The following is a 70,929-nucleotide window of genomic DNA, read 5'->3' as shown; positions in this document are numbered from 1 at the left end:
GGGAACTCCTGCTCAAGTGCATGGATTAGGAGAGCATGAGGATTAGGAGAGCACTAGTGAGGGAGCATGGCGAGATAGCAGCTGCTGAGCTACTCCTGCATGGCCAAGGAGGAGGGGGTAGCCACGCTCTTGAAAAGCTGATGACAAAGAAGTCTAAGAGTTAACGTGGGGAAGGAAAGGCGAAGAACAGTAGTAGCTTGAGGAAACTCGACTTACAGAAATCTCCTGTATAGAGAAGGTTAAAGAGCAATCTTGGTGACTGAAATTGCGGTAGCTCAGCAATTCGTCATCTAACTGCAGGGGGCAAATTTGATTTGAAACCTAAAACCATTTTGGCTAAGGCAGAGAAGAGAGAGCGCTTGTGTTATGGTGTGGGCTTGTGCGTCCCAGCTGCAGCGGTGGCGGCACTGACGCTGCCCGTTTAGCTGGGGTGAGCGGAGGCTGCAGTTACTGATGCTTCCCGAGACCCCTTGGTTCAAGAAGGACAGTTATCAAGAGGAAAATTAAACCACGTATGTGAACATTGCATGTGTAACAGCACTTTTTTCCATCTGTCATCAGCGCATTCGAAGCAGTCATTATGCCTGTGCTTTGCTGCAACTGCTGTGGAATTTGCTATCCTAAGGCAAGTAATTTCAGAGGTTCCTTAACTGACCTTCAACCCTTGCTGCCATTAGTCCTGTAAATCTCTCTGGTATGAATCCAGCACAGGTAGATAATTTTGGAGATAGTAATAGTGGCTGAATTACAGTGGGGTTTTTTTTCTTATTTCATTTTCAAAAAAAGATGAGGAAGAAAGATGTTAATGGTACAGATAAAAGAATGATCTGATGGATTAAAGTGTTTGATGGATTCAGAAGCTAATATACTAAATTAATTTTCTCAGGCCTTATTATAATTGAGCTGAAAAGATTCTGATATGTTTAGCTTAGCTTAACCAATCACTGGTCAGACCCAGAAAACAGAGGCACAGCAGGACTGGAGAAAGGCCAATGTCACTCCAATCTTCAAAAAGGGTAAGGAGGAGGACCCAGGGAACTACAGGCCGGTCAGCCTCCCCTCCATCCCGGGAAAGGTGATGGAGCAGCTTATCCTGGAGGCCATCATCAAGCAAGTGGAAGAAAAGAAGGTTATCAGGAGTATCAGCATGGATTCACCAAGGGGAAATCATGCCTGACCAATCTAATAGCTTTCTACGATGACAGGACTGGCTGGTAGACAAAGGGAGAGCCATGGATGTTGTCTACCTCAACTTCAGCAAGGCTTTCGACCCAGTCTCCCATGATATCCTCCTAGAGAAGCTGAGGAAGTGTGGGCTGGATGAGTGGTCGGTGAAGTGGATGGAGAACTGGCTGAATGGCAGAACTCAGAGGGTTGTCATCAGCGGCACTGAGTCTAGTTGGAGGCTGGTAACAAGTGGTGTCCCCCAGGGGTCAGTACTGGGCCCAGTCTTGTTTAACTTCTTCATCAACGACCTGGATGAAGAGTTAGAATGTACCCCTCAGCAAGTTTGCTGACGACACCAAACTGGGAGGTGTGGTAGACACACCGGAAGGCTGTGCTGCCATTCAGCGTGACCTGGACAGGCTGGAAAGCTGGGCAGAGAGGAACCTGATGAGGTTCAACAAAGGCAAATGCAGGGTCCTGCACCTGGGGAGGAACAACCCCATGCATCAGTACAGGCTTGGGGTGGAACTGCTGGAGAGCAGCTCTGTGGAGAGGGACCTGGGTGTCCTGGTGGACGACAGGTTGACCATGAGCCAGCAGTGTGCCCTGGCTGCCAAGAAGGCCAATGGGATCCTGGGGTGCATCAAGAAGAGTGTGGCCAGCAGGTCGAGGTAGGTTCTCCTTCCCCTCTACACTGCCCTAGTGAGGCCTCATCTGGAGTACTGTGTCCAGTTCTGGGCTCCTCAGTTCAAGAAAGATGAAGAGCTACTGGAGAGAGTCCAGCAGAGGGCTACAAGGATGAGGAGGGGACTGGAGCATCTCTCCTACGAGGAGAGGTTGAGGGAGCTGGGCTTGTTCAGCCTGAATAAGAGAAGGCTGCGAGGGGACCTAATAAATGCTTATAAATAACTTCAGGGTGGGTGTCAGGAGGATGGGGCCAAGCTCTTTTCAGTGGTGCCCAGTGACAGGACAAGGGGCAATGGGCACAAACTGAAGCAGAGGAAGTTCCGTCTGAACATGAGGAAGAACTTCTTCCCTCTGAGGGTGACAGAGCCCTGGCCCAGGCTGCCCAGGGAGGTGGTGGAGTCTCCTTCTCTGGAGATATTCAAGACCCGCCTGGATGCAGTGCTGTGCAGCCTGCTGTGGTTGACCCTGCTTCGGCAGGAGGGTTGGGCTGGGTGACCCACAGAGGTCCCTTCCAACCCCGACCATTCTGTGATTCTGTGATACATGTTGATGTGGTCCCTGTAGGTTCATGTGCTCTTCTGCTTTTTTTGATGAGGATGCAAATGGCGTGTGCCTAGGCACAGTGCTGGTCTGCGAGAAGTACCTGCGTGTGCTCCCTGCGTGGCTTCAGCTCGTTTTGTCTCCATTCCCTTTCTGCAAAGTGGGGATAAAAGCTCTTCACCCTGCCTGGAGTTTGGGAACAAAGCCTGTTTCACCTTAATGACCATAAAGGACATGCTCCTTTTGGGTTCAATCTTACAGCAGGCATTTAGGTCCTACTTGAAATGTTCATTTAATAATTATTATGCATTAGTCTTAACCTTTGTAGAATGATTGCATGCTCAAACTGCAGGCTCTGTGTGTGTTGAAGGTATGTAGATAACGTTTCCCCCATAACATCTTCCTTTTCAACAACTCGGTGCGGAGTCTGTTGACTTTGTCGTGAGCTACCGTAGGTGTTTTTGAGACATGTGATTAGTCTTTCCTCGGAGAAGAAGCTTCCATTAATAGCCAGACTACTGCTGGTCGAACTGGAGCCCAAATACCATTCAGCATATCTCTTGTTCATCTGACCTGTCTGTGCTGTCTGTTGAGGGTTTTCTTATTATTTTTTGGTTTTCCTTGTGATGAACCTTGAGGAAACCTATGGCTCCTGTCTGCTTAAGCTTTAATTGAAACCCAACAGGCATCTTGGTAGGATGCTAGCTTTGGGCTCTGTGGGCACTATTTCCTTGGCTTCTACATCATGGGCCATATATGACAGCAAGAAGCATGAGACACGTGGACTTTATTCTGGTTTTTCTCCTGTCCAAAAGCGGTAGGTAAATATCTATCAAGGAGGGAAGAATTTACATGAGGCCTTAGGCTAGAAATGCTCAGGTTTCCCTGTCAGCTGCAAAGTGAAGTAAAAGGATCCAACTGACAAAAACAAACCTTCTCCAGAAAATAAACTGTAGATGAATGTTGTGCAGGAAAATCCCTTTGCAAAAAAAAAGAAAAATCCATTTTTGTTTTATTATCATGACTTGCTTTCATTTTTAAGCAAGAAGTACCCCCACAGAACATATTTGTCTGTGGGCTCATTAAAATAGTAATAATCTCTGTCCTGTTTGTTTCTCCAAACTGCAAGTCATAGTACCATTTTTGTGCCTCTGGCTTTCATGACACCTTGTTAGTCATTTATTGGTCACTTTAGCCAGATAGCACAAGTTATGTGCACCGACACCAATTGTATATGGGCTTGTCTTGCACCGATATGCTCCAGAACTGTGCTTCAGCAGCCGTTCAAACCCCTGATACTCCCTAGGATTAGCCGGTAATTAGACCTCTGGCCACGGCGAATAAAGCAGAGGTGAAGAAGATTTGCCCATCCATCATAAAGCATAAAACCAAACATGGTGCGAAGTGTGCACCGTGTGATTTTTTTTCTTTCCTTTATGTTCTGTAAGCACACAATTTGTGTGTCAGAGGTGTGATGAGGACATATTAGAAAGCACATGCTGAAGGCTTTAACATTTTGTTGTGTAAACAGCCTTGACCTGAGGTTTTGACCACCAAAAGCAGCGTGGAGAAGATCTGTTCCAGGGTGTGTAATTAGCTGGGCACGTTGGTCATCCAAGTTTTGCGTCCCCATGCAAGCAAGGCTGCTCAGGGTGTAAAAATCTGAGCTTCTGGGACACAGAAGTACCACAGTGTCCTTTCCAAACAAGGGAAGGGGGGTGATGGCTGAAGGTCTTTTCGCTTTCAGTGAAAGACAGGATTCTCGGGGTTGGATTTTTAAAGTGGCTACTTGGCAGCATTTTTTAAAACCATCTATATTCCTAAGGAATTTTACAATATCCTGAAAAAAACTGGCCAAAAATACCAAAGCCAAATTTGTAGACTGGTCAATCAGCTGTAAGTCATTAAGCATGCTTGAAAATATTATCCATAGAGAATAAAAATCATAATATTTTATATTGCTAATAAATCCCCATGGTTTTATTGCTAAAGCTGACGGAAATGCATTAATGAACAGATTTTTGAGTGTTTTCATCATATGACTAATCCTGGCTGAATTAATATAGGAGAACTAGCATGAATATGCATTTCTCAGTGCGAATAAAGACCGAGTAATTTGTCTCATGCAAAAAGCAGCTTTGCTACTTTGCGTACTCCTCCCTCTGAGCTGGTTGTCACCAGCTGTAAAGCCGTAACAGGATTTTCACCTAAAGATTCAGTGAAGTGTGCTGGTAAGGATCTCTCTGTGGATTCTTATTTTTTTTTAATTATTATTTTTCCTTTTTTTTTTTATTTTCTGGATATTAGAACTGAAAGTCAAATAATGCTGCGTGACTGCTATGGAAGCATTGGGATTGTCCTGGCAGTCAGATGAGGTGGCTGCAGGTGACGGTTAGCACACGATACTTGTAGTCTGTGCCTTGCAAAGCAGCTAAACGTGGAATGCAGTCTCCTCCGAAGCTCTTAAGTGCACAGCAATTACGTAAAATTTGCTCAACTCTTTCTTGTATCCGCTGAAATCTAAGCGAGGAAGAATGTGGCATGAGACATTAAGATTGATCGAATCCTCGATAGGCCGTAGCGGCTCAATAGCTCTGTGTTTCCTCGCTGGATTTCTTCAGTATTCCCATTGTTAGTTTGAACTTGATAAATGCAAGGAGATAGCGCAAATGGAAGGCTGGGCTGCTTTGTTCCTGCGGAGGAAAGAGAGTGTCTTACCTGTTTGCTAGCTAGTCGAAATTCATATTTTTCATTCTGAATAGAAGCTAAGGTGATGCAACGTTAATTTTCTGGTGTTTGTTTGGTATGCTGTTATGCCTTTTAAAATAGCCAAACATGATCCTCGTTAGGAGGGACGATCCAAAGGCGACTTATTTCCAGGAGTAGTGTAACCTTAGCACCAGGCACTGATATGTGTGCAACAATGGTGTTATTCATGCTGCTCTTCGAAGATGGAAAATGAGCGATTAAATACGCTGCCCTTCTGGGTTTGAGAAAATCAGGACTGTGCTCTTTTCCACATTTATATAGGAAAAGGTATTGGGGGGGAAAAAAAGGCATTTTTCAATCTCCAGACAGAGAAGCTAGGTCCACTGCTGGTGGTTAAACAGTTTTGTAAGCGCTGGGAATACTGAAAATCAGATACAGAAACTGTATGTAATGTATCTAGAAGCTGTATGTAATAGATCTAATACTATGCTGGACCAAAAGACTGGTTCTGCTGAACTGATCTAAGCTGCGTATTGGTGTCAATCCTTTGTTCCTCTAGCAGCGTTTTGGGGGGTTTTTGCATATGTGGGTGGTTTTGGTTTTTTGCCTTGCCATTTGAGGTCGTCTTCTCTCTGGTGTCAAAGCTTAAAACTGATGATTTCACTGTGGATGAAGTCTGAATGCTAGCACACTGCGGTTGACTCCCCTCACCCTGTGGGACTGAAATTCAGGCTGACTCCTGAATGTGTGAAAGGACTGATCTCTGTTTTGTAAAGCTCGACAAATGACAATAACATCATCAAACCAAGATATCGTTCCTCAGAAGAATGACAGAATGGTAAGTGTTGGAAGGGACATTAAAGATCGTCTGGTTCCAACCCCCCTGCCATGAGCAGGGACACCTTCCACCAGACCAGGCTGCTCAGAGCTCCATCCAACCTGGCCTTGAACCCTGCCAGGGAGGGGGCAGTCACAGCTTCTCTGGGCAACCCGCTCCACTTTGTCATTTACTACCCAGAGAGAGATGGCCAAAGCCATCTTACGCAGCCTTAAGGTGGCTTTTGGAGAAGCATTATGGAGCTGATACTGTAGGAAAACTCTCCCTGAAAATGCTGAGGCTTTGATTTGCAGTTCACACTTTGCCTCTGTGGGGCTGAAATCTGGATCTCCAATCCCGCGTGGCTTTGAGCCACCTCCCATGATGTTCAGCGTGTTCTGTGTGGTTTGGTCCCGCCTGGTGTTTGCTCATGTTGCCTTCAGACTCTGCTCTTCGTGCAGTTTCCCCGTGCTCTTCATACAGTGTGTACCTGCCCAGGCCTACGTGTACGCACCTGGTGGCTTTAGCTTTGCCGCCTTTGATTTTGCTCCTGTTCCCACGTAACAAATCTGCTAATGCTACAACTTCATGTGGATGACAGAGGAACAACTCCCTTACTGATCGTCTCTTACTGGCAGCCTGGGTTTTGTAAGCATTGCCCTTCAAAATCCCTCTCTGGGTATGAATGGCAGCCGGATTTACAGACAGAGTAATGTAGGACATGGCTTTGAGAGGCGGTGTAAAGTTTGCAACAAAAAGCAGGCATTTGTCTCTTGTGTTATGCCTTTTTTTCCCCCTTCCTATTTAAAAATATGCTTTCATTTTTAAGAAAGCTGTTGTGGATTGCTGTATTGACCACCATTTAATATCTGTAAAGAAGGGCTTTGGGGTTCAGCTCAGGTAGTGCTGGCTACTGCAGCTGGCAACGTAGCCCAGCTTAGAGACATTTGCTCACTTGGGAAGGCAAAAGCAGGATGGAGATGCACTCAGAAATGTCAGGAAAAACTATTTACAGAGGGGCAGAAGAGCAAAGGCCCTCAGCTGCTGTGGATGTACAGGTGTCTATGGCACAAGGCGAGTTAAACATCACCTGTAGTAAAACAAGCGCTGCAGAAAAAGAGAGAGCAAGAGAAATGTAGGCTTGGGTTTTCAGGAGAGTATTGAATGAAGAACGTTATAAGCCACCGTGGGAAGAACGACACCCTGAAGAGTTTGAATAAACCAGATCCAGTGCCTTCGTAGCAGCAAACTACCTTTGGGAAAAGACAAACTAGAGAGAAAGATCCGTGCTTAGAGGGAACAAAGTCTGGCAGACTGGGAGCAAAGAGGCTGAGTCATCAAATGCCATTCCTGAAAGGAGCCGAGGTCCTAAATTAATGCTCTCATTTAAATACAGGCTGAAGCATTGATGTCTCTTGCTGCTGCTGAGAAGGTGTGGTGAACCCTCTCTTTTTCACTCCACTACTTTGAAAAGTTTAATAAAATCAATACATATATAGTCCATTGGAGAGGACATGACTGAACCACCAAAAAGCCTTGGCTATTTCACATTTTCACAGATTGTCAGATCTTTGGGTAGGCCAAAATAGTGGAGGATGATTTGCAAGAGGAGACAACCTGCGTGCAGGAGAGATCGGAAGTGGGGAATTTCTGTATCTGGATGAAAGCATCCCTGCAGCTGTCTGAGGGGAGCGATTTAAGAGTAACCAGGAGGGATCGAAGGGCTGCAGCAAGAGCAAATGATGACCACAGGGAAGTCAGCTGGAGGAAAGGTAGGGCCTGAACATCTTCCCCACACAACACCTTGGCACAGGAGCCGATGTCCATGTTTTGTTAAGACCAGGTTTACACAGGCTCCAGCTTTACAGAAATTTGTTTTGGTTGTAGCCTGATTTATGAGAAGGGAAGAAAACACATCTTTGACAGTTCATAGGCGATAATCTTTATCAGCAGATTTTTGGAACTTAATCTTTCCAGCACTCATTAGAATCTTCAGCTATAAATCAGTAGATACCAGCTTAGAGAGCAGCACACTGATAAAAAGGCTTCTGATTTGCATATGCAAACACATGCATTTGAGAGCGTGAGGTCAGCGTGGCATCAGCAGAATGTGTTTGGTTATGGGACAGCCTGTCCCTGTCTTGTGGGGTTTATACTTTGCTCTTGGTGAAGGCTGGGAAAATGTCCATGAACTGGCAGTCTGGGAGAATGGGATTAATTGTGAAATCTTGAAAGTGCACTTCAATAAATTTCTCCATTGATATAATATTATCGTTGTCATTAATCATGTTGCATTAGCAAAATATGCTCTTGACTTGAAGGAATTTTCTTTTGCGTTCCCCTCCTGCTTCCCATGCCTGCTATTAATCTTGAAGACATCTATCCTCTGCTACCTTTTCAGATTAACAAGATGAAGTATTCATTAAGGAATTGGAAAACCAAGTTTGAGCTCTTCTGTGCTATTCGGAGTGTCCCGTGCCTGTGGGAAGGGACTGGGACAGCTGACCGTTGTAAAGTTTAGTGTTGTCTGAGCAGAAGGGAGGCAGCAGGCGTTCCCCAGGGTGCACGGAGGTGCGTGCTGTTTGCAGAGGACTCTTCCCGCTGTGTCTCCACAGCAGGGAATGTCTGCAGCCACTTTGCTGGTCGGTGCCACGGTCATGCTAGCACTGAACCATTTTTTTTGTATCTTTTGTTCTGCATGAGCTGGACAAAAGACAGACCTGAGAGTGTTTGACTAGCCATCTGCCTAGGGGTACCCGCCGATGCTCAGGGAGATGTGGTCATTTCAGTCTGTTCTCTTTAGGTTGTGCAGTTTGTGGGTGTTTGCTGTGGCTGCGTATGGCTGTCCAGTGTATTGGGGACCTCAGTGAGTCTCAGCAAGATAGAATCATAGAATGCTTTGGGCTGGAAGGGACCTTCAGAGGCCATCTAGCCCAACCCCCCTGCAGTGAGCAGGGCCATCTTCAACTGGATCAGGTTGCTCAGAGCCCTGTCCAACCTGGCCTTGAATGTTTCCAGGGAGGGGGCCTCCACTGCTTCTCTGGGCAATCTGTTCCAGTGTTTCACAGCCCTCATGGTAAAAAATTTCTTCCTCGTATCTAGTCTAAACCTACCCTTCCTTAGTTTAAAGCCATTACTCCTTGTCCTACAGGATAGATGTGAAGGCAGCTCTGTTCCCTGTCTCCTCAGCAGCCCTTGTCTATCCTGGGCTGGAAGAACTCCACTGAGGGCAAGGAAAACGCTTCCTACGCTTCACTGCCCTTACTTCTAAGTTTTTGCTCCTGCCCAGCTTGGGCAATTTTTGTTGTAGTAGATGTGTTCACTTCTATCATGAACAGGCTGAGTAGGTTGTCCCTCAGTGATCTTTAATGAACCTGCCCTTTTGTTCTGCCAGCAAACCTCTGCAGGTTGAATAGTTCCCACTCATTAGACCTTCCTCTATAGGTCGTGGGTTTAGAGCTCCGTTCTTTCTTGTTGCTCTCTTTGGTGCTTTTCCTCTTCTATTGGTTAAGCCTCCCTCTCTCTTCCTCTGTTGTTCCTGTCCTGCCCTAAAACGATGTCGTGGGACGATGCAAGTGCCTTCAGGGCAAGAGGCTCCGGGGAGCAGAACAGCGGTGGGCAGAGGGGAAAGCAGTAGGAGATGGGGACAGGCGGGAGGAAGATCGTGTCTATGAGGCTGAAGGCACTGGGGAAAGCACCAGCAAGCCCTGTTCAGGCTGTGCCCTGCTTCTGCTTTGTGAATTCCTTTGTGGCAACGCATGCCTGTCTGGAGAACAACTCCACTTCCGCAGGCTTCCTTTGAGAAAGCACAATTGCCAGTTTAGCAATGATACCGGGGTTATCTAAAGAGAGATGCATCTCTCTTCAGGTGCAGGGCATCTTCTGGGGCTGATGCCCATGTGTGCTGTGGGCAGGCCAGTGGGGCCACGCTGAGAGAACGTTGGGTTCTACAGTGCCTCACATTTGGGAGAACCAAGAAAGTTAACCCCCTTAACTTTCAATAGGCTGCTGTGGGTTTTCTTGCCTCATTACCTTTGCTTTTGCTGGAGACGCTGCTGTGGGAGTTCTTGCAGACCCTGGTACTGCTGCCCTGCTCAGCCACCTGCGTCTGCTGCTGCTGCCCTTGTGTGTCGATTCTCTAACAGTACATAGCTTTGCAGCATTTCTAGTGTTTTATCTTCTCAGTTCTCATCTGTCTTCTGTTAGCAATAATGGACTTTATTTGCAGTTAACATCCTGATGTGGAAGTGTTAACTGTGAGTGCTGCTGCCTGGGATGTGGTGCTCGCCAGCCCTGTTTGTTATAGCTGTAGATCCTCTCCACCTTCTGACCTTCCACGATGCACAACCGAGTCCTCCATTCCTTGTCTGAGCTCCAAGGCCACAATGAGAGCCTTTCTCCCCCTCTAGCTGTGGGTCCCGATAACCCTTAATGAGTCTGTTCCAGTTGCCAGCTGGACTGGATCCCAGTCTAAAACTATTTTAAGCACACATGTAAATTTAGGCATGAGTAGCCCCACTGAATTTGATTCACTTTTGGGGCTGGGCCATGGTAGAAGAGCTCGAGAGCTCTGTGGCTGTGTATGAGGCATTCCCATCCTTGTTCGGATACATTCTTAATTAACGTGCTTGGCTTTCCCAAAGCTCAGCCGTGGCTGCCACTGTTTGTCAGAGCATTAATTGTTCTTGAACAGGGAGCTTTGGAGCAGTTATGTTTTGTGTGAAACTAAGTAATCTCAGTGATGAAAATTTCTCTGGGGAAAATAGGCTGGAGATGATCAGCTGTCATTATGCTATTTTAAGAACAGAATCGTTCAATTGACAGCTAATGAGCTTGAAGAATATGTGAAAAAAAAACCCAAAACAACAACAGAAAAAAGTGCAAAAAGGATTTAACTCCCACTGGTTTCTCTTCCACTGAAGCAATTTATCATATTCAATATTTGATATTCATAGCCAAAACTTGAAAAGAAATCTGAATTTTCAGTACTCCAGGAAGAAACACACGAGCACATTTAGTATTTTAAAGATCCCCGTGTACTCCAATGGATTGAACGTGTTTGGAAAGAGGCACTTATCGGACGGATTGCAAACATCTTGCACAGAGATGAGGGAAAGGGCTGGATTTCCGTTGTGTTTCCCAAGTTCTGCAGTTTGGGGAGCGTTTGCGTGTTGCCCAGCTACTATCGTTGTGGCGTTTGTGGTAGATCTCATCTTACATTCCTTTCTGCTCGCTGTGGATCCCCGTCTCTCCCAGGTGAGGGCATTTATCTTTACGCTGATGCAATTTTACAGCTCCTCTGATTTCTGTGGAGAAGCAGACTGCTTGGCTCCGTGGCTGCTGGCATGAACGGGTTACTGAGAAGTAAACAGATAGGAGAGGTTGTGTTTATTTTAAAGGTTCGTTATAAATCCTTCAAAATGTTGCCTGTTCACCCATTTGATAAGAAGATTCCTAGGTACAGTTCTACTCCCACGATCTAATTTTAAGATTTCCTAGAAATTGCTGTTGTTTAGTATAGTACAAAAAAAGAAAGTTATTTAATGACTGATGGGTGGCATCTGGTAGTATTTTTGGATGGTTTTACATTTTCTGCCCTTATATTTAGAAGCTAATGTATCAATCATACATGCAAAGTTTTTCTTGTGTTGAGCTGAAAATGTAAACCACTCTGGACCTCTTCCAGCCCTGCTCCATGGACTCACGTGTGTGCCAAAAGCCAGAGCGTGAGAGCACGTCGAAGTAGCGGACACTGGGTCCTTCATTCTGTGTGAAAATTGCTAAATCCAAGTGTTTTATTGAGAACTGAGTTCTGCAGTGAGTATTCAGAAATGCTTTCAGACTTAGGCTTTCAACCATGACTAGTTTGAGCTCTACCATTTTCTCTTCTACACATATATTAATATTTCCCCTCCAGCTTAGTTTGGTGTTGGCTCTAGATGTGCAAGGAACTTGCAGAGAACAGGCATGGCTCTCGGCAGGTATGCTCAGTATTGAACTGAATTATTGAAAATAAGGCCCATGTAGGGAATGGGGCTCCTAGGGGGATTGGTGAAGAGAAGGGGATGACCAAGGGGTCCGGGGCATAACTGTGCTGGTGAGGTTCACCGCAGGTAACTCAGCTCCTCCCCAACCTTGACTACATCACTTCCAGCAATTGTTGCCTCTCCGGGGACGCGTTCTCCTGCTGTGTAAGTGGTTTGGAGACTGAGAGGAGAGGAAGGGCACAGACCAAGCCCTACAGGTTGGGAGCACTCTGGGGAAGCAGGTCTAAGCTGCTCTGTTGAAAGGACAAGTTGGCACAAGAACAAATGGGACTGGAGTCGTGCATAGGCAAAGATGTGCTGCCCTAGTCCTTTAGAAGAGGCACAAGAGAGAACCTCAAGCAGTTTCTGCTTGATGACTTCCTCTGTACGTATGCTGTACTAAAAAAAGCAGGCTTGCATTGGAAAGCCTGTTGCTGACCATCCTCGCTTCTGGGAGCAACCTGAGGGAACGCAGTGCGGAATGTGATGCAGCCATGGATAGCCTGGGTGGGTGGCTGGTGTTTCTGGTGGTGACCAGATCAGTGAGTCTCAGGAACAGCCATCCAGTTGGAGGAGCTGCGTGTTTAACATGAAAGTCAATCCCTTTGTGAAACAGATGTTGACAGAACTGTTTGTGATGACTGAGGATGAGGTTTGCTGGCGAAGGAGGTTCTCTCTAGTCCCATACTGCTGCTTATTGGGTGTTTTTTCCCAGGACTCTGTTCAAGAGAAAAAACCTTTCATGAAATTATCACATTAAGACAAAATTTAGGACTACTATAGGGCTGGGTATGGTCACAAAACCACCATGCCAAAGGATGCAATGCTACATGTGTAGGCACCCTGTGCCATCATGGGAAGTACATCCTTCCCTCTGATCACCGCTGTAGTTAACGTGCCAATCGCTAGCTTAGCTACTCTTCTTTTTTTTGCCTGCTTGAACAAGATTGCAGCACGCAACAAATTGCAATGCTAGGGGTGAAACAAATAAACGAGCACTGGAGCGCAGACTGCTGTAATGCTGCCAAGACGGTGAGGCTTGCGGGTCTGGAGCCAGCACTCCCGTGAAGCCACTGGATGAACTATTTCATAACTCCCCCAAGCTGTATGGATTTGTAAACAGACATTTAACACAGAGGTCCTAGAGCTGAGCAGCAACTGCAGCAGTTGCTTCCCACCATGCATCCCAATTCTTCTTTTTGACCATCTTGATTTTCATTTGACAGGTTTTCCTGTGTCCACTTGGGAAATGGCTTCTCTTCAAAGGGTTATATTTAATCACGTGAGAAGATTAATGAGAGGAAATAATCCGTTACTAGTGATGAAATAATTTTTCAAACCATGTCAACTGATTTCAGTCTTCCCCTTCGGAAGGAGGCAGCTGGCTCTGTGAGGTAGCGCTCCAAGCAGACAGCTATGGCCATTGGGCACCTTTCTGCAGAGGACGCACAGCATCATAGCTGTTGCTTCAGGATCACCTAGTAACTAATCTGGAAAAATTATTTGGATCCTGGGAAAAAAGGAGAAATTCCTAAACAGAAGAGAGGACTAAATTTGTATCAATGCGCACGGGATGGTAAATAACCAGAAACTCTCTACTCGGCCCAAAGGGATGCCAGCAGAGTGGGAGAAAAATGTCGCTGGGGTTTTAGAGCTCTGTCAACAGTCTCTCTTCTGAGTGACTTGTAGGTTCGTTCACTCCAGCTCACGGCAAGCGCAGAATAACTGGATCAAATCTGGACCGGCCATCTTTGCGCTGAAATTCTCAAAGTTTGTCTCATCCTCTCCCATAAGGATTCTTTTATCCAGCTTGGGAGCAGCTTAAAAGAAAACTAAGAAAACAAAGATGCGATCTTGGAGTGACATATCATAATGAGACCTTTCAGTCCCTCAAACTTTCTCATTAACTCGCACCAAATGCAGACTTCAAAAATTACAAAAGGATTTTCTCTCGTAGCCCATAAATAGTCTGTGCTTAGAGTATACCACATTGTCTCAATCTTTTTGGCTTATTCCCAAAGCAGCTTCTTTTGGCATGCTACGGTTGATGGGAATGATATTGTAGGAAGAACAAAGTACGTTTTTTTTCCAAAGGAAATAATAAATCTGCTGTGGGCTTTCAAAGCAAGCTAACGTAATACGCAAGTGATTTTTGTAAGAATGTAGGAAGAACACAGATGTTATTTTGGACCCTTAACATGTTAACTATAAAGTCATGAGAAGTATTTGCCAGTGGCTTTTCCCTCTTCTTTTGTGTATTATTTTATTAAACTCACAGCTTATTTCATCCTGTATTTTAAACATGGCAATGTCACATGACAGTTCTGCCAAATTGCCAGTGTGGTAGCCTGAACAATTACTAATGATTTTTTTTTTAATCAGCTTGTTGTTCCTCCATTTCATATTATACCTGCTTAATATATAAGCCCAAAGAAGACATCTAGCTGAAAAGCAACCCTATCTAGGAAAGAAGGGCAACAAGTAATATGGTTCCGTTGCCGACATCAGATACCCAGTAATTCTGACCTAAAAGCAAGAGGCAAAACCCAAGATGTTCTTGATGATTAAAAAAACATTAATTTGTTGGTGGAGTTTAGCTATGGGGGAAAAAATAGAGACGTTTGAAATTATTGTTTTTAGAGCCTAATGAAACAAGGCTGAAGTTGGTGGCAGAATTGCATTAATTCAGCTTCAGTGGACGGTGGATCCGGTGCTTAACAAAGTGAGGTGTCCAGCTTCAAGCTGAACACGGGCTCTTCGCTTTGGGGCATGGCACAGATTGAATGGTCCTAATAAAGGCTGGAACTGTCTCTGAACTAAAAGGTCGTGCGTGTGATGCTGGCAAAGGGGGCACGTTTCTAGAGATTTCTCCCATTCCACGAATCTTGCAAAATCCTTTAGGGAAGAACTTCCCATTAGTCCTTTTCTTGCGTCTGAGAGGAAGAGCGGAAGCCAATGTGTGTAGACATACTCCTTCAACAGCTTTCTGACCTGGCATCAGTGATATAATTAATGATATTTTTTAGTAACAGAGGCACAGGGCCAAAGGAACAGGCTGGTGTTCAACTTGCACGTTATTTTGCAGTTACAGCTTTCTTTGTGCAGCTTGTTGATGCCATCTGACACCGTTTCCACAGCAAGGAGGTGTCATTGTGCCTGTGTGTACTTTCACAGTTTCTTCCCCATTGTGTTTGCACCACTCCGTTGTGCCTTCTTCTGCTTATCTCTGCACCTGCTTTAAAGACTTCTTCCCTGAGGGAAGAATATAAAAGGTGTTGGTTTAGGGCCCCTTTGGTATTTTCTTTTAAATCCATCGTTTTTTTTCTAATTTTTTTAATTTTGTCTTGGTTGCGCTCTCTACCTAGTTATGCTGGAGAGCCGAGAACTTAAAAACAGGTATTTCTCTTGTGCTTAATTGAGGATCCAACTGTCAGAAATAGCCAGCTATGAATATCAGAAATTATTGGGATTTTTCTTCGAACAGTCTTTTTTCTGCTTAAGAAACCAAATGTATCAACTCTGGAAAGCTCAGCTGTTTTGTACCTGAATGTTTTGGTGCATTTGCAAACGGAGAGATGCTCCTCATGTATCTTTTACCTGGATAGCAATGGTTTTGCTTGCTCCTCTGGAAGGAATGGTGAAAAACCAACCAACCAAACAGATATAATTTAGTAATTTTGTGAAAATGCTCGGTTATTTATCACACAACCTTGATGCTCCCTAGTGAATTGCTGATGACCCAAAACTGGGAGGAGTGGTGGATACCCCGGCAGGCTGTGCTGCCATTCAGCGAGACCTGGACAGGCTGGAGATTTGGGCAGAGAGGAACCTCAGGGAGTTCAACAAGGCAAGTACAGGGTCCTGCACCTGGGGAGGAACAACCCCAGGCACCAGTACAGGCTGGGGCTGACCTGCTGGAGAGCAGCTCTGTGGAGAGGGACCTGGGTGTGCTGGTGGATGACAAGTTAACCATGAGCCAGCAGTGTGCCCTGGTTGCCAAGAAGGCCAATGGTCCCCTGGGGTGCATTAGGAAGAGTGTGGCCAGCAGGATGAGGGAGGTTCTCCTTCCTCTCTACTCTGCCCTAGTGAGGCCCCATCTGTAGTAATGTGTCCAGTTCTGGGCTCCCCAGTTCAAGAAAGATGAGGAGCTACTGGAGAGAGTCCAGCGGAGGGCTACGAGGATGAGGAGGGGACTGGAGCATCTCTCCTGAGAGGAAACGCTGAGGGAGCTGGGCTTGTTTAGCCTGGAGAAGAGAAGGCTGAGAGAAGACCTTATAACTGCCTGTAAATATCTCAAGGGTGGATGTCAGGAGGATGGGGCCAGACTCTTTGCAGTGGTGCCCAGCGACAGGACAAGGGGCAATGGGCACAAACTGAAGCAGAGGAAGTTCCGTCTGAACATGAGGAAGAACTTCTTCCCTCTGAGGGTGACAGAGCCCTGGCCCAGGCTGCCCAGGGAGGTGGTGGAGTCTCCTTCTCTGGAGATACTCAAGACCCGGCTGGATGCAGTGCTGTGCAGCCTGCTGTGGTTGACCCTGCTTCGGCAGGAGGGTTGGGCTGGGTGACCCACAGAGGTCCCTGCCAACCCCAAACATTCTGTGATTCTAGACATACACACGCTCGTAGCAATAGGATCTGCAAAGAGTAACTCTAGCCCATCTGCTCGTTTTTAAGATTCGGGAAGAAACAGAAATGCGTGGGTTGGGGGGATAGAGGCTGCTGATTTAACATCAATTCGAGTAGATATTCATTCCCAAAACAGAGCTCTGAGGTTTTCATTTATGAAAATATCAGGCAGGCAAAAGATGTGGGAGCATCACCAGAGATGATGTATACACAGGGGCGCTGATAACGTATAGCTCCTTGCAAATGAAATGGCATTATTATTATCCAACTGCTTAAAACAGTGTTATTGTTTACATCACCCTAAACTATAGGAAAGCTTACCTGTTTGCTTCCTGTTTCTCTAACGTATCCATGAAAAGTTTCCAAAATCTTTTAATTTCTTTGTGCCATGCTGTTGCTGTATTCATTTACACTGGAGTTTCTAAGATGTTTATCAAGCAAAGGTGATGAATTTAATTTCCTTACCCAATCCCAGCAGATACTACATTTTGCTTTCTGCCCTCTCCCCATCTCTGGAGCTGGAGATAGCGTTTATCTTTACCGAGCAGGTCACTGAGGGAATTGATGTTTCCTTGCACCGTGAAGCGATGACGCTGTATCCCACTACCAACCCCAGGAGTATGGGGAGGCTTAATTAATTACATTTTCTGCCCTGCTTTGACAGGCCCTGATCAAAGGCACAACAGGTAGATAAATTATCGGTATGTTGATGGTAAACAAATTTTAACATTGTAATGTTGCGATACTAGGCATAAAAAGGGGAAAAAAGCAAGAAATCTTCTGCTGGGGGGGTTAAAGCTGTCAAAGAATCATGAGGAGCTCTCCTGGCAAGTACGGGTGAATACAGGCATGTGTGTTTGCATCTTCACAACAGAGCACAGAGCTATCAGGTTTATTTCCAATCTTTCACCAGGCTGTAATGAAACGCCACGATGCCTCAATCAAACCTCTTATTAGTGTCTTTATTAATTTTCACTCTAGTAAATAAAATAATGGTATTACTAGCAGTTAATAGTGGGCAATCAGGGTCTCTTTCATCCCTGTCACTTTTCTCCTTGCACTTTGCAAAAAAAAAAAAAACAGCATGTGGAAAAAAAAATTAACTATTTGTATTGCACTAACTCTCATTTTTTTCTTTTTTCCTTTTTTTTTTTTCTTTTTTTTTTTTCTTTTTTTAGGCCTTTATTGCATGGTTCCGCTGCCGCTGATCCAGAAGCGCGCTTTTTGTGAAGCATCCTTCAGCTGGCGGAAAGGCTCCTGACCGTAGCTCCTACGGTGGATACCCGACCTGGAGTTCCCTTCCTGGCACGGAGGTGTCTTCTGCTGAAGCCTGGCAGTGAAGGAAAAACACCCAGTAAGTTGTTTGCTACAATACTGTTCTCGGAGGGTAAAACGGGCGTGCTGAAACCATCATTTATAAATTGCAGAGCGCGTTGTTAAAACATGCCGCGCACCTTCAATACCTTCTACTGGGAAACCGAACATCACGTAGCTACGTGCAAGTGTTTTGGTGGCTCCTGCTTAGCTGGAGCTTCTGCCTTGTGTTCCTTAGTGACTTGGCCATTTTTTTGTCTTTTTTTTTTTTTTTTTAACCCAACTCATGCTGCCTCTGGCATAAAGCCTTAGAAGAAGATTTTGGGCATGTCGATGCTTTTGCTGTGGCACAGACCCCTGCGCTGGCTAATTAATCTGGTTTCTTGTCAGGCAGAGGACAGCAGGTCCTGGAGGATATAGGGCTTTCCCCCGCCACCTGACCATGAATTGTCTTAAATCTTCTGTTGCTTTCCCCACGCACCTTTTTTTTTTCCCATATTATGCTCCCCCCTTGCCCTTGAAGTGCTCCTGCTTTTTCCCTCCAGCTTTTCTTTACCTGCCCATCTGTCAGTAAACCTTCTCTCATTGTTTCTTGTAATATTTTCTTGTTTATCTGAAGTATTGATTTGGGTGGGACCAACACCAGATAGGTGTTATGTTTTGTTCTATTAAGCTGTGCTCTCTCGAAGGGATGTCCAAAAGGAATCATACCATTGAAAATGAAGGGATGCTGAACTGGGTCAAAATCCTTTTCATTTCATGCTGCTTTCGTGGTTGGGGTGTTAGACTGGACGCCATTAGTACAAATTGACCAGATTTTTCTCTCTTATCACTATTCAGTGATATTTAAACCAGGAAAATCTGAAGTCCAGTGAAGGATACAAAAACACCCAGTATGTCCTGTTCTTCATAAAATACTGTGATTTGAGAGTCTGTTCCCAGATTTACTTCTGGGAAAGTAATTTCCAAATGCTAGAGACCAGTAACACCATAGATACTTACTTTTATTTCCTTTGTAGGACTGGAAAATCCAGTCTTGCTGATACCATAGAAAGGCACCCATTTAGACTGCTCATTCTACTCTGACTCTGAGTATCTGTTGAACATTATTAAATGTTGCTAATTGTGTCATTAATTCCATGTGAAACCAAGGACTGTTTGGCCATGCGGGAACCTAAGTCTTACATTTATGATATGACTGTAAAACGCCGATAGCTTAGAACATGTCTCCAAGCTATTGGCCTTGAATCTTCTGCCAAAATAAGACAATTTGGTAGAATTTTGGTAACAACTGAACTTGATGTTTCAAGTGCAGCTCTTTCAATCGTATTTCTTTGCTGTAAAGTTTAATGTCTTTGTCACTGATTTTGAACTTTTTCTTGCCGAGACCACTGTTTTTTGAGCGATACTTTCTGGGGTCAGCACACAAACACCTTGGCTCCCTGGGTTTTGTAGGAAGCAGAAGATAGTTGGAGGGTTGGAATTTGGACAACCTGTTGGCGTCAAGACCCTCTCCCATATCTCTGAAGATGCGGGGATTCAGTTCCCATCAAAATGATCATTATAGCATTTCCAGACTTCAGATACCTGGAAGCACTGTGGTGTTTCACCATCTCTTCACAGGTTTTTTTTTCCCCCCAGACGATGGACAGCCAGGAGAAGCTGGGCTGGAAGGGCTGCTCAGAGGTGTGAAGGGCATGAGCATCTCTGTCATGCCCTGACTTTTGCACAGCCTGACTATGGATGTCCCTCCCTAACTCCACCAGACCAAAAGATTAACGATGTACTCATGCTTTGTGCTCCAAAATCTTGGTCTAAATCTAGGAGGTTTTGGAAAATAGGCAGTGTGCCTTCTGCCGCCGCAAGAACTGCGATGTTCTTTCGGAAACGCCAAATGCTGGGTGCTCTTGGAAAGGCTTCAGCGAAGATACAAAGGTGACTAAAACCAGCAGAAGGCTTTTAAAAAAGGATCTAGTAAAACTTAATTTAGGCAGATGTGTTATATCGGATGCTGATAGTGGAGAACTATAAATAGTAATAATAAGGTACATTTCATAGGGGAGTTACTGTGCTGAGACAGAGAAGCGAAGAAGTTCAGCCTTGTGCCTAGACTAGACTAGCTCACGATGGAGACAGAATGAAATGATAATAGTCCCAGTTTAGCTGTTTTCCCAGTGTTTATGGGGAATTTGAGGAATCTGATCTAGCAGTGCTCAGAGCCGCAGATGCACACTGCTGCTTGTACAAGCTATAGGCAGCTAAAGAAACGGCTTTCATGTCCCCAGCTATGAAGTGACCATTCATAAACCTTCACAAGCAAGTGGAAGAATAAAAGGCATTGAACGTTGGCACAGAAACCAAGGGCTGCACTGAAGATGCTGTTAAAAAGTGATGTTTTTTCATGCCTGGCCAGTTGGGAAGTGTCTGAAGATATCTGAAAATTTAAATCTATTTTTACATAGCGACCAAAGGCAGGGTCACAGCACTTATGGCCCCCAAAGAACCCCCAAACCATTTCTGAAGGAACAGATGTCGCTCATTCATTCCCCATAAGGACAAAGCCAGGATTTGCTATCAACAGAGCTAATGTTGCTGGCCGGTTTTGTCTACGATTGTTAATTATTTCATGTAATCTTTTAAATTAATCAATTCATAACAACTATTAATAGCTGGCCTTTGATGCTTCAGGAATACATGATTTAGCTTGGCACGAGACACCATAGGGCTTGGACCATTGTGGTTAATTGCTGCTGCAGAGCCTGCCTTAAATATCGCGTGTCATTGCTCGGCCCCTCGCCAGAGGGATGCACGTGGTGCTTGGCTGTCGTGAACAATCTTTCTTAGGAGAGAAATAAATGTCTTTCTCAATAAATTACCTAGCTTATTTATGGCTAACATCAATTATTTCTTTAATCCTCAGGTCTGTATGGGACTCTTAAAATGCTTTGCAATTTATTTCATAACTTACATAATTTTATGAGTTATTTTAACAATGGTTTTATATGCAAAGTTTCCAGGCTGTTTGAAATGAAGTTATTTTATACGTCCATGTACAGTCAGGTGGGTATACCTTCTACGGATATGGATGGAGTGAGCTGGAACAAATTTATTCCTGTAAAGCCCTTTTGAATTAGGCATTTTGACCTTATAATCTCCCTACAGAAACACGAGGCTTTTGTAACCTTCACGAGACTTAGAGCCCTTATAATCCTGATATTGTTGTGGGATTTCTTGCCTGTCCTTTTAAACTTCTTGTCTCCACAACGCCGTCTCAGGGCCTTGCCACTCCTTTTGCCTTCTCTTCAGTAAGCTCCTTGTCTGTGCTATTATGATTGACTCGTCGGGATGATTCACGAGCACTGAAACCTCCAGCCAGATGACTCGGTTCCTATTAATGGTGTTTGTGGGAATAAAGATGAAAATAATTACCTGTGTGTTATTAAATCCTGTGTATAAGGCTAGGGCTTTTCAGTGTCAAGGATGACCTTTGGGCTGACTGAGGACCTCGGGCCCAGGGTGTTGTCCCTCTGCTAGCAATCGGTGTCCGTGCCACTCTTTCAGCCTTGTTTTCTCATTAGCTCCTCTGAACAGGGGTGTTCTCTCCCTGCCCGTTTATTTTTGGGGGTAAGGCTGGCTACTACCTCAGTCCACAGATGACTATTGAATATTTAGAATCATGGAATGGTTTGGGTTGGAAGGGACCTTACAGATCATCTCGTCCCAGCCCCCCTGCCCTGGGCAGGGACCCCTTCCACCAGAGCAGGGTGCAGAGCCCTGTGCCCACACTGCTGGGGATGCAGCCCAGGGCATGGTTGGCCTTCTGGGGTGCAAGTGCACATTGCTGGGTCATGCTGAGCTTCTCGTCACCCAGCACCCCCAAGTCCTTCTCCTCAGGTCTGCTCTCCATCCACTCTCCACCCAGCCTGTCTTGGTGCTTGGGATTGCCCTGACCCAAGCGCAGGACCCGTGCCACAGCAGTTTTGGAGCCACCACCTGATGCGATCCATGAACCCAGTGAGTAAACCTGGTCAGATGCCCTTGCTTGGCGCAAGCGATGCCCTGTATGGAACTGGGGCTGCCATAGCTTCCTCCCCATGGGAGCTTTCTGGCTCGTGTCCTCTCCACCTGAGGCTGCCTGCTCAGCACTGAGCTCCCTGCCTCCACGCCCAGCCCTGACTAAGGTCTTGCGCTCGGAGCTGGCATCTGCCTTTCAAATCCCCTGCCCAAGCAACTCGCTCTCCAGAAACCCCCACCAGCTCTGGTCCTGCAGCAGGGTGAGGAAGGGGACCGTGCCCTGCCCATGCGGAGGTTTGGTCCTCGGCCCCTTAGAGGCTTCCCTGGGCCTCTGTGTTTATCGCCTGTTCCGCTAAACCATTTCCCTCTTTCCCAATCATCTCTTCATTCCTCCTTCTGCCTTTATCTGACTTTGGGATACGGCGGTCTAAGGAGGTCTGCCCTCGACTTCTGTTTTTTGACCCTGAGTCAATATTTTTCCTGCAAAACTCTAAGGAGTCTTTACAATTAATATTTATACTATAGTGACCCTGAGAGGAGAACATGGACCTCTCCAAGATGCCGTGCAGGTAAAGAGCAAGCAATTAATTCAAGAACTGGGTCTGACTCTGCAGCCTTTCCAGTGGGTGCACAGTGGTTATATCAACAGGGCAACTCTAAAAAATGAGGTTACACGTAGGAGCGTGCACATGGCAGTGCTCAAAACCATCTCTGGCCGCGTCGGAGAGCTGTGTGAGAGTGCTTGTATTTTCCAGGAGGAAATGGGAGCAGCACGGAGCAGGAAAGACCGGTGGTGCCACGCCGGGCTCCCGCCGGAGCCCCTGCCCCTGGTTTGTGCTGGGATGGGAGCTGGGGACAGGTTGCGTAGCTTCTCCCGGCAGCGAGAGCGTTCCTGGCTTTATCAGCAGCTCTCAACTGGCGGCCACTGCTGATTTAATACTAATGCTTTTTTGATGAATCGTTGCTCAGTCTGTTTTGAATACTTTCTGCATGACTAATGAATGTACCGAAATGAATTAAATTGTGTTGTTAAACTTTACGCTAGTATGTGCAAGCAGACGGCTGGAAGTCACAGCTCTTCTCCGAGGTTTTATCTAATCTTTGCATTCTCGGGGACAGGGTATCACTGCTTATCTAAAAGCCACTTAACTGAGCTAAAATGTGATGTCATGCTTCTCTAAGTACATGTAGGTATTTATGTTCAGTCTATTGAGAAACAGACTTGAATACGGGGAGATAGACGTAATTACATTCTTCTAACGATAACAAAACCCACTTCAAACTGGCAAGAGATGAAAACCTGCAGCCTCACGGATGGAGTTTTGCTGGAGTAAAGCGTTCTGTAACATTACGCTGGGATAAACCGGCGTGATTCACCGTGGAGAGACGCTCCCAGCCGGAGTCAGGAATCGCTCCCCGCCGACCCATGCGAAGAGCGGCGTCAGCCCCTCGGAGCGGAAAAGCTGCTGGGAATAAGGTAACCCCGCAGCCCGGGGCGTGTGCGTTGGGCGTTTGAACCGTGCTGGCTGGCGGCTGCGGAGGGCAGCGGCCGTGCCACGCTGCGCCGGGCTGCGAGTCCTCTCCCTGAGAGCTTCCCATTCCCCACGCTTTTCCATTTATGCTTTATCCTCCTTTGTTTTGTTTTGTTTTTTTTTTCCTGGAACAGAGCTTGCGTAAGAGAGCAGAATAACAACGTAATTGATATGTATATAGGTGCCTGAAATAACCCAGCATCTAATTTTTAGCGAAGCATGAAAGAAAACTAGAGCTCAGCACAATCCGTGCCCGGCGAAGATCCTAATCTTCCCTTCCCAACAGAGAGGAGCCGCAGCGGGGCTGCCCGGTCCATGAGCGAGCTGGGGGGACACCCACCGAGTCCCCAGCCCCGGCTCCCACCGCCGGGCCCCGGCAGCAGGCAGCCACCGGCCGGGGGGACGAGACCCGTGTCCCCCCTCCACCGGCTCCTGCGCGATGGAAACCCCCTGAGCGACGAGCCAGAACGTACACGCCGCGAAGGTATGCGTCTCTCTACATGTGCTGTACAAAAAAAACCCTCGTTTTTTTTATAACCTTTTTCTCTAGTACAGCCAAAAAACGCATTTTCTTAGCCTGAGAGGTGCTTCGGTTGACGCGCTTGGCAAAACCCCGTGGGCTGCGCAAGGTGAGGGGGAAACCTGGGCGCTTTCAGGTCCTGCTGTCGGATTGTTTAAGCTCAATGTATGGATTAGTGGCTCCGCCGAGGGAGCAGAGCCGGAGCCCGTGTTTGCCAGAGGACCGACGGAGACGGGGGTCCGGCGAGCCCCCTCCTGCCTGCCCGTTTTGGGGGTGATGGCCAAGGGCTGGAGTCCCTGTGACTTCCTCCCTCCCCCCATCTCCCGCAGACTCCTTTATTTTGGGGGGTGTGGGGGGGGGGCTCCCTTGGCTTTGCTGGGCGGCCGTTCCGCAGCAGAGGGGGGGTCTGGGCCACTCTGCTCATCGATGCTGGGACCCCAGGGTGGGTGCTGCTGGGGGCTCCGGCCCCGGGGCCGGTTTGCCCAGGGGCTCTGCAGGGCCAGGTCTGCCCCGCTCCCCCGGGGGTTTCTCGGCTCTGGCAGGAGACCACGGGTGTGGGGGGTTTATGTTATTTTATGTTATTTTATTTTATGTTATTTTATATCATTTTATTTTATTTTATATTACATTATTTTATTTTATTTTACTTCACTTTATTTTACTTTATTTTATTTTATTTTACTTTATTTTTTTTACTTTACTTTTTTACTATACTTTTTTACTTTATTTTACTTTATTTTACTTTATTTTATTTTGTTTTATTTTAGAGCCTGCTTGCAAAAACGTAGCTCTTTACAAATTGTTTTCCAAGGAGAAGCAAATGAAATGATTGTTATATACATTGTGAGCCTGCGGAAGAGAACCGCATCGCCGGGGCAAAAGAGCTTCCCGCTCTTCCTCGGTAATTAAAAAAATACCACTACCTAAAAAGTTAAATTAATTACTTAGACAAATAGTCATGTTTCCTATTGTAGCTGGTGCATGCATTATTTTCTGCTAAAATATGCTTTCTTTGGAGGGAATGACAGAATATTAATGGCTTAGAATCATAGAATATTAACAGCTTCTTAATGATAATCGGTAGCTACTGCAATGGAAAACACTAAATTGTGTCACTTGCCAACAACGTAGGCAAGCTGTATAATTCTTTCATACATCCAAGTGATTTTTTTTCTATTTTGGAAACTTTTACTTGGTAATGGATGCTGACAGGCGTGGAAACCTGCCCAAGCTGGGGACTACCTGCAGGAGGACCCGTTGTGCTGAGCAGCGTCCACTCCTAGGTGGGTGTTTGTGGATTTTTATAGCATCAGCAGCCCGGGCTGGGCAGAAGGGCTGTGCTTTCTCTTTTTTGTCTAGCTGAGATTCATTGTAAGGCCACGCCAGAGCGCAGGGCTGATGGTTATCGTGGCTTGTGAGCTTCCAACGGGCAGAACTGGCACAATATAGGTATTCTCTCAAAACAAAATTAATTATGTTGCTTCAGAGAGCTTGTTCTGTGGAAGTCAATGGCAAATAACAAAGATCTCAATGTGAACTGGGTGGAGATCCCCAGCGTGGCCATTAACATACCTTTAGAGCTATCTTTGTTATTTTTTTTTGCTTTTATTGCGGTGGAAGCCCCGTTTTGCACAGAGATACAACTATCTCGCTGCATCAGAGCTTGGGGCCGCTGCTGGACGGTGGTGTCTGGAGGTCAGCCGGGGTCCGGTGTCCGGCTCCAGCTTTACAGCTGCGGAGCCCCAAGGATTTCAGATCTGTGTGTTCGGCTTTCTGGTGTGGAAATGTAACGGGGCTCTATCTGCTGTGTAACGAGAGCTTAAGGAAGGGCAGCTGAAATGAAAATGTGAGTGATGAGCTTGCAGGCTCCATGCATTGGTAGAGAGAAGGGGTCGGGAGGGGGTTTCTTCACCAGGGCCCCATTTGCTTTGCTGTGGAACAAGGTAAAAATAAATCATTGGCGAGGCACTTATGGGTGAGTGATCGCTGCAATGATAATAGTGATTTACCTCATTAGTACTGCTCAGATAAAATGATTCCCAGTGCTTGACTGATTAGCAACGCAGACACCGAGGACAGGCTTTTTATCAGGCTGGTCCTCGGGTCTAACCCTGCTGCCTCTCGTCCGGCCCTGGCAGGTGCCAGCGGGGAGGGAATCCGACCCTTTGAGTTTCCACTGGATTTTTTTAGGCCAGTGCTGACATGAAAAACATTTGAAAAGTCATCCTGGTTGTATTACAGTAGAAGACTTGTTTGCTGTAAATCTAAAACTTTATTTATGCGTCAGCAATCCGCTTGTTTAATTATCTGGCATTCGCGTGTCAGATCTTGACTCTGATTTCCTCCGACTCTCAGGTAGAAAAGGCAAAGTATAAGTTACAACGTAGTTTGGAAGCAGAAGAAATCATTTTTTTTGGTCTTTGCTCATGAGTAGGATTGGGGTTTTCCAGTGGAACCCCAAGTCTGAATCCCTTCATTTGTCCAGTCTTCCCACTACCATTAGAAACTGGATTGATTGGCAAGCGTAGCGTTTTAAGGAGGGCTAAAATAATTGCTGTACGTCCTTCAAGATGTTATTTAGCCATCTATGAACCTGACCGCAGCAAGCTCTAACCCCCCTCTCCTTTTCCTGGCCCCTACGTTGTGCGCAGTGTCTGTCAAATTGATGTGATGGAGCAGGCAGAGCAACTGGCAGGGGTCGGGCGATGCAACAGCCCAGCCCGGGCGATGGCGAGCGCTGCACAAGAGATCGAGCTACGTGTTGGTGCGGCTGATGGTTTGGTTCGGGAAAGCTCAGTAAGGCATATTGGGCTAAAATGAACTCAATTGGCTTGAAAACAAACTCTTCTTTTAATCCTAGGGTGGCTAGGTCCCTGGGTAAGACGCGGAGTATCTCGATCGCTGATAGGTATCTTCCTTTTGTAAGCAGATATTTACCGAGTGAGAACAGCACAGAGTAGGCGGTAAGGTTGAGTTGTTGGTACTGCTTTTGCAGTCCGAATAGATTTTTACATTAGGCAATAACTTCTCGTGGTGTAATTGCTGAGGAAGGACATGAGTACAAATATACCCCACGTTCATTTCATCTTTTTTAAAAATTATTTTGGATTCCATGATTTTTTTGGGAGGATGGATTAGTTTGAACGACAAGACTGCCTTCATGTTGGAACGCCGCCTTTCTCTTCTAAAGCGAGTAATTCAGAGTTTTCCTTGCTGCCAAGTATTACAATAGCTGCAGTAGACCTTAGATGCCCATTTTTCTCCTGTAAGTTCACTGGGTTCTTTGTTGTGTGGTGTGACCTACTCAGAGAGGAGCGTAAGTCTTATCCCTCAGCCGCCATATGTTCGCAGCAATAACCATCGTTTTCCTTCAGTGCCTGTATTTGGTTTTTAGTGCATATGTGGGACTTTGTTTTCTCTAATACAGTTTTTATGAAGCTACCGTGGAAATTGTGAGGGACAAAAAAAAAAAAAGGGGACCTAATATCTGAAGGGTGGGTGTCAGGAGGATGGGGCCAAGCTCTTTTCAGTGGTGCCCAGTGACAGGACAAGGGGCAACAGGCACAAACTGAAGCACAGGAAGTTCCAGCTGAACCCGAGGAACAACTTCTTCCCTCTGAGGGTGACGGAGCCCTGGCCCAGGCTGCCCAGGGAGGCTGTGGAGTCTCCTTCTCTGGAGATATTCAAGCCCCGCCTGGACATGGTCCTGTGCAGCCTGCTGTGGGTGACCCTGCTTCAGCAGGAGGGTTGGACTAGATGACCCACAGAGGTCCCTTCCAGCCCCCACTATTCTGTGATTCTATGATTCTGTTTCACAGTAGAAATGTATGTAGGTGGGACTAGCTCATCATGGACCATACATCATTGTTAACTTCTTCAGTATTTTGACTTTTATATACTAGATAACATCACAGTTCATCACTTGGCACGTGTTAAAAAAGGGAAACGTTCTCTATAAATGATGCTGCCGTTTGTACATTGCACAGCTTTGCGCCTACGTGACCCCCAGTTCAGACCCTGCTTTGGTGCTGCGGGGCGTGCTTCGGTCTGAATTCACAATATTGCTATTTATTTGGCTGGCCGCAGTGCCGAGGCAGGGCGTGAAGACTGGCTCTCTCTCAGCAGAGATACTGCAGATGCGCGCAGCGGGAGCTGCGCCTCGTGCCAAGAGTTGACTTTGCTGTAATACCCAGAAAATTCTTCATGGAAGTCGGGTTATACGTAGGATGAGGATGGAAAATACCCTGCGTGCTCCTCCACCGGCGTATATTTCCGAGTAAGCTGTTGTGGGGACTTGCCTTGCCTGGCTTTATGTAAACAGCTAAATATGCTATATAAACCTAAATATGATAGGAAGGGATGGGAGGAATAGAGTCACTTATAAGTAAAAGTTTTACTGTGTCCTTTTTCCTTTTGTTTGTCCATATGGTATATAAAATTCCTAGTGCGTTCTACTTAAATTTGGGGGGGGTTTGTCTGAGCTTTTCCTATACAATTGCCTTCCCTTAACAGAATTACATAAATTTCTGTCATCAAATTCTGCCTGCAATTACTTTGTATCAGTCAAACCTGCTGCTTTTGTCCGTATCTGCTTTCATCTCATTAGCTGTTGTACAGGCGAATTATGACTTGTAGGTAGTTGACTGACTAGCTGTCGGGTGATTCCTTTGCACGCCGAAGGTATTTGGCTGGCAAAAAGTTAATGTAAATATTTCAGCATCGGGCAGGTTGCAGAATTGCTGGGCTTTGTGTTGACGAGGGTGTTTTCATACTAAGGGATATGCTGTGCAAAAGAAGAAAAGATTAACAAACCAAATTACTGGGATTCAGAAAGCGGTTTATAGTGCGATGAATGAAATTATTCTGGAAAACTGGAAGTCACACTAACAGGGTATTTTTCTGGTATTTTATATTCAGAAATACCGAAGGCTGCAGACTCATGACCTTGCCTAATTTTGAGCTGATTAGATAAGGCGATTAAGTGCCCAAGGGCAATTAAAAATATTCCTCAGAAAAATGGCTTTTCACAGGAACTTCTCTGAACTGCCTCCGTGTTAGGGTTTGATTTTTTTTTTTCATTTTTAAAATTTTCCTCCACACTCGGTAGTTGGAAATTGCTGCCTCCAGTCCCCGATCCCGTTCGCTGTTACTGTTCCTTTCCTCACACAGAGATTGTCAGATGGAATCACTTTGCGATGGGAGTCCATGCCAATTTCCAGCACTCGCACTGAAAAGCAGCCGGGGTGATTGCAGCTTGCCGTCCCTTTGTGCCACACTATTGACATTACTGTGCTGGAAATCGGTGGGTTTTTTGTCTGAGTGGTGGAGGAAGGGGCCTGAGTAGCTCATCTCTGGAGTTTAATCAGCCGTAGGATGGATGTATTAACGTAAATAACATGTGTCTACAGCTGTGCTTTGGAAGCTAAGGCAAAGGTGTGCCATAAAGATCTCAGCCACCTGAAAATAAGGTTGGTAGGAAGGAGAAGGACAATCAAACCAAAATGTTACTCACCTAAACCACTGCGTTTCTGCTTGCCAGCTCCAAGCTTTCTTGTGCAAATTTTCATTTGTTTGTTTTTCCACATCGGCACATGTGATTTTTTTTTTTAAGTCAATGAAGGAGATTCAGTTAGGTTGCTTTTTCAGATGTTATTTCTGAATAATTGAATAAAAGCTAATCTGGGCAATTGTGTGTATAACCAGTTTCCCAAAATAGGCCTGATGCGAGTGGAAACAATAGCTCTTTTCTCCAGAATAATGGAAGCCCTTCATAAAATTTTAGCGGCTTAAGATGCCGCTCTGCACATCTGTTGCTAAAGTCATACGGTCTCGTAGGCTTCCAGCGACTGAAATCCCAAGGAGCAGCATAATTTAGTTTAAGCTTTAGTTTAAAACAGTTTAATTTCAGCATCCCAAATAAACTTGAACATTTTCATCTGGAGCTCTCCTTTCCGGTGAGCGCATGTGCTTGATTTGAACACACCAGGCAGAAAGAAGACCCGAGCGGATGGCCCACTGATGTGTTGTGATATGTTTAACTCTGTTTTTCATGCGTGTTGTCAGGGGAGAAACACGTGATGCTCGTGCTTGCTTTGGAAAGGCTTCCCTAAATTACAGCCACGCTCGCTTTGTTGGAGTTGACTGGTAAAAAGTGTGTTTGGGCAGGATAATTGGTTTGCTGGTTCTGATGCAGCTGATTTAGGCTCAATTCATAGATGTCATATAAATGCCCATCTCAGATGACATTTGCTGGAGTGTTGCCACATAAGGTTTACAGCGTAATAAAATAAAGCATTTGCATTTTCATAAACAAGGCAAACCTTCAGATAGAGGTGGTTTTGACACGAGGACTAGTGGGTTTTCCTGACCAGTTTGGCTCAGACCGTTACTGTGGTATTGCGTATGTTTAAATATTTAATGGTGTTTAAGTTACTTTTGCATATTTTTACTACGTCTGTTGAGCTCTTTGTTTTTGGCGGATGCTGATGAAGAAGAGATGTCAAAAGCATTTTCAGTCTTTTCTGGCCTGAAATAGTTAGCAGACAGAGTTTGCCTTCCCGGGATCCTTGTGTTAATGTAACAAGAGTCTAAAGCTAAACCAGTACAGGGCTGGATTTTGTAGAAATCCCTACTGGTTTTAGAGCGCTCATTCCAGACAAACATTTGGGGCTAAACTGCTGCGGAAGCAGATGCCAGTCTGCAGATATTAAGGGTTAATATCTCTTGAGATGTGTTCATTCTCTTAAGGAGCTTCCAGCCCCCAGCGAGGCTCCTCATCAGCGAGATAAGAGGGGCTGGCGAGGGTGGTGGCCAGCGTCTTCGGTCACGGTGTCGAGCAGAGCTGGAGGAGCGGGTGAGCACGGGGTGGGGATACGTCTGTTGGAACCAACTCTGAATGTTGAACTTGGACCCTGTGTCATTGGGATAACGGCTGTGACTTTGGGTAGGTTCACATAGCTGCTGAACAACTTCATTTGGTGGATAATGATTGCGGTGTTTCAGAGCATCCGAGGGAGTCAACTACAAGAAGCTGGGGGGGAGTGAAAACTTTATTGATTACTCCCAACCCAAGAAAAGACAAAGTCTCTTTGTCCTCCTCATTTTACCTCTGTCTCTGCTAACGATGAGAGAGTGTATCTATGTGTGTATACATATATACACTTACATATGTGTTTGTATTTGTTGATTTGTTAGTTGGCCTTCAAGGACTGAAAAGATTTTTAAAGTTGTTTTGTCAGCATCAGGCAAGCTGCTATGTAAGCATGAAAGTTTCATTGCTACTAAGTTGTTTTCAACAAGGGTTTAGCTTGAGTGTACCAAACTGTACACTGCTTTAACAGATAGCAGAGTACAGAGTTTGTTGCGTTTTTAAAATCTTTTAAATATTCTTATTGTGATTTTCTTACTTTTTCCCAGATAAAATTTCCCAGATAAAATTTTAAACAGTTTCCACCTTGGTATAGCTTGGTTCTAGATCTGATATTCAAGTGGCAAAAATGAAAAGTAATCTCTCATTGATTTTTGTTTTCATGAGAGTTTTACTGCTGTATTGAGCAAACCTCAGTTGAGGCAGCCAAGAGCATTGTTAAACCAATGAACGTTGGCCTGCTTAGAAAAGGTAGAATTTTATAGGCACTAACATATTTTATCTGGGAATAACATTTGGTGTTATTTAGTGTGGTGTTCAGGCAACAAACCTCTGGCTTTCTGGAAATGAAGAAATAAAAATCATGGACTACGACCCAGTTTGACAGCAAACTAGCCAGCAACACTGGGTAGATCATGAGCCCCTCGCCCGATCAAGCCTGATTTCTTATGGCTTTGTGTCTTATGGTGGTTTGTAGTTTAATGTTTTCCGTGATTGGGGCACCTAAAAATTATCTCTTTTTCCTTCTCTGTTGGGTTTGGGGTTTTGGTGGGGGTGGGAGATGTTGGTGGTTTATTGGGTTGGGGTTTTTTGTGGCTGATGAGATACAAATGCAAGCTGAAGCATTTCCTTAACCGAGGGGCTTGGAGGATGTTTGCAGTGCGTGTTCACTAATTTCCTGGCCTCCACTTCTGTGTCCAGCCTGGCCGAATGCCACCGATGGGTCCGAGCATTGCTTTGGATGGAGAAGGGGGTGGAAAGGCACACAGTGACACACACTCTGATACCATGGCAAAATCCTCCTTCCCCTAGGATATCATCCTGAAGACAGGATCAAAAGAAGGAGGATGAAAAAAGGAGAGATGCAGTAACATGGATTGCATCAGGTTGCTTTTTTGCTCGTCTCCAGTGAAAGGGTACAGAAACGGTGGGGTAACCACTGGGTGACCCAGTGAATTGCCTGGTGGTGGAATTTCAGGTGGGAAGCCCTCATGTACAGAGATGGGTGTTGTTTCCCTCACCTTGAGAGTTTGGTGGTGTTAAAAATTTTTAGCACTTCTAATAATATAAAAATACTTATTTCCTAGCTGGCTTTTAAATGCCTTTTAGTGGATTAGTTGGAATCACATCAACTAAGAGCTTGATTGTCTGCCAGCCGCTAAAGTTGGGCCAAAGCTTTGGAAATTAATGAGCTCAAGGTGATTAGTACAGGTTTTGGTGCTTTGGACCATGCACCAAATTGTTGCCCTGCAAGGTGTGTGACACTGTACGTCTGTCACTCTTTTTTTTTCCCTTTTAATTCTTATGCTGTGAGGGTGTTTGCCTGGCTTAGCGGTCAAAATAAACACGAAGGGCTCTGTCTGAAGCCAATGAATGAAAATTATATTGAGGTTCCAAAAAGTACGATCAACCTTATAACCACTGCTTTGTTATAGAGACGCTTACTGCTGTGATAATTCTGGCTCTGATTCTGGTTCGGGACTGGTGTGTAGTTAGCAGCCTTGTACCTGGTATCCACTCACAGGACGTGCTATGGGAAGAGGTTTTAAAGTCTTGCAGCAACGCTCCTGCGTTGTGAATTGTGAATGGAAAAACCTCTGCGTACAAGCGTGTTGGTACATCCATCGTACAGAGCTGTGGGAGCTGCACAGAGCTTCTGTGGACACCAGCGTGTCTTACCCATCAACTGCTGACTGTTAGTCCAGGAGAGGAGCTGAGCTGTTGCTGTCACCCAACAGAGCAAGTTCTGGTGATGTCTTTAGCACACTCATTGTCTGTAGAATTTTTTAAAAGCGTAGTAACTTTCAGTAAAACGTAGCTTTCTTTGTAGGCAGGAAAGACTCTTGCCTTTCATAAGTTCTTGGGCAGCTTCGGATGGTGGACAGATGATGTGTGCTGGAAATCCAAATTCACTCTGGTGTTTGTGGTCCAATGACAGGTTCGTGGATTTGGTGGTGGAGGCTCATGTTTCCGAGGCTCGTCCCATACCTTCTTGCTAGCTTGTGTACTGCATCTTCAGGAACAGAGAGCACTTTCACACTGAAAACTATTTAATTTTTGCCCCTTTTTGTCTAGAATGCTTGATAGCTGTGTTCACTGGTGCCAGCCTTTGTCTTCGTTCTGTTTTTCTCTCTGATCAGTGTCTGTACTATGTAATTGCTTTTCCAAGATCTGTACAATCCTCTTCTTTCCATGGATGTCTGAAAACGGTTTACATTTGCTGGATATCATAAGCTTTCTTGAGGGAGGATTATTTTCAAGGTGATTTGTCTTGAAATGATTGTATGTGCTTTCAGCAGCTGTCAACAGCATCTGGCAGGGCTGGACCACCAGTCAGCAGTCTTAGCTAGATCTGTCTGAGCACCATTCATTTGTTGGATTTTTCGCATTATTCTCAAGCATTTCAAGTAAGACTTTAACATCTGCTTGCTATTTTCAAACCCAAAATACCTGCAGGTCTGTGTCAGTTAACTTTGTATTTCTCAGGGCACCGTGTCTCACAATAGTTCCGTTAAAATAGGTTCATTACTCAGGAGTGAGGCTGTAACTGTGGTCTCCAGTGAAGCACTAAGTTTTCTTATACCTCTGGGAGGTGTCTTTATTTTGGCAGTCCTTGGTTGCCCCATCTCCTGGGGCTCAGGTCCATCTTGCTGGACTCACCGAACACGGGATGTATTGGAGGTCCATGCATGGTTGTGCAAGCAGCAGCTGCCTTGCGCTGCTGGGCGGCTCTCAGGGCAGCTGGGTGCCATTGAAATATGAGAAAAGTCACATCCCAAGGACAGACCTCGCAAGACATGAGACTTGGCTGTGTAACACAGCACTTTCTATGTCACCTGAAATTTTTTGGTCTTCCGACATTTAAAATGACACGCTGAGATTGCTTAAAGAAAGCATCGCCATCACCAGATCTTGGGCCATCATTCACTGTCGTTGCTGAGCCCAGTTGAGTCTGCGTGAGATGAACCTACCAAGCCTCATCCTTCAGTGGTGGCATCCTCCGGGCCCGATGCTCGGAGACAGCTGGATGATAACAGAGTGTGTTTGTGCAGGTAAAATGCTGTCCAAGTTAAGCAGCCGTTGGCGTCGGTGTGAGTTGTAACATCTACTTTGCAGATTCTTTCCAAATCCGACCCATAATCGTACTCTTGACTTCACTGTTGTTAAAACTCCTGGGTGTCTACAGCTTATCAGGACTGGCTGGCAGCAGTGTTAAATGAAGATCCAGATGATTTCTCGTAATTCAAAACAAATAGTAACTCCTCTGTCTCCAGTCGGGATTTGAGGTTACGTCTTCTGCCCGATGTCCTGTGCTTCACGTCTGGGAGATGAGCAGCTGGGCAGGAATGTCCCGTGGCGGGCAGATCCGAGCTGGTGGTTTGCTGCCGGCCACCGTCCTGAAGCCTCTCTGCGTCTGTCTGCACCGACTTAAATATAGCCACGTTCTGTAGGAGCCCACGCTCTGTTTTGTTCTCTGCGTGTGGAAGCCGATGGTGCGATAAGACGGCAACTGTGCCTGGAGCTGGACATATATATTTCTAACAACCCCGAGGGCAGCGTTGGAAAAGCGCTCTTTTGTTTCCAGTTTAGCACAGGAAGCTCCTTTTGGCTTCATTTCATATCGTGGCTCAGAAATGGAATTACATGACATCATATCTCTGGCACAGCCGCGTGGCTTGGAGCTTCACGGAACCCAAACCCTCTGACAATAAATCAAAGCCTGGAAGATCTGTCCAAGTCTGTCATAACAAGGGAAGCTTGTACGGCGCATTTCTCATTTCTTTTCTGCCACTTTGAGAAAAAAGGCAAGATTTTCTGAACTGTTGCAGTGATCCAGATACCAAAGGATGAGCAAAGAGGGGGGTGAAATTACGGGTTTGTGCTCTGCGGTGGGTGCCTGCCCCGTCCCCTGCTGCTGCTGTCGGGGCCAAAAATTCACCCGATCTCCCGGTGCCGTGCCTCCGCTTTGGCCTGGGTCTGCTGATTTGCTGTAATTATTGTAATTGTAATCATGAGGATTGCATGTGTTTCCAGTTACACTAAAAAAGTAATAAATCTGTGCTGGCAGATAAAAACCTGTGGGGTTTAGCTTGCAAGAGTTGTAGCTACTGTGTTTTTGGTGTAAAGCTGATTTTTTTTTTTTTTTTTTTTTTTTAGGTGAAACAATGTAAATCATAGACTTAAACCAGTAGTTATTTTGTTTTATTTAATTTTCACGGCTGTGGTATGCAGTGCTTTAGGTTTTTGTAGCGGGCGAGCCTGGAGGAAACAAATCACTCGCGGAGGGGCGAGCTCTTATTTTGCTTTCCTGTTAGTTCTATCCTACAGGGGAGAAGGCGTGGGTCTGTGCAGAGAGTAAAATACAAGAGCAGGCTCTACACACTTCTATCTAGTGGTTTTTTTTCTTTTATTTCTCTAACATTTTTATTTGAGTATTACTTTTTTTTTTCCTCCTCCCCCCCGTTCACAGGAGTGTAAATAGAGCAATAGGTGTCAGCTTGTTCTGGAGGAGTCGGCTCCGGTGCCCGTCCTCCTTTAAACAAAGCTGCAGCAGAAAGAGCAGACACCTGATCAGACGTGGAAACCTGTTTTCTAATTAATTCCTGACGCTTCTCACGCTGCTGTATAACTTTATAAGGAGTCCAGAGAGATACTGTTCCCCTGGTTCGGGAGGCTTGGTTACCGCACGCCTTATCCTGCCGCATCTCGGCAGGCCTGGATTTCTTCGGTTACCTGTCCCTCCTCTGCAGAAAGGTAGATTTTCAAAAGCGTTTGTTGTATTGTGAGGGGTTTTGTACGCTGCAGACCAGGGCCCTGGCTGGCGGTGGGTGAGAGCGTGATGATTTCTTGGTGCCAGACCCGTCGGCGCTGCTTTGGCTCCGGTGCGTGGATGCGTGGGGTGTGAGTTCAACTATTTTTATCGTGTGTTCGTAATTGCGGTGCTCGGAGCTGCGGCTGCAATTATCAGCTTATGCGGGGAGGTGCTGTGGGCGCGGGAGGTGCCAGGTCCGGGTGGGTGCTGCGACTCTCGCCGGGAGCACGGCCGCGCTGGCGCCGGTCTGCGCTCGGGCTTGGCCGGAGGATGCTCGTCGGACGCAGTGCCCGACAGAGCGGATATCTGAGGTCAGCGGAATGTTTTCTGCTGAGCCGAATGTCATCGCACCGAGCCCCAGAGTACCAGAGGAAAACAGAGCAGGTCAAGCGTCTTCTCATGGGACTTTCGGGTTTCCTTAAGTTTTCGGAGTTAGCAAGGCTTTACACTTAAATATCGCAGCAAGTCCTGCGGAATTCCACTGAGAAGAGCATTGAGGGTGTAATCACCGAGATAACTGCACGTTTTTCATCTTGTGTGCTGCTACCAGTGACCCCTGTGCACAAATGCCGGGCCGGAGCAGGAGCCGTGCGTCAGCGTCCTTGCACGGCGCGGTGTCGGCTCGCGTGGCTCTCCCAGACGACGGCCGGGCACGATGCCGGGGCGAAGGAGGGCCACGCACGGCTGCCTGCACCCGCCTCGTGTGTGGCCACCCCTTCTTGGCCTTCTCTTGGCCCACTTCGTCTGCAGGGGTAGGTGTAGCCCCCGTGTGCTGGGGAGTGCGGAATCCATGGGCAAAGCTTTCTGTTGACGTAACAGTACATATATATATGTGTGTGTATATTGATATAGTTACCTTGAATGATACACTTCACATAAGCTTGAATTGAGTTTACTTGCTGCGCAGGTACTGACCATTTATTGAAAATATAGAAATACGTGAGAGAGACATCTCTAGATAAGCATTAATTTTAATTTTTTTTTATTTATTTATTTTAGCCCAGAACTCTTAACCCTCCTGAGTTATTTAGGGAGAATAATTATTGCAAATGGGACCTACCAGTGAAGGAATATTGGGTAATGAACTGCTTTTCGTAGGAAACAAATAGGAAAGTGGATCAGGGGTGGGATGACTCTTCAAAAATTATCTGAAAAGACTGATGATACTAAAGGGGAAGGTTCTGTGGTCATGGTTCTCTGGTCCGTTTGGAGGTGGCAGGGTTTGGGGTGAACGGGCAGCCGATGGTGAGCCCCATGGGCTTGGCACCGTTCCTTCTAGCTCCTGTGGCCCCTGCCCAGCATGACAACGGAGAATCATTGCAGCCAGCAGTTTTCTCAGATAATCTTCCTGTCTATTTATAGTGCTGGTTTGCTCTGTAATATAGTCTCACTTTTTATAGTTCTTGTCTTCCTTGCGTTGGTAGTTTGAGATATTTACAGCTAGTGCATGTTTTACTTAAAAAGAGAACAGAAATGCCGTTTCTCTTTAGTTAGAACCCAACATGGATTTAAGCACGTAGGTGGTTTTACAGCCAGTGACTTGTGACATAATTGGACATTATGGAAATTAAAGCAGTCTTTCAGTGCCAAAACATGTATCTGTTGGTGAGTAAGGTGGGGACGGTCATAGATGTTGTTGTGTAATCTGTGTTTTATCTGTAATATTCTTGGAAAGGCCATCATTCCCTGTAAGAACTTTGACCTGATTTAATTTTTCATGAGGTCTCAATTACATGTGAAAGAGAAATTAACTAAAATCGTGCTGTAGAAAGCAATTTGGAATTCTTCTCACAAGATGTGTTCTCATATATTCTTTGTAAGATTGTTGAATTTTCAGCCCATTTGCTATTTAACCTCTCTGTTGGCTTTAGGGAGTAAACTTCTATCATACTTTATCCTAGGCTGATTTTTTTTTTTTCAGGTTTTCAGTGATCTGTAAAATCTTTCAAATAAGCAATTCTTGCTAGCGCTTGAAATTATTTTCTGGAGGTATTTTTGTCTTTTTTTTCTAATAATGGTGTGGGCCACATTTGCTGGCCTGGTTGTGTTGTCAGCTGTGCATCTTGCACAGCAGTTCTGGGAAATGCTTTGTAAATGCAAAGGAGCCTTCAGCCTTTTAGAGGAGGTTTCTCAATGCCCAGGGGGGGTCTTTGCTAGGAAAGAAGTATAATGAAATATAATGATATTGGCCTAGTGCTTAAGCTGGAAAGCAAAACTGTACAAAGTTTCAGTTCAAATGTTTTAAAGAAAATGGGTTTACTTAATCTTAAATATTCCTTTGTATTTGTTATGGTAAAAATATGGCAGCGCCATGGCTATGATTGTGGAGTGTCTTTGCTAGAAGCCTGTTTTCTCCCGAGGATGGAGGAAGAGATGTCCTCTCCAGCTCATTATTTATAGCGGTATATGCTTACTGTCAGCACTGGAAGTAATTGTCAGAAAAGGTCAATTTTAGAGAAATTAGTAGATGAAAAGCAGTGCATTTTCAAGTCAGATCATCGTTTCACTGATCAGACATGGATTCCTCAACAATTTTGGGGGTAGGACCAAGAGTGGAGATCAGGTCTAATGAAAACCAGTAAATCATAGTCCTCCAGCAGTGAAAATGTCAGTGGTGACATAATGAAAGCTATATATCGTGGCCTGTGGAATGCCAGATGATTCATGTGTGAAAATTAAGCAACTGGTTAAATCAGGGGGGTACATTTTGAAAACTACGTCTGCTTTTAGCGTGTTCTGTTGGTGAGCATTTAAGGCAGATGAGTCGGAACATGATTTTGAGGTATTCTTCAGCCATGTTGAAGATAACATCTCTTAGCTGGCAGACATTTGAATTACTGATGATACTCCATAAACACTCTGTACCTTGGGAAAGTGGACTTTCTAATGCCAAGATGATGAGGCATTTGGATCTAGCAAAAGGCAGAGCAGATGAAGAGATAAACGAAAGAGTGCAGGAGTCTGCAGTGAAGCTTGATCTCCAGGAGATGGGAGGGTTGATGGAGCAGGTAGAAGATGGAGCAGGAGGAGGTCTGCCTTAGCCCTCTGTTACTGATAATCAAATATGTTATTTAATATCGTATGTAATACTTGTGGTCCAGTGAACTGATGATATGAAAGCACCTCAACTGAATGGAAAGGGCACTGGCAGAGATGACAGTGCAGCAGACGGTGGGTGGAAGGTGTTAACAGGTGCTAGGGCAAATGCACGAGACATCAGGGTGTGGGGCTGGTTACGGCTGAAGGCAAAGGGGGCCGAGGATGTCAAAACCCTGCAGAGGCTGCCTGACCACCCTGCATGGGAGCCTGCATCAGCCAGGATTATTGGAGGCACAAGACCCAAGGGCTGACCACTCCTACTTTGCAGAGATGTTCCAGGATGGAGGGAGAAACTATTTTTTTGAAGTTTAAACCTTAACTAATATCAAGTAGCAGTTAATTTTGATGTGTGTACTGGAGATTGGTAAAGGTGCCAAGCAATGCATACTGACCCAGTGTGACCAGCTGCAAAACTATCTATGGAGGTGCGTGCTCCAGTTTACCCAGCGAAGCAAGGCAAGCGAGACCCGTACCAGTCTGTACGGGTGTACCGCTGTGAGCGGGGCCACGGAGGCAGGAGGCAGACCCACCAACTTCTGCATTCTCCTCGTTTTCTTACGGGATGAAGTGTGAAGGGATGTGGTAAAATTGTTCAATGAATGTGGTTTTCTCTCCACCCTGGACAACCCAATCTCTTCACGCCCCCGCTCCTGTTCCTTTTCTCTGCTGATCTCGTGGAACGTTTGCCACAATGTCCTGGCTCCCAGGCTCCTGCTTTGGTGTGCTTCACTCTCCTGATCTTTGTTCTGTTTTTATTATGAGAACCACGGTTTACCTGTTATGATGGGCACCGGGTGGTGGTCCCACGACTCTCAGGATCTAGCCCACAGAGTCTTCATGTAAGGTCTCCGATGCTCTTCCTACCCCCTCTTCCTCTTAGCCGTTTTTTAGGTAGCTGTATTCAGGTATGCACTATTTCTGCCATGAGACAAAATGAACGTGTAAATATAACTTTGTTACTTTCAGAAAATATCCGCCAGCCAGATACCATAGTTTCAGGGAGATTTGCTTTTCCTGTCCTTGTGCACTGCCGTTGTTTGAAGCTAACCGTGAATCGACACAGTAAACAAGCCACAAGCTCTGGGTAATTATTTCTGATGAGTTAAAGTAGCAACTGGGGAACAAAAAAAAAAAAATCACAAAACAAACAAAAAAATCCCCAACAACAGCAAAACCATCAGAAAATGTCCTTTTCTGACATTGCTTACAAATGAATAGGTCTGTGTTTGTGAGAAATCCAGGAGGATGCGAGCCTGGTTTTCACAGAATCACAGAATCACAGAATAGTAGGGGTTGGAAGGGACCTCTGTGGGTCATCTAGTCCAACCCCCCTGCTGAAGCAGGGTCACCTACAGCAGGCTGCACAGGACCTTGTTTTGTGCTTGCAGTGATTCTAGTGCAACAGTGTGTACCTCTGGGCAGCATCTTGATTTATTGTCACTAAAAAAGATCAAATATAAATATATGCATTAGCTTTATGACACGTTAGCAGATGATTAGTGATCATGGGAATGTTTTCCTGTTTAACTGTGTCACGTAACTGCAGTATTTCTGATGAGAAGGTTGCATTATGCCCATATCCTTGCTCATACGATTTGTGTGCAGTAAAATGGAGGAACGATTGACAGTGATCAGCCACAACTGAAATGTACGGAGGGTACAGAGCTCATACAAAAACCAAATGAAAAATTAAACACACCAGGAAACTGGTACAATGGGGAATTAATGTGTCTCTGCTTTAGTCCTGGAGTTCTCTGCCTACAGTGAATTCCCTTTATAAGCAGTAGCCTCCAAACAGCGAAGCGGCTCAGATCACTCCAGCTTCAGAAAGATGGATTAAAACAAGCGTTAATTGAGCTGTTGAGTGAGTAGCTTACACCAAGGCTCAGCAGACCGCTCTGCTCGGGCGGGCTCGGTTTGTGCCGGGTTGCAGGGCGAGCGTTTTGCCCATCTGTAAATCGCAATGGTGTTAACGTGAGGGGATGGCTATGGCAGGGAAGCTTTCTGTGAAAGCAAAGGGTAAAGAACTTTCCGTAGGAAGGCAAGCGTATACCTCTGCTCAGCTGCGCAGGCCACGTATGTGCGGAGTAGCAGCAGGGAGCACACCGAGGTCTCCATCTCAGAAACGTCCGCTGAAACCCGTCGGTGCGGCGGTGGAAGCTTGGAATCGCCAGAGGAGCGGAGCCTAAAAGGAGGACAACATTTCATAGCTTCCCGTCACGGTGGAGATGATAATTTTCTTTTAATTGGCTTTTTTTTTTCCCCCACCAACAAGTTAGAAAAATAAAGGACTTAGATGGCTTTTTCTAGGAGGACAAGTGCCAAATAATTAATTGGCCTTGAATTCAAATAACACTTGAAAGCCTTGTAAAGCAGAGGGGGGGGTTGGGCTGTTTGTTTTGGGTTATGCTGGGTTTTGTTTTTCTGCAAAAGCTATTGAAAATCTGAATGAATTAATGATGATAGTGTTTGTTTACTCCATAAATTAACTAGGGAGCTGAAGGAACACTAATTGGTCACTTCTAATGTGGGTTTCTTTCACATGGCTTTAATGATATGTGGCTTTTCTAATGTGTACACCCAATAAAATACGCGTTGAAAAGTGAGGGATGGCAGCGGAGTAACTTTGAGTAAAGTTTAAGGAGAGAAGTATTTGAATTTCAGTATTACATGATATAAAATCTGAAATCAGATTACTTTTGCTTTTTTAATGTAACTAATTATGGAAATATCTGCAAAGGGAGATTTCCTACAAGGGCTGTTACAGTCCTTCTGGAGCAAAGGGTGGCAGTAGAAAGAATAAAATAGTGCAAGAGAAAGATCTTATTTATTTTGATGCAAAAACCAGGTTTCAGGTGCCACCTCCGACTTGGCTAGACGTGGACACACACAAACACGAGCTACTTTTCTCTATCAAGAGAAAAATGAGAATGAGATACTTATCTAAAGGATCATCATCCGAGGCTTGGTTCGTTGTTCGTTAAACTTTGTGTAGGTGCCGAAAGCGTATGGCTGGGAATGGTCAGCCCGTTCCCAGTTATTTCCCCGAGGGTTAGCTGCCGACCTTGGTGTGGTGTCTTCTGCAGCCCGGATTCAGATGTGCTTTTTGGAAATGAGCAAAAGAGCCGTGTCGTCCCCAAAAGTGTCCCTTCCTTTGTGGCTTGCTGGTATTTTTGATGCCTTGTCCCAATGGGAATTCACATGTGGGTCGGGAAATAAAAAACGGCATGAACTCCGGGTGAACTGCCAGGGGAACAGAGCCCTTCTGCAGCCTAATCTGTGCGGGTCCGGGGCTGGAACAATACCACCCGGTGTTCATTAACTACTACATAAATATGTTAAATTGTTTGGGGAAAAAACATGGCACTGCAGCGTGAAGGGGCATAGTATCTCACCCGTCACAAGAAATATTAATGGCCCAATCCGGCTTACATTGATTTTGGTGACAAAACTCTCTTCGGTGCAGGAAAATCTCAAGTTTTGAATTAGTTCACAATAATAAAATCGCATTTCCACCATATCGTGTTTTCAAGGCTGATCTCTGAACTTCCACAAAGCTTGCTTTGGGTCGATGCCGCGCGGTCTGTGACTCGGTGCCTAATCTAGCATGTCAAATGTGTGGGGTGATGTCCGAGAAGAACTGTCACAAATCGCTCTGGAGAGCTGAGGGGGAAGGCATAAGCAGGGCGAGGACACAATGGTGCAGATTGATGTATGGTTTTATTAAAGCACAGTTTGTTGCATGGCGGGCAAGCGTCTCGGCTCACTCTTTAACGTCTTCTGAGGTGTTTAATACAAGAAGTTTCTTGTTATCAGTACTTTTGGTATGAAAATGCTGAACCTAGTCTTGCAGGAAAGTGGAAAAAAATGTATTTTTATCTGAAGATGCCCTTTTCAGCAATTAGATTGTGAGATGTCACTAAGCTGTTTTTTTTTAATTCAGTCCAAGCATGCTTGGTTAATTGGGTAGAACTCATTTTTGTAATCAGAAGGGTTCGGTGCTTTGGCTCTCTGCTTTGGTCTCTCCGCAATTATTCTGTCTAACAGTCTCCTTTCACAGCCAGAGCCGTAATCCTGCCCATTTGAAAATGACAGGTTTGTCTGCAGACCTATTTTCCACAAAATCCTACCAACTCTCTCTTGCAGTTTTTTACAACTTGAAATGTTTGTTGCTGTAGCACAAGTAAACTGTTCTGTGAGTTTACCCAGGACTGGCTTTAGGCTAAGCAGTCGTTCTTTTGGTCCTTTAGAAATATTGAGTTTGTGCTGATGATCTTCCTGGTCTCTAGACTGTCCCAGTTTTCTAGACTTAATAAAACTGTAACCTTAAAAGCTCAGTGGGGTCATCTCATTCTTTTAAAACCACTGTGTATATATGTCTGCTAGCTCGGTACATAGACTAGAAAACAATTTTCTTGAGGAGTTTCATGTCTTGGTTGCAGATTAGATCATTTGCCAGCTACCTCTTTGCAAGGATGGGGTGTGTTCTCTTGTTTCGTCTGATTTCACTTGTCTCTTTGGCATCCCTTACCCTTTGGCTACATTTTATTTGGTAATGTGCTGCAGTATTTTTCCCTTTTTCCTAAAGGATACGTTGTACAGTTGGATCACCGATGCTTCCCTGTGCTTTAACCGGAGTGCTCTTGCTTATTGGGTTAAATGTAAATAGGAAAGATGGTCCAGGATGATCGCAATTGCTGTTGCCATACCAAGCCTCACCTAAATTTAACTTACTGCAGAGGCTTAGGACCTCATTTAACTTTTCTCTTGGAGACAACCACCACCCTGCTCACTGCCAGCACCATTTTGTGGTGTGGCCACCAACCCTGGACCCAGTGGTCTCAGCCTTCCTGCCCTGAACCACCTTCCCCGGGCATTGACTTTCATGAGGAGCAGAGACGAGCCATATGCAACGCATGGTCCACACAAATGGCATCCCCTCTGTGGAGAGAGGAGCCCTTTCAGTGGCCTCAGTGAACTTAAAATGTTTATTGACGACATAATTTACTCCCCCTCTTCCCCTTCGCAGAGGAGCACGGCCACTGGAACTCTACGAATGTTTTTTTTCTTCTTAATAGCAGGAAAATTGCAGGACTTCTGTGCTCACGCATGGTTTCCTTATCCTCCGTCTGCATGGAGCCGGGCTGTCTGGGGGCTCCCCACACATTGAGGTCAGCCCATGTGCCGTGGGACACGGGAGGGGTGAGTGCCGGCTTCCGAACATCCCAACCTGAGCCGAATCCTGATCTAAAGCATCCCGTTGAGTTCAGGGCTCACTGCCCCTGCTGCCTCCTTTGCACGCCATGCAAAAGCCTGAAGGATAGGTCTTAAAGTGATTTACCAGATCATCCGTGTCCATCTTTCTGCTAATTCAGAAGTATTCATAGTCACACTCCTGAATATTATGTCTAATTAAAAAAAATAGTCGTGGCCCTACTCCACTGTGTGTTATATGTGGTGGAGTGAAATGGGAATGAATTATGTCTAACTTTGAATATCTCTCCTTCTCAGCTGGACAATTGTTTGCATAAATTGTATTTTCTCATAGGAACATCATGGCCTGCCTGATTTTTAAGCTAACTGGTTTTTCTGTCATTTATGCCAAATACTCAGTATCTGAAATACTCACGTGAAATATATCTGTTTAATCTCTCTCCTGTGTTTATCTGAAGCCAAACCGTCCTCTGGGGATGCATGAATAGAGGTGGCATTTTACTACAGCTCATTAAAAGATGAGGGGTTTGTACAGGTCCTAAGAAAAGTTAAGCTTTGACTAGTCGGACTGAAAATACAAATAATACAAGTTGAAAATAGAAGCAATGTGGGACTTCTAAAATAACCTTGAAACAGCATCTTGTTAAAGATTAAATTGCATCCGAGGGAAGACGGCGTGAGAGGGAACATATTGTACCCCCCTTCGCTTCCCCAGGACGTGGGCTTTTAGCTCAATGAACTACAGGCTTTGTAATTAGCAGCAAGGCGATTAGATCGTCCACGTTTCTGGGAGTAATTTGAGGACTAATTGTGTTTGATTGTTTAATTACTCTTGCTTACTATAATTGAGCTAAGGTAGTGAACCCCTTTGCAAGAGCTCCTACAGGTTCCTTAGATAGAAGTTGCATGGACTTCGCTACATCCCATAGTATCGGGACAGTAACATACATTTAACCGTTCCCAGGGCCAAAACACAAAGAGAGTTCTCTAAATGGCAAGAGGAACGAAGCTGGATTTGAAGGCAATTCAAATGAGTTCCAGTTTTTGTTCAAACCTTTTCTGATGTCTTTAGTAGGAACAAAACGGTAGCAGATAAACAGAACAGATGAAAAGAGGTTAATAATTCAGCAGGATAGGGATGGAGGGGGAAAACTGCGACTGGAGCTGGCCAAGTTGCAAATAGTCTCTGGGATTGCTCTCCAGGATCCTGCACAGCTGGTAGATGGGAAAGCTTCCATTGCAATTTGGACTTGTCTTTGGACAGTGATGACGTGACATGGACAGGGATTTGGGGCTTAGTTTTTGAAGCTGTAGAGAGATGCAAATGAATATGTATATTATAATTTCAATCGTAGCTTTATGTGGACTAGAAGAAAGGCAGGAGGAAATGTAAAGAACAGTGGATTAACTCCTGCAGTTATTGGTAAAGTCACATTGGTGATGCACATAAGGAGGAACTACTGTTGGGTAGACTTTGCATCCAGGAAAAGATCTTTCAGCGTAGTTGCACTGGTTGTAGCTCCTGTGGTTTGGTTTGTCACTGATGAATAAGCATCATAACATAGTGGAAGGATGGCCCAGCTGACCTTGCACAGTGGGACTTGTTGGACCAAATTACTTGTGGTGTGGTTTCTTCAGTTTCTCACAGATGTTGCTGCTTTGGCCTGCTGTGCTTGATACTTTAGGGGTGCTATGTCTTCTGCCTACTGAGAGGGAGCTTTGATTTGCTTTTGCTGTTTCATTTGTCTGAAGGAAGTGTTGCTTTAGGGCTCTCTGACATGGAGGCTCTTCCAAGTGAACAGACAAGACAAAATGTCTTCAAGACGAAATGAGGTAGAAAGCTATAAAACTTGGAGATGGGGCCCAGCCAGCGAGGAGGAGATGTAGGAGGAAGGTGGAAGCGAGATGTCAGCGGAAGCATCAGCCTCCTTTGAGACTGGGCAACCTCTATCCACATCAGACGTCCAGGCAGAGCAGGGCAGTGCTTCATCTCCCATGAGAGGGAGGTGGAGGGTCAATGAACACCGCAACGTGTGCTGTACTCACATGAGGAGAAGAACCACAGAAATGCCCGCAAACCAGGAGCTCCTTCATGCCTGGCTTTGGCCAGATGGTTCTATGGGAAGATTTGGTGTCTAACCATTTTTTTTCTTCCTCCTGAAATGCTGCAGCGTTTGCTGCAACCTTGCAGCTGGCAGCAGCCCAGCTCATGGCCATCAGTGAAGACCTGCTAGCAGGTATCTACCGAGCTTGCGAGAGGGACAAGAGGGACAAATACATCCTCACAAAGAACTGTCGTCTCCGACAATGCGTCTCCCCCAGACCCAGAGGTCTGACACTGGGCAGCGTCTCTGCTCGAGGGCTCCCCGGTCCTTCCTTGGAGGACGGGCACCTTCCATTGTCCCCAGCACTGGTGACAGCGAGGACGACATGTCGCCACCCTAATGCGACCTGACAAATGGGCAGTTGGGCTTCTGCTTAGGGAATTTAATGGTTAATTTCCATAGCGCCGTGTCAGGGCAAAGGGCAGGAAGAAGTAATGCTGCTGCAGAGCGCGGATGGGGAAGCCTTTCCCGTCTGAAAGGTGCTGGTGAAGCTGGAAAGATTGAGTTAACTAGGATTTCTGTGTCAGCGCCCAAGACCTTTCATAAACAGACTGTATGATCTAAATACCGTGTGACTATGTCCCCTAACCGCAATCCGGTATCGAATTCAGAGCGGGCCATGCCACTTTCCATTAGGTTGGTGCGTGCACGCTGCCGTGCACGAGAGGCTGCTACGTCTGGAAAGGAGCCGAGTAATTCGGGAGGAAACAACGTGTGCCTGTACGCCGGAGAACAAGCCTGTTCTGCGAGCGATGCTACCGTAGTAGCTGAGAAGTCAGCAACTGCTGTTTGAAAAAGTAGTTTCGTAGGATGTTTGGTGGTCTGGGGTTAAAGCCATGGACTAAAAGGGGCTTGTGGGTGAAAGAAAAAAATCTTCATACCCTTGAGGAAGCTTCTTAGGGCTTATGAAGAGAGGCCATCCTTGTAGAAAAATATCATTTTGGGTGATTTTGGGGAAAAAAACTGAACCGAAAACAATTTGTGGTCAAACACCTGCAGATTTTCAGACAGTTGCATCCATATAAATACACCTCTCATCTTTCCTTTAAAAACACAAAAGTGATTACAGTTTATTTTTGTGTGGGGGTGTAAAACCAGAAAGAATGCATGTGCTGAACAGTTATTATTGAATAAATTTGATTTTATTCAAAATTGTTTTGGATATTCCACTTTCCGTGAAATATCAGCATTACCTTAAACACCAAGACATATTTTCTCAATCCGATGCAGTGTATTTGTGGACATATTTTGCCCACAGACCTTCTATCTATGTGTCACCTTGTGTACATACTCAAAGTATTTGTGAAATATGGAGTATTCAGATTTCTAAGAGTAGGTACTTCTGTCTAAACAGAAGTATCTATTTTTACACTATCCATGCACGTATGAAATGACCAGGTAGAAGAGGCTCGCTGCTCGCAGTGGCAGGTGATGTGTTCAAGCGGTACTTTCTGCTTCAGTAACAGCCAGAGTTCAAAAGAGTACTCTGGTCTGCTCAGAATTGCTTTGCAGCACAGAGGGGTTTTTAATTTTAATTCCTTACCTGTAATTAAATCTATTTCAAACGTATAAAACAGAGGTGGGGAAATGAATTCCGTATACTCATTTGTGGTTCTTGCAGCTGATTAGAAGTGGTGTTGGCAATCAAGCTGCTGAATTTCAAGAGGGACGACACGGGTATTTTTAGCGCGCGGTGGGAGGGTTTCTGCCACCCTTTCGGGCAGGACTAACAGCCGCTCGTCTTCCGAATCTGAGGGCTTGGCGAGTACGGACAGCTACACACAGGCATTTGGAGATGGGCTGAAGAAGGGTTTGGTCCCACAAAAGGGAGCGTGTACAACGGAGGGAAAACTGGTGTCCTCAGCTGGAAGGCTTTGGTCAGTGCTGTAAATACAAGTGCTTTCTGTGGTTATGCTGAGAAAACCCAACAAATTCTTTTCTTACTATACTTGGGAGGAACTTTTAGGGTGCTTAGGGACATGGTTTAACGCTGGACTTGGCAGTGTTGCATTTATGGTTGGACTTGATGGTCTTAGGGGTCTTTTCCAACCGAAATGATTCTGTGATTCTTGCCATTGTGATAATCTTGCTGTGTTTTAACTTGAAATATTTGCTATTTGTCATTTGTGTTGCTAACATATGTTCATCAGAGGTTGCTGCTGAACCATGAGAAGCTCCTTTCTTTGGGATGGGGGTCCAAATTATTTTGTACTGCAGCACAAGCACGATTTTGTATCGCCACCGAGGCCGTGTGAACCGACAAAGAGCTTCACTGGAAACGCCTGATTTCTTGAAATGAATAATGAGGCTTGTAAAATCTGCCTTGTTTTGTCTGGGATCAAAAATAATCCACAAATCCCTTCCCCCTCCAAATCTTTGTGTTCTTAACGGTACGAATACTCAGCAATTTCCACATGTGAAAACCCAGTTGCCACTGAGTGGCTCTGGTCAAGCAGCGAGCAAAGAGGCTGACGTGTGCGGTGGTGCTCCTCCAGACCCCGTTCCTTTCGTCTTTCATGGGGCTGGGAGAGGTTTATTTTATTTCCTTTCTGCCTCTAATCAGGATTTCATTTTTTCCTGGCTGATAAGCATCTGTGGAGTAAGCCCAATGGAAATTGGCATTTCCCCCTTCATAAGGTTAAATCAACAAAGTTTAATGCACCACGTTGTGTGTTATCTGTTTCCCTCGCCATTTTTATGGATTTCACGGTGTTTTAATAAAAGGGCTGTTTTCAGAAAAGAGTCAAGGACAAGGACAGCCCCCGTGATAGTGATCCTGCTGCTAATTCTGCATGGGATCTCTGCTGCGAGACCAACATTTGGAGGCAGAGGTGGAAGGTTGCATCCCCGCCCCTGGAACATCTTTCCTGAAAAAAAAACCACCAAAATTTGATTTATTAAATAATAGCTACCACACTTTCAGAGTTGCTTGGTAAATATCTGGGTATTGCAGATCTCTTGGTCAGTCTGGGTGGAAAAAAAAAAAAATAACCCCCAACCCTGTGTGTGCTGGATGGATGCCAGTGGGCATGGGAAACCAGCGGCTCCTGCCTGGCTCCGCGTCCTCTCGGGGCTTTCCTGTCCTGCTCGGTTTTCGAGGCATGCTTTCATCATTATTAAGGAACTCTAATGACATGAGCTGTGTATTTAAAGATGCATTAGCGTTGCCTGTTCCTGGAGGGCTCCCCACAGCCTGGCCTCAGGGATTGGGGTGCTCCTGAAAGCTGCTGGTTTTTAGGATGGGCTCATGCGCGGTACCGCAGAGGGTATTTGTTTCCGCTTAAACTAATTCCCTTCATTCAGGGACATGGGAAAAATACTCTGCATCGCTTGTCACAGAGGGAATAAGACCCTTTGGAGTGTGGATGAGGAAAATGCAACAACCACTTTCTATTATTAACAGCAGCCAGCTGAAGTTAGAGACCACCTGCAGCCGTGGGTGCTCCTCGCCTTTCCTGAGATACGTGGAAAGTAACGTGGAGCTTCTGGTTTGCCGAAAAGGTGCATTTCTCAAGGGTGCGAGCCTGTGTGGGAGCGTGGGTGTGGGAGACCCAAAGCTGCTCCCCTGGGCATCCTGACAGACCTCCAGCTACCCTGTTTCCTTTCTTCCCAGTCTAATTCTGCAGTTTTGCAGTATTCTCTAAAAGAAGCAGTTAAATCGCGTCGCTGTGCAGTCCCTGATGACTTTATCACCGTCCTACTGAGTTTTTGCACACCAGTTGCTGACCGGTTAAATTGTAAACAGCGACAAACCCGACCGCCCTTCCTCTCGGCTCCGGTTTGCAGCTCTCCAGCTGGGAGAGGGTTTGCCTGAGTCCTTATCCCAGGCGGTGCCAGGGATGTCACTGACGCCGAGCCAAAGGAACCACGCCGCTGCCACGGGAGGGCAGCTGAAGGTTCATCATGGTTTTGGTGAGGTTGGGTTGCTGGGGGCCGAGGTGGTGGCCGGGCTCCTCGCGGGTTTGCTCTGCTCACCCCTGTTCTCTGCTGTTGCCCAGGTGAGGTTTTTCGGCTGCCGCATGAGTACGTCCTCGCCCGGCGATGGCCTGGCAGCCCACGCCGGCACCGGTGCTGCTGCTCAGCCTCCTGGCAGGCTGCCTGCCGGCCGTGCAGCCCAGGGACTTCACCGTGAAGGACATCGTCTACCTCCACCCTTCCAGTAAGCCACCTTCGCGCGGGCTGCAAAGCCACGGTGCGGGGTAAGGAGGAGGGTGAACGTGTGTTAAGGCAGCAGAAACATCATCCTTTAGCTGAGAGCTGAGCAAAGATTAAATAAATGTCCCCAGTACTCATGATGTAAAACCAGACCGTCGCTTCCCAAAGGGATTAAAGGCCAGACAGTGTTGCAGGCAGTTGCTGAGCGTGTCAGGAGCTTTTTGCTCACTGTTTTCTGTTCCTCAGTAATCTCTCTGGCCATGAGACCAAGCCCCACAGCCACGCAGTTTGCCCGAGCGCATCGATACCTGTGAGCAAGGGCCAAACGCAAGCGTTCGCAGCTGCGGCACCAACTGCTCCTCTCCTGGCTTTATTTCAGTAACTCCCTGACGCCGCGATATAGCAAAGTTACGGGTCTTTACATCTTCCACGGGCTCTCCTTTCACTGGTCTGGTCACTTTATCAGATACAAGCTTGTCTAATTGTAGAAGAAGAGAGCACTTGCAGAGCCGTGCCTGCTATCTATTCCCAGAGAAAACTCACCGCCTTTCCGAATTTGGCTGAAAAATTTATGTTCTGTACAAGCAAGATGTTTTATGCTGTAACCATGACCTTCTAGAGGTCCAGGGTGAGAGGGGTGGATTTAATTAGTGCTGTTGTGTTGTCCCACCCCAAGCTGCTCCTTGAGAGCACCACCAGCCCCACCAGAGATGTTCCCGGGTGACTTGCTTGCATTTACCCAGAGAAGCCCAGGGAAACAACGACTGCTTCTTGCTTCACCTCTCCTACCTGAGCAGGGTCTGGCCCGGAGCTGATGGGTAAGGGGAGGAGGTGAAGAGGAGGGAGAGGTGAGACCTACAGAGGTTCAGCTTACTTTGCTCTGTGGAGATAAACATGACCTGTTCACTGTTTGGCTACTGAGAAGGTGGAAACATCTTGAAGATGTATTGAATGTGCTACAAGAAGCCCTGCCAGGAGACCACTTAAGAAGTTACGCTCTTTGTTTGGCGAGATAAATTAGGATGGAGTCTGCTGTGAAAAACTAGAGGTTCAGCAAATCGATTTTTCTTTCCTTTGGGGACATCAGCCCACCTTCAAAAGGGGTAGCTTGTTTCCTTGGTGGGACAGTCTCCAGAAGTATTTTAATCCATCTGATATTTTGTTATCAGCACTGATAAAGTAGCAGTGTTGGATGTGAGCTCTGATACCAAGAGAATAGTACTCCTTGCTCGCGTTAACTCCCTTTGAAGTCAGCAGTGGGCACCTTTGCTAGGCAAACACGGTTGAACTGAGTCCTTATTGTATCTGTACGTGCCTTTCCCACATTGCTATTGGTCATAGGGGTTTTACAAATCGGGACCTACTTGATGAAGCTGACAGGCATACCTGCAGACAGATATGTCTAAAGAGAACAAATGCTGCTGTGTGCCTCTGAAAAGCAAAGTAGAACCGGATTAATTGGCTCATTTTAACTGAATATTGTCTGTTCCTTTCAGCCACACCGTATCCTCACGGATTTAAATGTTTCACCTGCGAGAAGGCAGCAGATAATTACGAATGCAACCGATGGGCTCCAGATGTCTATTGTCCAAGAGGTAACCAGCAGCATGTTAGCATTTAATTTCAACCCACCTTATGACAACCACTCACTGTCCCCGCCACAGGGACAGCACTGAGCCCCCATTATTCCTTCCGCGTACTCGGATGCTGGTGATCGCTGCTCCTGCTTGTAAGCCTCCTCAACAAGAAAGATGTGTAAGCGATACGAGTAATCCTTTAAGCTTTTCTATCTCTTTGCGGTGGGTGAAGTTCAGGACTTTAATCTATTCCCTGTACACCTCTAGCTCAGCTGGAAATTAAATCAGGCTGATGTTTGTTTTAGGGTTGTATTTCTCTTACTGGTGAATATGGGACTGGTTCTTGCTTTGTTTGCTTCCCTCCCCTGTGGCACAAGCCCAGGCTTCAGGGCAGCTGAGATGGCCTCTTTTTGGCCAGCATCAAGATATTTTCAGTATATTGGGAGCATAACTCCCATCGGAGTTTGAAACTGGGAACAGCTCACACAGGGCCAAAGGACACAGGCTCCCAAATATCAGACCCAGGCACCAGCAAGATCCTCAGATCTCCCGCTCCCCTACCACTTCCTGAGATGTTCACAAGACATTAAGATGGTCCACAGCCCCTGACGAAGCCCTGGACACAGGTGGGATGTGGGCTGTGTTCTCACCAGCGTGGGAACCGTCACGGCAATGGGATGCTGCCGGGGCTCACCGCTCCCGTGGTGCTTCCCGTAGGCTCAGCAACGCTGTTCAGCATCTATCCAGGACGTCTGCAGTCTGTTGCGGGACATCACATGTGCCTTCCAAAAATATTTATTTTGGAAAGAGGAAGACCATAACCTGCACTGCAGGGACGAACCAGCTGTGTTTGCAGTCTGTGTCAGAGCGCGTTAGCTGTCGGAGGATTTATTTGCTTTGAGCTCAAACCATCACAACACCAACAATGATAAAACGAGATCAGGCTGGCTGGCATCAGATGAGACCAATGGTGGCGGGCGCTCCCTGCTTTGACAGGGGCAGGCGGTGTCTAGATGACTAAGGACGGCGTTACCTGTAGATCGCTGTGCAAGGAGAGAGGCATGACTCCGAGATCTGCCTGTAGCAATAACCAGCAGAAATGACTTGACCAAAAAAAGATACGCTAATCACAGACTCACAGAATGTTTGGGGTTGGAAGGGACCTCTGTGGGTCACCCAGCCCAACCCCCTGCCCAAGCAGGGTCACCCAGAGCAGGCTGCACAGCACCGCGTCCAGGCGGGGCTGGAATATCTCCAGAGAAGGAGACTCCACAGCCTCCCTGGGCAGCCTGGGCCAGGGCTCCGTCACCCTCAGAGGGAAGAAGTTCTTCCTCATGTTCAGCTGGAGCTTCCTCTGCTTCAGTTTGTGCCCATTGCCCCTTGTCCTGTCGCTGGGCACCACTGGAAAGAGTCTGGCCCCATCCTCCTGACACCCACCCTTGAGATATTTATAAGCATTTATAATACTAATATAATATAATAATATTTATATATTTATATGTAATAATATAATATATTTATATATTTATAATAATATAATATACATAAAATATAATATATTTATAATAATATAATATACATATAATATAATATAATATAATATAATATAATATAATATAATATAATATAATATAAATATAATATAATCCTGGAAAGCCAACTTCGTACTTCATGGCTGTTTAGGGGAGGGGAAAGCCATGCTTTGGTGCATCTGTAACTGATCGGCTGTGTTCACCCAGACCAGAGCTGCTCGTTACAGCCACCAGCCCTCCTGCCTGCTGGTACGCCCGCCCGCTGTACGTTCACGTAGTAAAGAGAGGCTTTTAGCCACAAGAAGGGGCTCGCTGGAAATCTGAGTCCACCTTGAGTCTTCAGCACAGAGGGCTTTGTATCTCCTTCAGACGGAGGGATTCAATAGTGCTTTACTCCAGGCAGAGCGTGTTAGTGCCCGGGCTGCCCCGGCAGAGCCATGCTCCAGCCCCCAGCCCCTCGCTGCTGGTGCGACAGCGACCGCGAAGGGGTAACTGCTGAGTCAGCAGTCACTGTATTTCCGAGGCGTGGGGAACTGGGGAAAGAGGACAGGCACCGTGGCTTAAATGCTCTGTCCTTCTTCAGTTGCAGTGGAGGCAAAGCTGATAATGTCATTGCTCCCCACTCTGCAGAAATCAGCCGGTGCTTTGGGATGCCTCTTCCCTGACGGCGTTTGTCAGCGTCTCTTATCTTTACGTCCAACACACTTCCACACCAGAAAGCTTTTATTAAGCCAGCTTTTTTCTTTGTCGCTTTAATTTTCAACTATGATTTTGAGTTCGTGAAAGGAAGCCGCAGAAACGCAGCCTCGGGTTTGAGGCGTGACTCCAGGCGTGCTCTGGGGGAATTACCTTATCTCTGGGAGTCGGAGCGATGCGCTGACGGCGTTGCCAATCCGCGTTGCAGTGATCCAGACCCTTGTTGGTTTGCTTGGCGTAAGTGTGGGGAGAAAATGAGAAAACCCCATCCTGGTATTTGCTATTACTTTTTATCTTTTTTTTTCCCTTTTTTTTTTTTTTTAAAGACAGAATACTATTAAAACCAAGCAAAACAAAAGAGTTTCATTAACTATAGTGCAGGACTTGAAGGGAACCACATTTTGTGTATAATGTAATTCATTGTAATGGAGAGTAAAGCCATGAATCCCTGTATTGACCAGAGACTAGAAACAGCACTTCCTAGAAGGCAGGCCTCCTGCTGGGCATTAACCTCGTTTTCTGTTATTTATTAGCTTCAGCTCAAGCAGAAACTGTGTTAGTGATCTAATTTGTACGGAAACACCGCACTCAAAATACTGCCAGTGCTCTATTTTTGGACAGCCTGTGGGCGGGCTGACATCTCGATGATGGGCACCACCCCCATGGTGATGTTCCAGATGCTGCAGGTGGCACCTGGAAGTGCTGTTAGAGGCTGCGTTTTGGGAAACCGGCTCTCAAAAGTCAATGGGTTCCTCTGGGGCCTTTGAAATACTAGATTCAGTGTTTCCCTACTCAGTTTAAAGCAGAGAGGACAACTTTCTCCTACTGGAAATGTGTATCAGCCTTTCTGGGTCTCAATGTGCGGGTCTGGTTTGCTTAAATTCAGCCTGGCTGTCTGTCTGCACCATGCCTTCTGGTTTCAATGGCTGGTTTCTTCATTCGTGCCCCTTTTAAGGGTAGAGAAGGGTTCCCATGAGGTGGACCCCATGGAGAACGTGTGGTTCAGCCGTTGGGTGATGCTGGAGGAAGTCAGCCCTGCTCCTGGCAGGTCGTGACTGGGGCTGTCTGTTGAGTATAGAGGTGTTTGGAGATACTTCGTAGGTGAAGCACATCATGCAGTCTTTGCCAGACAGTTCCACCAGAGAAAGGAAAAATGCAAAAGACTTGACAGTGTCACCTGTCGTGCCGGGGGCTGGTGTAAATCGACAGCCCTGAAAATCCCCCAAATAATCACATCGAGCGACAATCTCCTTTCCAAATGCTTTTGTAATGGAACGTGTTGCTGGACAGCGTGAATATTGCACCACAGTCCATTCGGCTTTCAAGTGCCTTTAAAGACGCTCTGGAACTGCAACATTTAGGAAACACAAATCAGTGCCTTTTGGTGCAACGCCACCGAGACCCATCCTCACCCTGTGGGCCACACAGCACGCTGCCTGCCTTAGGCACCGCCGTACTTAGAAGCATCATCTTCGATGCTGCAATGTCTAAATTGCTCTGTTATTTTTGGTAAATTTTTTGTAGCATTGGGCCCATGTTTTTCACGGTCTTGGGCTGGAGTCCTTCCAGCCGGCAGAGCAGTTGTTGTGGATTAGACGCGGTGATGCTCCCCACCTCTGCTTTGCTCTGGGCTCTGCCGGTGCCCTCTGGCCCAGTCCTTCTCATAGTGCCTGTCACCAACGCTCTCTCTGAGGAGAGAGGCAGACCGGAATGCAGCGCAAAAGTTAATATTAATTTGAATGAGTGGATTTTGTTGCTTATTGTGGATTTATTCCGTAACCGCAGCCCTGCCTTGCAGAAGATGATAGCCATCAGCGATGGCTCTACGAGGACAGGCATGCCTGGTCCCTCTGTGCAGGGGAAAAGACATATCTCCAAGATGATTGCACAATATTTTCCAGAAACCCAACTGGGAGAAAGAATGAAACAGCCTTAAAAGAGTTATGGGGTGCTAGAAGCTCTATTTGTTCCATCTGGGACCTGTCAGGAGTGAGCTCCGCTGCACAGACCGAGCCATTGCAGGAGAAATAACGCTCCGGTGATGCACGCCCAGATTCACTTCGGGGCAAGGCCCTGGGAGAAGCTCAAAGCCTCAGTGCAGAGAGTGCTCCCCTTGGAGTAAACCCATGGGCTTCTCCCCTGGGGCCAGGAGAGCCTGGAAAATGTACTAAAAGCCGCGTGCTGCAGCCCTGGCCGGTTTGATGGAAGACAGCACACCGGGCGTCTCCAGCCGCCGGTGATAAGTTCAGTCTGCTTGCTGTGGGTATCACACTTGAGTTAAGAGGAGGTCAAAGATATGGCAGATGTCTGAGGGGTTTTATTGCCTAGGAAATAACGTGTTCAGCCGGCAATCTCGCTCGGCTGTTGTCGAATGCCTCAAACATGAGAAGTATGCGGGGCTTTGCCCATCAGAGACGAGGGCTGAACGGGAACGTTCACTTTAAATTAAATACACTCCTTTTTTCCCCTGTGAAAGCGACATTTTTGTTAGTAATAATGTTGGTTAATAAGAAGCAAGGTATAATTTGGAGGAGGAATATATAATGGCATGTTTCCTGTGTTGAAAATCCAGTGTTTTCATCTTGGAGTGCTAGGAAGGGGAACAGCACCTTCAGCTTCCCTCTGACGACCAAAGCATGAAATAAACCCAAATTCCTTTACGCCTGAGGATAACCACAGCAGTCGTCAGTCATTCTGCTTTGAACTTTCTGTGCGCTTTACCAGTGTCACTAGAGGAGTGGCGTAAAAAAGGGGAAGGAGGAGGAGGATGGGTCTCCCTTGGGAGTGAGGGAGCCCACAGGAGAAGGGCGCAGAAGGTGCGATGGGAATAGCAGGAACACAATCCATTTCACGGTGGCTTTTCCAAAGATTGGGAAGCTGAGGAATACACAAATCCTCCCAACTGTTTTGCTGCTGTATTTGCATTATTTTATAGATGATGGAACTGAGAGATAGAGAGGGTGAAGGATCTTCTCTGGGCTACACAGGAGCCATGGGACAGCCAGGATTGGAGCACGAGCAGCAAGGACAGCTTGCATGTGCCCTTAGGATACAGGGAAAGGCATCTCCAATGTGTAATTTTAATTACAAATTTTAAAAGTTAAACCTGTACAAATGAAAGTTACCTTCAGACATAAACAGGTATTATGAATGCTTTCTTTTTTTAAAGACATTTCCTAGAAAACTAACAGTGCACAAGAGTTGGGGTGTTGATCTGAACCTCCCCTCCATAACTTCATTATCCAACGTGCGTGTGTTTCCCTAGCCGTAACAGAGACCCACATTAGTTTTGGGAACAAATCTCCGTGTTCCAGAGCACTTTGAAACCTCAGGTTTGCACCAGAGCTTGGAGTGTAGGTGTGTGTATGTAGTGACATTTATGTATTGCTATGAATACATAGAAATTCTCTTTATTTAAAAAGAAAATCCCAAGATTTGAAAAAATCTAAGACCTCTTTCTTACTTCTTTCTATTTGTAGACTATAAAAAAACTTCAATTTGACAGGTAAACACATTTTTCTGTCTTTCTAGGTACAAGATACTGCTTTAGTCAACACATGATGAAAGTGACTGGAGAAAGTGTATCCGTCACCAAACGCTGTGTGCCGTTAGAGGACTGTCTGTCTACGGGATGCACATATATAAAGCACGAAGAATACAAGGTATAAGATAAAAATTGCCTTTTTTCTACATGAAACTTTTTTACAAGAATCCTTCTGGCTTCCACCACAAGTCTGACTGGTTCAGTGGGTGTATCTGTGTCTCTTCTTAATGAGCTCCAGCTCATTTCCATTTGTTACAGAAACAAAGGAATAACTTCTCCCATAACAAAAGAATAATCTCTTTAACTAACTCTCCTGCCAGCAGCTCAGGGGAGCCAACCGCTGCCTTCTGGCTGAAGGAACTGCGCCCAGTTTGGTCCCCTCTGCTCTGCGATGGGTGCTCGCTGACCATCTCCTGGTTTTCTTACTGAAACGGGCGGGGGAAAGCGCTGAAACCTTTGGAGCAAACGTTTTATATCTGAATCAAACAGTTATTTATGAAAGATTTTTCTGAAGATCAATAGTTGACCTTTTTGGACTTCTCCAACAGGTCAAAATAGAAGAGCTTTCTGAGCTGCCAGGCACACTGCAGCCCCGTCTCTCTTGTGCACACAATTTTACGCTCCCTTGGCCTCGGGCGCCTTGGTCTTGTTGCTCTGAATGCTCTGGCAGGGGACTGCGACTGGCCCTCCCGAGCCCGGAGAAGGCAGAGCTGCGTGACCTTATGGGCTGGCACAGGACTTGTCCACCACTCCAGTGACAGCACACGAGGTGACAGGCAGCAAAAAAACCCCTCTATATGAATAAATATTGATTTCTTTGAGTTCTGGCTTGTGAGCTCCACTTCAACCAAACAAGGCTGGTTTTTAATCAGTTTACTTTGGGGTAGAACAGAAAATAACCTCTTCGGAATGGATGTGTCCAGCTGGTCCATTGCACCAGCCAACGTGTACTGTTCATAGAATCATAGGATCATTAAGGTTGGAAAAGACCTCTAAGATCATCAAGCCCAACCATCACCCCAACACCCCCATGCCTGCTAAACCACATCCCGAAGTGCCACATCCACATGTTTTTTGAACCCCTCCAGGGATGGTGACCCCATCACTGCCCTGGGCAGCCTGCTAATTCTTGTACAGGTGAAATTGTTCTCCAAGTAGATGGATTTCAGGAAAACAAAGGGGGGTGTGAAGGGGAAAAAAGGGGGGAGAGGAGGGGGACCCCTCAAACTGGCCACTGTGCTTCTTTGCAAATGTCCTACTACATTCCTTACGTCTTTACTTAGAGGTATTTTCAGTGGTAATCAAGTTATAACCTGGTTTCTTCCAGATCTGCACCTCCTGCTGCGAAGGGAGCATCTGCAACTTGCCCCTGCCGCGGAACACGACAGACGCCATCTTTACAACCCTCTCCCCGCTCAGCACAGCGCAGAGGCTTTCGCGTCCCGTCCTGCTGACAGCGGCCTGTCTCTGGCTGGGGTTGGTGTCCCAGCACTGGGTCACGCTGCCGCGCCTGGCGGGTCCGGACAGCTGAGCTGGGCGCAACATCGGCAGGAACGTTCAACCTCTCCCTGCGGAGCCTGCGCTCTGGAGTTGGCTTTGAAAGACTGGTTTTCCTCCTTATTTTTTGTCTGCCATGAACTAGCGAGACTGCGATGCAGGCGCATTTGAAGGGGGGAAAACCATCACGTGTTTCTCTACTGTTTTCTGAAGAAACTCATGCCAAACGTTCCCAGAATCCACGGCTGAGACCGCTGCATACGCCTTTCTTAATGTCTGTCTTTTCTCCATGAAGAAATGTTATTTAAAAGTGCTATATCACTGCCAGCTGCTAGTATCCTCACTTACACTTCTGAAACTTTCACGTTATAATTTGTCACAGCACTAACCCCAGCGTCTCATTAACCTGTTTTGAGAAGATACGGTAAATAAGATACAGCCAGGATGTCTTTGCAGTCTCCCCACATCTCCTGCTTCTCTCGGAGAGCGCAGGAGCTCGTGGCAAGGCAGTGGTAGCTCAAAGGGATGAGGCCAAGGGAGCAGCAGCAGCTTGGATCAGGCCAGCGTCACGCCCAGATGCTTCCTCCGAGGTTGTCCACCGGCAGCACGAAGAGCCACCCCCGTAACAACACACGCCGGGACGCGCAGAAAACCTCTTTGGTTTATAAATCAAACCAGAAAAAGTCTAAAAACTCTGTTCCTGAAGCGTGATTAGCGGGGAGGTGGGTGTGCGGCCTCTGACCCTCTCTTGAGAGGAGGAAGGTATATGGAGAGCTGGTGGGTGTCCAGGTGGAGATGCTGGTGCTGGCTCAGCCAACAGGTTCCTGGTGCTTTGGGGCTTTACTCATCTTCTCATTTGGGCACCCAGTCCTACAGTACAAGAGAGATTTGATCCTGAATAGCTTCAGTTATTTTATTTAATGCGCTCCCACTGCGGAGTATGGACTGCTACTAGCTACAGCTGTATTTCGGTGACCTGTGTTGCTTGTTTTGCTCGGAAATCATGTATGCAATATTTATTTTTGTATGTTGAGTAGGATCTAAAGTGTTTAAAAGATTCTTAATACTGATATTGCCAGGCAAAATGGCTGTTTTGCAAGTGGGTAAGCCTGTAATATATAAATTATCATAAATATATATATATATAATGTTTTGCATTACTTTTGAAGAAGAATCAACTTTGGTTTGTAAGGTCAGTAATAAAAGCAGGGTGTCCATAGACTTGTTTTAAAGTTAAACCACGCTTTTTTATATTTTTGGTTGGTTTGTTTTTTTAAAAAAACACTATAGTCATAACTTGTTTTTTTATGAGCGAATTTTTGGCTACTCATGCTCCAAGGTAACTTGCGCTTTATCAAGTTATACTATGCTTATGCTCCAAAGTGCTTTTTTTTGGTGAGTTATACAGTGAAAGGCAGATGAAGGAAGCCGAAGCTGGAATCCAAATGCTTTGTCAACACCTTCAGTGCTTCCGAAGGGCTCCGGGAGGGTACCAGTAACCCCCCGTATGCAGCATCTGTGGTGGGTACCATTGCCAGCTGGAGAGCTGCAGACCTGGGCATGCAAGGTGCTGTCCTGGGTTTTGTGGCCTTGGGAGTGACCTCTGCTTGCGCTCCAGGGAGTTTTGTCAGAGGCAAAGGAGGAAGAGAACCGAGAGCAGCGCTCGCGATTTAGTGTCAGGTGGGTTCTCCGGGGAAGGAAAGCACACTGGAAGCCTCGGTGTGTTCTGCTGAGTGGTGTTTTTTTTAAATGTATGTATACATCACTGTGAAAATTGAACTTTCAACCCTGTTTCTTTCCCCTTTTTAATTTTTTATGTAAAACTGACATTTTTGGGGATAGGCTAACTGACCTCACTCACAGACGAACCTTGTGTTTTGACGTCCTTTCAGTTCTCCTGTGACTTGCTCACAGATCGCTAGTATGAAGAGGGTAGTTGCAATTGGTTATTTTATGCAAGTGAGACCTATCTCTAGTCGACCCTGAAAAAAAAAATCAACCCTGCAGTCTTTCCAAAGCCTGTTCCCCCTCCTCTGCAAGCTCACGCGAGCAGAGCTGTGCAAGGTACTTACGGGTTGGGGGAGAAGGAGGTGGAGAGGGTTACGACTTCTCCGACAGCAATTTAAGTATTTATTTATTATTATTATCCTGCAAAATGGAAGAGTTTAAGTCTGGAAGGACCTTGCGCAGGGGTTCTGCCAATCTTCTGGGGCAGGGGATCGGAGCAGGGCCATCTCCGGGACATGTGCTTTGTGTTGGAAAGCGAGCGCGATGGGGACGCGTGGGAAATCTGGGACCACTCATGAGCATCTTGCTAACTTGTTCGAGCAAGGTGGGCTCGAGGCTTGGGCCACCTTGCACGTGGCCAGCAGTAGCACCTCCCGGGGAGCTCCCCGCCTTCTCAGGGTCACACGCTGGTGGTGGCAGCTCAGCTGGACTTTTTAAGGATTTATATTTTTATTCTGGGCCTTGATAAACACGTGTGTTTAGGAGTCAGGCAGTCAGATACCTAACCAGCAGCAAGAAGCAGATGTTACCTCCTGGCTGCCTTGGTCAGCAGCTTACACTCAGGTTCCCACCGGTGTCTTCTGGCTTCTCTGTATGTCGTCTCTCTCTATTTCCCATATATTTTGCAGTTTCTTGTTATTTAACCAAACTCACCAAGCCCAGCCTGTGGTATGGTAGCTCTGAGCTCGATGGGCTGAGCTGCAGGAGTGGCCAGATTTCTTCAGAAGGAGATGTTGGACTTTTAGGCCCGCTTCCACCACGTGAAAGGTGTGGGTGCCTGCAGTGAGATGATGTGGGCTCCAGGGCTAGCTGGCTTGTTGTGGGCATCAACAGGCAGGGTCTTCATACCACATCCAGGTGGACCTCGGGCAGACCAGAAATCTCTCTGGGTAGCTGGTAGTGCTCTCTACCCACAAAGACCAGGAGGCCACTGATCAAATTCAGTTATTGACATTGCATTAAGCCAAGCCAGTTACTTCTACTCCATTTGTAGACAGTGGAGGAAAAAGTGGTATTTCAGGGGCTGATTCATTGTATGCAAAGATTGATGGTTAAATTATGTCTGCTTGGGCACATGATGGACGTGCCAATAAAAAGTAGCTTGGATAAGGAAGAAAGTTTTTACAACGATGGTGGTGAAACACTGGAAAAGAGTTGCCTAGAGAGGTGGTGGAGGCCCCATCCCTAGAAACATTCAAGGTCAGGCTGGATGGGCTCTGAGCAACCTGATCGAGTTAAAGATGGCCCTGCTCGTTGTGTGGGGGGTTGGATAGATGGCCTCTAAAGGTCCCTTCCACCCCATCCTATGATATAAAAACTACATCCCACCTATGGTATCTGTTTGCCGGCGACATGGTTATGCCAAGAGTGGTGCTTTGGCAAACACCTGAGCAGGAGCCGCTCTGGAGCTCGCTGCCAGCTGTGCTCTGACCCTGCCGCTGCTGCAGCCGGAGAAGGTCCCGGTCCTCGTGCTGTGCTGGTCCATCCCTGCGCTGCCATGCCACAGTTGTGCCCTTCAAAAGGGACCCGAGCACTCTCCAACGGAGCTGCTACCTCCACCTGCAGTACCAGGATCACGGACACTGAGCTTAAAAGAGCAAATTAAGGTGACTGAGAGCAAGGGGGGGACCTGCACGGGATCCTCGCTGTGGCCCGTCTGCCCGCCGAGCTGTTGGGGTTTTTTTAAAGCACAGAAAAGCTGCGCTGCACTGTATTTATTTTTAGGCTCTATATATGTGACATTGCTTTTAAATGTCTAATTTTTTAACTCTTGTAAATGCTGTAGATTTGTGTAAATAAATGATTTAAATATTCAGACGATGTGTGAGGTGTCTGACAACAAGGTAGCATCACCGGCCCTGCTCTTCGGAGCGGTGCCACCCCTGCCCTGGGACACGGCTGTCTGCTCCCCCGTCCCCCCCTTCCTTCCTCTGGTGTCCTACCAGCAAAAAACAAAAATAAAAACAACCTAAATAAGAGTAGAGCATTTTCGTTTAACTCCCACTGTAGCTAATGACTCTTCCCCAATGTTTCCTCCTACTGAGCTCCTATGGTTATTTGTTACGAATAGTTTTATATTGGGCATTTAATTAAACAAGTCTGGAGAGGTTCCTGTTTATTTCGTGACCCCTGGATCTTCCTTTCTCTCGCCTGCTCTGGGAAAGCTTTCCATTTTCCGTAATTGTACTGCCACACTAATTTAGTCTTAGAGTGTTCTGGAGGTTTTCATGCAGTTATTTCTAATTTCCACTCCTGAAACCAACACTGACTTGGATGGAAGCAACTTCATGAAACTAATGAAAGCTTTTGGACAAAGTTGTTTATGCCTAACCTGAAGAGGGTATAGCTCAACACTTACAAAACCAAAGAAAGATCTACATAAGTTCAAGGTACAGAAGACTACAGCTGTAGTATGGGCTATTCCCTCACGCTGTGAGTACAGAAGTGAATTTACTTCTTTTCCTTGAGCTCTGATAAAGGCTGTTCCAGCTCAATGACCACTTCAGCAGCGGGAAAGGCTGAGCCGAGGCTCTCCTGGCTGCAGAAGGTGAAGGTACAGCAAAGGCAAAAAATAATAAAACAACGTTTGCAAGGGTAGAATAGCAGAAAAACAGTATTGGCTGGAGAGGACGCTGCAATTAATGCAAGGGGCCTGAAGCATCAGGAAAAGCCTTTAAAGGGGGGGTTACACACACACAGAATCTTCAGGGTTGGCAGGGCCCTCTGTGGGTCACCCAGCCCAACCCCCTGCCCAAGCAGGGTCACCCAGAGCAGGGGGCACAGCACCGCGGCCAGGCGGGGCTGGAATATCTCCAGAGAAGGAGACTCCACAGCCTCCCTGGGCAGCCTGGGCCAGTGCTCCGTCACCCTCAGAGGGAAGAAGTTCTTCCTCGGGTTCAGCTGGAGCTTCCTCTGCTTCCGTTTGTGCCCGTTGCCCCTTGTCCTGTCGCTGGGCACCACTGAAGAGAGTCTGGCCCCGTCCTCCTGACACCCACCCTGGATATTTATAAGCATTTGATGATTTGTCATCATGGTTATAAGCAAATGATGGGTTGTCAGCTGAAAACATCCTGGTAACCAAAATTTCGAATTTTCTCCAGGGGAAATATATTCTGACAAGTTCATTTCCCAACATTTTCTACCAGTCATCACTTGGTCGCTATGGACTATCACAGTGTCTCTTTCAGAAACAAACCCCTCCCCAAAGCCCAGTCTCCAGACCACATTTGCTTTTCTTAAAGCTCTTCCAAGCCGCCCGACGCTGCAGTTTTAGCGGCAGAGCTTACTTTCTGATTGAAGCCTAACACCCAGCTGCATGAAATTTCAGTCTCCTAATCCTGTTAGGTTCCCCCGTCACACTCCACACTGGTGAGATCTTTGTGTTTGTGCAGCTCCTGAAATACCAGCCTGAGCCTCACTGAAAACAAAAAAAAAAAGAAAATTAAAAGCAAGAATTGCCATTGCCAAGGTGAAGGGCTGCTATTTTAAAGGCACCACAGCAGCCCATGGAGGAGAAAAGCCACGGTCAGTTTGTAACTGTTATTTAATCCCAGTTTTTCTGTGGATTTGCAGGTTTGGGTGCCGGGCTCAGAGCTCCACCGCCAGCCTCTGGCTTTAGTCCAGGCGACAGCACGGTTCCTTTCGGGATGGCAGGACACTTGTCAAGGGAAAAGCAGCCATTTCTTGTCCTCGCTGTGGGTGTCGGCACGTAGCAGAAAACCCTCATTCATTACACCAGCAGTTTGGGAATAACAGAGCTGGTCAATGCTTTTTTAGCCAAATTTTTGTCAGGATACTTTTAACAGGTTTTCCAGACTAATTTTTTTTGAGGGCTAGGCAAGAGCAGGGACGGAAGGGGTTCGGTTTTATTGACATTTTGTTGGCCGACACTCCAGTGTCTTTTCAGACTCCCAAATTTCACAGCTGGGTTGGACCCGATGGCCTTCTGAGGCCCCATCCATCACCAGCTATTCAGCGAGTCTGCAGCAACTTTCCAGCGTTGGACCCTGCAGAAAACCCAGCCGGTAACGAAAGGCTGGCAGAGAGAGGACATACCCTACAATCACCCATGGGGCACTCCAGTTACCCCGCTCTATCGTCAGGTTCGTTTGTGAAAATCCACTTTTATAAAGGATTCCTACATTGAAAGGCAGATTTTCTGTCTCTGACTCTGTGCATGCACCCAAAAACCTCAACTTGTGTAAGAGCCAGGCAGGCATGCTACTCTCCATCTGTCTGTAAGTACCATACATACATAAATACACACACACACATATATACAGAGTATATGCCATGCATCTCTCTATATGTCTCTTCAGAAAAAGGAGGACAGGACGTGTGTATGGAGAACGACGAGTTGGTCATGGACTGTTGCTGAACATGCAGAGGCTGTAGTGAAAGGCTATGGTCCACACCGCAGTGCCTAGTAAACAGTTTTCCAAATAAGACAACTAGCTACCTAGGTAGTGATTAATGAGGTTTTAGTTAATAAAAGAAAAAAAGAAAAAAAAAAAACTACCTGGCAAAAGCAATAGGAGGAGTGTGGCTCTCATGCCTTCAATGAGATGAGCTGGAAGAGCAGTGGCCTTGGAGGGCTGCATAGATCAAACCCCATGCGCTGGTGGGCCAGCCCCACATTCGTTCCCATTTCTAGAGAATATTTCGGTCATTAAATGGGATGTGTCCCCTTGGGAAGGGACAAGGTCCTGGAAGAGTCATGCCTGCACAAGCAGCACTCCGATGAGCGGTTTTCGGAAGGCCGTGGCCACGTTCTGGGTTGATGGTGGGGATTAGAGGAACAGCAGGAGGGGAAGGGGCAGGAGCAGGGGGTCTGATCACCCAAATGCTGCCAGGACCCCCAGGAGGATGTTGGACTGGAGGGAATGACCTGAGCTGAAAGTCATGTGTTGCTGTCATAAATAACAGGATGGAGTTAAACAACTGGGTTTCCTTTGATTCCTACTCTGAGTCACAGAATCCCAGCATGTTCGGGGTTGGCAGGGCCCTCTGTGGGTCACCCAGCCCAACCCCCTGCCCAAGCAGGGTCACCCAGAGCAGGGGGCACAGCACCGCGGCCAGGCGGGGCTGGAATATCTCCAGAGAAGGAGACTCCACAGCCTCCCTGGGCAGCCTGGGCCGGGGCTCCGTCACCCTCAGAGGGAAGAAGTTCTTCCTTGGGTTCAGCTGGAGCTTCCTCTGCTTCAGTTTGTGCCCGTTGCCCCTTGTCCTGTCGCTGGGCACCACTGGAAAGAGTCTGGCCCCCATCCTCCTGACACCCACCCTGCAGGTATTTATGAGCCCCAGCTCCCTCAGCCGCTCCTCGTAAGACTTGCTCTTCAGACCCCTCCCCAGCCTCGCTGCCCTTCTCTGGACATGCTCCAGCCCCTCAATGTCCTTCTTGTAGTGAGGGGCCCAAAACTGCACACGGTACTCGAGGTGCAGCCTCATGATTGCTGGGCACAGGGGTGCGATCCCTGCCCTGCTCCTGCTGGCCACACCATTCCTGATCCAAGCCAGGATGCCGCTGGCCTTCTTGGCCACCTGGGCACACTGCATTCAGAGCCGGACAGCTGAGAACGTCTCACAGACACAACTGACCCACGCAGAGGTGACACACCACCGACCGAACCCTCGCAGAAGAGACAGGAGCAGCTCAGCAGCCAAGACGAGCAGCCAAGGACCGGGGGGACCAGCCGTGGGGCTCTGAGCCCCCATCACCCGCTGCTGAAAACCTGCCACCCCTCTAACCGGCGGGAGAGGGAGGGGGGCTTCCCTTCAGCGAGAAAATGGGGTTTGTTGGGTCTCTTGCAGCAAATCCAGCTTTGCTGGGCTGCTGCTAGAATTCGCTGTTTTAAGAGTTTTTGTGTTCGAGTGCAATGTTTCGGCCGCGACCACGAGCACGCGGTTCAGTCCGGTCACCCGGCTACGGCACGCGTCGGCGTACGCACCCTCAGGGTAAACCCTGCCTGTCAGCAGGGCACAGAGAACCCTCACAAGGCAACAACAAACTTCGCATCTCTAAACCAGGCTCCAGCGGTGCGTCCCACCGACGCCGCGTGCGTCCCCGGCAAAGATCGGCTCCCGACAACGCTGCTGTCAGATGCCGCTGTTCCCCTGGACACAGAGAGAATTATGACAGAGCAGGAGCCTGTGAAAAAGCCAACACAGAACTTCTTCTTGCAGCTGATACAGGCTCTTATTGTTGTCACCAAGCAGCTGCGAGCCGCGGGCGCGTGTGTGCACATGGGCATGTAGCTCCTGGACAACGTCCACACGCGGGGAAAAGTCCCCCCACGCAAGTGCCAAACTTCGGGGCACGAAGGGCTGAGCAGAAAGCGCGCACGCACGGCAGCGTTCAACCTTCCTCGAGGCACTAAAGCACCAGGAGCTGTACCTTCACCCGGTGGGAATCAGAGCGGGTCTGCTGCCTTCCATGAAGCCACCGACACCAGCTGGCCACCCGCCCCTGAAGTTCTTTTAAAAGGAAAGCCCAGGTCCTACCAGCGGCAGCAATTAGTGCTCAGGTGTAGCCGAGGGCTTGATGGTGGATGCAAGTTTTTCGGCTCTCACAGCAGGGGCAAAACTTCAGCACTTCACCACTCCAGCTGCAATTAAAATTAGTCAGCCCTGCTGAAGTTGTGCTTGAAAAGTAATCGATCACTTAAACTGCAAGAATTTTACTCTATATTAACATCTCTGTAGTTAAGTTTCCTCTGCTGGAAGTTCTGACCAACCTTCAGGCTCGTTCCTGACACAGCAATTGCAGAGAGGACACCTTTTTGGACCATCACGGTCCCTTTCACAGCACGCTGTAAGCAGTACTTTCCCATTCCGTGCTTTTTCAAGCTAAAAAAAACCCCAGGACAGAATTGCATCCAGTTAGAACAATGACATAAAGGAAAGCATCAACACTCCAAGGCAAAACACCGCACGAGTCTACGCCGGCGAGGGTTCCCCCCCCGACAGTCACACCAGCCCGTCCCGGAGCAGCAGCACGAATCCCTTCTGCCTTGGCTTCCTTAGGAAACGGTTCGCTGCGCCGCCGTTTCGCGTTAGAGTCCGGCGTTGGCCCGCGTGAGTAACTACTCCGAGCTCTGTGCTGACAGGAGGACGCCTGGGTTTCACCAGGAGGTAGCGGCCTCGGGAGCACCGGTAGCGTTGGCACTCGGGGTCACTCCGCGAGCCTTCGTCAGGAGACACAAGGGATAGGGAGGCGCGAGCTACCAAAAGGCAACCTTGCAAGCTTTGGGTTAGGTCCAGGGATTTCCCAGTGGGTCCGAACAAACCAGCGTAAAATTCTGCTGTTTAAAAGGGAAGCTTAAACCGCAGCACTTGCCTCACCATAACTTTCACGTGCATAGCGACAGCTCAATAAATAAATATTGACGCATATGTGGTAAAAACAGCTATTCAGAGAGAACATCACTAGTTGTGTATGGATTTTGGGTGAGAAAAATTGAAAAAAATTCCAGAAATGTTTGAGAATTTTGGGTGAAATTGTCCTGTTTTGCTAGAAGAATGAATACACAAAAATTTCCATGCACGGGATGTTTCTTTTTGGATCCAGCGAGGCATTTCTGCCCTTGCCAGCCAGCTGACACAGGTACGGTTCATCCTCCTTCCCCCACCAGCCGCCCACCCCTCCGTCCAACGCCGACAGGCCCTCTCCATCCTCCGTTTGCCCTCAAACTCAAGGGTTGTCAGCAGCACCCACCAAGCAATTAGCTGAAGAGCAAGGGAAGGAACTCATTTAATACACATGGGCAGCTATTAGGAGGTAACAGGGGGGTTTAAGAAGTTACCTCAAGTACACAGCAGAGATATTTCTGAAATCATGGATCTCCTGACGTAACGACCTCCTTATCTGTATCTGCCAGACATTTTAGACCACGCATCCGTGAAAATCAACCCCAAGGCAGCAGCTTCCACGTCTCTTTCAGCCCAGCAGGCGAAGTGCGTGGAGAGCGGCTCCGCGATTCATGCGCCGCAAATGTAACTACGCAAAGACAGCACCGCTCCCGCGTGCCTCGGCACCACCACCTTAAATAAAGTTTTTATGGAATTTACTGCAAAAAATAAACTCTGGTATATCTGGTAATGAATTAATGACATTTAGAAATTAATAGCCTCTCTGAATTAAGAAAAATAGTGCTTCTCACAGAGCAGTAATCTTTGCCAAGGAGGCAGATGTGACCTTACACACAACAGCTCTTCTCATGAGCTTCTTTCTTTACCCCAGGAAGAAATTAATTCTGTAACACTGAAAGTTGTTTCGGTTTTTATTATCAGAAGTACAGTTACACTGCATTCAAGAACCTTTATTTCATAGTAGCAAATTAGTTAATACACAATATAGTTCTTTCAACGTAAGGGAAATGGAACAGTCCCAGCCTCTTCAAGAAAGAGCATATCTGAGAAAATTTTATTTAGAAAAACACGAGGAAATCACACCTCCCTTCAAATTCTGGCATGAAACATTAGTGAAGTCAAGGCAAAACTCCCACTATTTTCAGTGACATTTTTGCCTTGAAGACATTTGAAAAGCCACTGTAAAAGCCTCTTCCAGGACAAAAATTCTTCCCCAGGAGGGTGGTGAGGCCCTGGCCCAGGCTGCCCAAAGAAGCTGTGGCTGCCCCCTCCCTGGCAGGGTTCAAGGCCAGGTTGGATGGGGCTTGGAGCAGCCTGGGCTGGTGGAAGGGGGCCCTGCCCAGGGCAGGGGGGTGGAACAGGATGGTCTGTAAGGTCCCTTCCAACCCAAACCATTCTGTAACAACTCAAAAACTCGTGTCCCAAGTTCAATTTGAATAGCTGCCTGACAGCTCCCACCCTTTCTAAAACACAGAAAGGCAAGTGCAGCAAAGTCACCTGAAGAACAGATAGCACCAAGAGTCTTCAAGATAGTTAAAACGTATGCAAACCATGTCACAGAATTTTTCTAATATTTGTTTGAAGTCCTCCACAACTGTACTCTAGCGTCCAGCAAGACACTAACCCTCTGTTATCAAATGAGCTTATTTGTGTTCTGCAAAATAATCGTCTTCTGCAAACAGACATGTCGCAGCTTCTCAAGCTTTTTTAATCCTCTTGATGAGAATGCAAAAAAAAAGTAGCAATAAAAGACTCCGAAGTAATACACCTTTCATGGACAGTAGAGACAAGGTCAAGAACTCGGGCTGTGGAAATACAGCAGAAATCCCACAAAGTGACAGACAAATCCTGCCTCAACAGCCTCAACCCTGGAATGCACGCGGGCTAGAGCCAACAGTGATGACGACGACAGCAGACGAGCACCATCACCTCTGAAGTGCCGGCTTAGTGAGTGAATTCAGAGCAGGCAGCACCTGCTTCTTCAGGGGAAAGTCTTCCTCGCTT

The 70,929-nt window shown here is 46.6% G+C and overlaps 1 protein-coding gene across 3 annotated transcripts; it reads left to right on the top strand.

The window, feature by feature from the left end:
* Positions 1–23,237: 23,237 nt before the first annotated feature.
* On the top strand, positions 23,238–63,334 carry LYPD6 (LY6/PLAUR domain containing 6). 3 transcript variants are annotated; one of them, XM_075430350.1, is made up of 6 exons: positions 23,238–23,377; positions 23,719–23,916; positions 50,548–50,708; positions 52,201–52,299; positions 58,041–58,171; positions 59,381–63,334. In XM_075430350.1, the coding sequence occupies exons 3-6, from the start codon at positions 50,591–50,593 to the stop codon at positions 59,582–59,584; spliced, it is 552 nt and encodes a 183-aa protein (XP_075286465.1). In that variant the 5' UTR covers positions 23,238–23,377; positions 23,719–23,916; positions 50,548–50,590; the 3' UTR covers positions 59,585–63,334. The 3 variants fall into 3 exon arrangements, with proteins under 3 accessions (XP_075286465.1, XP_075286466.1, XP_075286464.1); XM_075430351.1 differs by lacking the exon at positions 23,238–23,377 and having other exon boundaries at positions 23,658–23,916; XM_075430349.1 differs by lacking the exons at positions 23,238–23,377; positions 23,719–23,916 and adding an exon at positions 28,121–28,228.
* The last annotated feature ends 7,595 nt before the right edge of the window (positions 63,335–70,929 follow it).

The sequence above is a fragment of the Opisthocomus hoazin genome, chromosome 9 (genome assembly GCF_030867145.1).
Source record: "Opisthocomus hoazin isolate bOpiHoa1 chromosome 9, bOpiHoa1.hap1, whole genome shotgun sequence".
Lineage (NCBI taxonomy): Eukaryota > Metazoa > Chordata > Aves > Opisthocomiformes > Opisthocomidae > Opisthocomus > Opisthocomus hoazin.
The sequence above is the reverse complement of the archived record's forward strand: the minus strand, read 5'-3'. Positions and strand labels throughout refer to the sequence as shown.

Excerpts from the sequence above, each read along its gene's own strand:
- LYPD6 (XM_075430350.1), top strand. The coding sequence starts at position 50,591 with ATGGCCTGGCAGCCCACGCCGGCACCGGTGCTGCTGCTCAGCCTCCTG. Across the intron at positions 50,709-52,200 it reads CGTCTACCTCCACCCTTCCA|CCACACCGTATCCTCACGGA; the intron begins GTAAGCCACCTT and ends TGTTCCTTTCAG. Across the intron at positions 52,300-58,040 it reads AGATGTCTATTGTCCAAGAG|GTACAAGATACTGCTTTAGT; the intron begins GTAACCAGCAGC and ends CTGTCTTTCTAG.